The sequence below is a fragment of the Anopheles coluzzii genome, chromosome 2, assembly GCF_943734685.1.
Source record: "Anopheles coluzzii chromosome 2, AcolN3, whole genome shotgun sequence".
Taxonomy (NCBI): domain Eukaryota; kingdom Metazoa; phylum Arthropoda; class Insecta; order Diptera; family Culicidae; genus Anopheles; species Anopheles coluzzii.
The window spans coordinates 59,389,637-59,455,676 of NC_064670.1; the positions used below are offsets into that span (position 1 = coordinate 59,389,637).

A 66,040-nucleotide genomic window follows, 5' to 3' on the forward strand; every position below is an offset into this window, starting at 1 on the left:
GAACAAGCGCTGCTGTCGATGCAAACTTAAGCTTTTATCCAAGTGTAAACGCACGATGTTTCACATGATAACACACATTATCAGAATACTTTCAACGCAATATGACATAATGACAAGCTACGTTTTTCAGACAACCCCCCCCCCCCCACACATACACACACACACACACACACACACACACACACAGTTTGATAGTACTTTTGATCTGTCTCGCGAACTCTGGTTCATTGTGCAATAGCGAGGATGCAATGCTAATGCATAAGCCCTTCCCCAAGAAGCATACCGAAAGGTGAACCCATGGAGAAGGGTATATGGCCCAAGGAGGGGGTTTACTGGGTAAGAATCCCATGTCAACACCCGTGCGACAACGGGAGTCTTTCGAAGATTCCCCCTCCTTGTAAAACAAAAAAAAAAACACTCACACACACACACACAAGTAACGTGGTAAAACAAGTGCACGGTGCGATGAAAAATTAGGGTCCTATCTTATTGTCCAATACTGTACCATCCGGGCTGCGCGTGTTTGGCTGGCTTCAGTTTAGTGATGACGTCATGAACAGGAGCTGCGCGTGTTGAATCGGCTTCTGTTAAGTAATGACGTCCTCACCGGGGGCTCAATGCGTGCGAACAGACGGAGTCCACGGGCCTGCCCACGCCCGAATGCAGAGCCGATGGCATACGATTCTATCTTCACCATTAACATGAGAGGTACAGAGCTTATACCCCGAACGTACCCGAAAGGTATGCATGCTTCACTCATCAGGATCTAAAGGCAACAATAAGGCAAAAAAGACACAGAAAAAAATCCTCACGGCTACACATGTCCTCTAGACGCGTTGCCTATGCGTCTCGCTCGGTATCACAGCGGCATACGGCAGGTAAGCAGAGCAAATGCTGCTACCTGATACGCACACATGTGAATCGAACCTCAACTATTCGGTTCGGCTCGGTAAACTTCACGAGGACGCCGCAACAAAAGGGCGCAGACTTTTTCATGATTTTGTATGACTTCGGCTGTTTTGGACCTCGCGTGTAGGCGCAGACAATGAAGCAATAATGAATGTTAGTAGTATGTATTACTAAGGAGAGTTTTGCGCATAGGATTACATCAAAACTTACCTTAATATTTTAAAACTGGAAAACGTTTTCTTTCCGTCGCTCACTTTGAACATTGTTGACGAGGCTAGCAGGTAGTCGTTGATAAATAGCGCACACACCTGTAACTTTTTAGACGCCAAGGGTTAGTTGAATGTACCTGTACAAGCACACAGCAAGAAACTTACCTCAACAATTTGCTAGGATAAATCATTCCATAACTGAGGAAGAAGGAACACGGCACAAAACGTAAATGAGCAAAGTACGTCGCACAAGAAATCGCACCTCACTTCAGTACATCCTTCCATAGGGAAAGTTCTGGACTGACTGAGAGCTGTAGGGAGCTCAGATTACACAGGCCGCCTCGGTTTTTGCGTCCTTGGGAAGGAGAAACGCGTTGCGATGAGAGTTCGCATGCTGTTTTACACGCGCGCTTCACTAACACCAATGCAAATACCGTGCTTTGACGAGCCGTCTGTGAATATCCCAAGTGACATTTGCTCGAAATTGTCTTCCCATATCTGCTCGATTAGTACTCGATACGCTTGAAATTGTGGATTTGTGTGTGATCAAGTGTGTTGAAAGCGCCAAGATTTTGTGTGTTCGTAAAATAGACGTTCCTCTATCGATGGACCATGCCGTCGAGCTCATAGCTCATTTTTCATTCATAGCTATGGTTTTTTGATGAAAAACAAAAGCTAATTTTGTGTGACGTTATTTTACAAAAAATGGATATTATTTATGTATAAAATGGGAACATGGCCGACTATGACGATAGGAAACATCATTTCCGAGGGAATCTAGAAGAAAGTAACGTAAAAGCCGCTTCACAGTTAATTTTAAAGGACTTTTTCTAAATTCCCTTAAACTGGTGCAGTTTAAGGGAAGTTTAAGGCTCCAGTTTAAGGGAATTTGCTCGAATTCCCGATTATTCGTGCTCGAAAATGTCAATTGGGATGTGTCTTCTTTCAGCGAGCTCAACAACTTCGAGCTGCTCGTCACATCGTGTTGTCTCGCTTACACTACAGCATCGAACCATCTCCCCTCCTACGCGTACAAAACCACCAGTACAGAGCGATGCTTTGCCGGAGATGGTTGTGCGCGTTTTTTTCTAAGTCCTTCGCGCAGTGTTTGTGCGTTGGTGCGCATTTCGTTCAAAGTCTTGTGCGCTGGTGTGTTTTGGTAAAGTTTGAAGGAAATAAACAGTGTGCACAGACGCACATGCAATGCGTGGATAGACAGGTAAGAATTTAACAACGCAGATTGTCAACAATTTTCCCGCAGCCTGGCTCGACCCGGTAGTTTGCAGTACGACGCCATTCATGAGTATGATAGATTCTAAATGTGTTGTGAAAGTGTACTTTCTGTTTCATAGTGATGGGCAAAGCGGTTCCGAAGCCGGAGCCGGCTCCTACCGGCTCCAGACAATTTCGAAGCCGGCTCCGGAGTCGGCTCCGCACCCACGGCTCCGGAGCCGGCTCTGCACCAACGGCTTTGGAGCCGGTTCCGCACCAACGGCTCCGCTCCAACGGCTCCGGAGCCGGTTTTAACACAAAGGACCATAAGAACTTTTTCAATGAAGTTTCAATCGAGGAAATCCGTAAATAGCGGAGTACATCATGTTTAAAAGCATTTATCTAAAAAAAAATCGATTAGTTTTGAATATTGTTAAGACAGACGAGACTAACGAATGTTACACAACGTCATGTATGTCAATACTGCAATCATATCGTGTGTTAGCTTCCACACATGCGAGAATATATATTCGTTTTTTTATTACGTTATCATACAATGATGTCTCTATAGAACCGTTAGTCCGAAGCCGTTGGTCCGGAGCCGTTGATTCGTCGCCGGCTCCGCAGCCGTTGGAACGGAGCCGTGAGTGCAGAGCCGTTAGTCCGGAGCCGGCTACGGAGCCGTTGGTGCGGAGCCGTGGGTGCGGAGCCGTTGGTACGAAGCCGGCTCCGGAGCCGTTGGTACGAAGCCGGCTCCGGAGCCGTTTGTGCGGAGCCGGCTCCGGAGCCATCGGAGTGGAGCCGGCTCCGAGAAAAAGTCGGAGCCGGCTCCGGAGCCGTTAGTCCGGAGCCGGCTCCGGAGCCGTTGATGCGCTCCGTAACGCCCACCACTACCACGCAAACAATGAGACCCCAAATTTTGAGTGATTCAGGCCGAGGGATATGAGGAAGCTTGAGGAAGCAAGGAGTAACGCGCTGCGATGAGAGTTCGCATTCTGTTTTACACGCGCGCTTCACTAACACCCGGCCTCAGCACAATTTTTCGATCGAAAAAAATCGATAGGCGCTCACGTAAAACTGACAGTATAACTATTTCTTTTATACCCCTACATGAAATTGGCCCAACAAGTAAACAATTTTTAAATCATTTATAAATAATGTTTTATCACCCAAAATATTGAAAAAGAACCAACACATTTACCAACTTGCTTTTACATAACGTTTTTCTAAAACATCAACCTTGATTTACGTTATTTTTCTGATATTCGATAATTTCCGCAGCTCAATGCGTCGCGGATTTTGCCCCATACAAAGCGGCACGATCGAATTTTTGTAGCATAGTTCATTTTGCTCGTGAGTGTCATGGTATACCAGTTTTCAAAAAGACCAGTAAAATGAACACCTTGGCGGCGAAATGAGTGTCAAATGACACCAAAATGACAGCCGGATCTATCGAATTTTTTCGATCGAAAAATTGTGCTGAGGCCGACCAATACAAATACCGTGCTTTCCCGCAGTGCAAGTGACAGCGATTTGCGAGGGCGCGCGAGGGCTCGCACGCCATACAAGTTCACTGCTCCAGAGCCCTCGCATTAAAGAGCTTGCGAGCCATGGAAATGTCATATGAGCGAGACAGCTGTATGTCAAGGGTATGGCTATCTCTTTCTGGCAAGAAAAAAGCTCCGAAATGCAACGGTGTTGGTGGACAAAATTTAAATGGCCAAAAATTTTGACCACACACACTCTCTCTCCCGGTGCCTTCCCCTGTCTTCTCTTCCTTCAAGCCCCTTCCTCTTATTTTCGCGCGCCGCTCGCTTGTGTGCGATAGCTCATCAGCTGGTACTGGTATATGGTAGGGTTGTAGTTGTATCTTGAATTGGCGATTGGTACATATATATGTAGTGTATTTGGTTTTACCTGTGACCTTGACGATGCGAGAGCCGATCAATTCTGGTGTTGAAGCAATATTTGTGCTATGCTGGTGGTTGCCGTTCCGTGCCGTTTCTGATGTGGCCATTTGATCGCCATGTCGATCAACGGTTATGAAGCCAATTTCAAACGAGCGAAAGTGAAGGAATAATTCCGTACCGGAAATTTGATTTTTTATCAAGTGTGATACTCCAATGGTGATCTCAACCCGATGTAAGCTGGTTTTAACGGCCATATGAGATAATGTACTCATGTGTTAAAAAATGTCGCATTTTTTTTCCTGATATTCCCGAAAATTGACCCATAATTCAAATACGATTTGACTATTTTCATTGATTCCTCATACAACGCATGGAAAGAGGTAAACTGGCTTCGCCAATTCATTCATCTCCGCTCGCAACCATTCATCACCCGAACCACCCACAACCTCATCATTCCATCCACATGCAACGACATTTCCCTCTTCTTTAACAGCAAAGGTCTCAACCGAAGCTTCTACAGACTGCTGCTTTCCATTTTCCTGTTTCTTCTTCTTCTATTTGCCGTATCCATCTACCTGGTCATGCCAGCCAATGCAAGCTTTTGCGTCTTTTTAGTACCACACACCCGGCTGGCCAGTCCTTACTACGAGGGGACCGTCTATATGAGGCTTGAACCTATGACGGGCATGATATTATCATCCTTTATGTATCCAGTGGCGGATCTAACGGTAGGCGGACTAGGCGGTCGCCTGGGGCCCCGCCGATTAAGGGACCCCGTAGATCGCCATTCTATAGTATGCCGTATGGACAGAGTACTAGCGACAAGGGCCCCCGGAAGGATGGACGTTGGGGCCCCGAGGCTGGCGAATCAATTTTAGAGCCTGTGACTGATGATCGTAGGGCCCCCCGACGGCGTTCAAATTCCCAACAGCCAGTTTAATGCCGCTAACACCCCCCCCCCCTCCTCCCGGCCCACCATTTACCATTTACAGGGGGCCTCAATTCGTCTTACCGGCTAGGGCCCCCGATACCCTTAATCCGCCACTGTATGTATCCTTTATTTACAACCCTTACATCTGAAATGCATCCAGTTCATTTTTATTTCCGTGTCCGCATAAAAAATTACACAAAATGTGCGACAAAACAACGCATAAACGTCGTTCAACAGCTCTTTGGTTTATTTCTTTTAAAACATGATTATAAAGCCACCTACATAAGGAAGAAGAAGAAGAAAGCCACATACAAAAACACATGCGGGGGGAGGGGGAGAATGGCCACTCTCGGTTCCGTGTCAAGATCCTCATTGAGGACATCACACGCTGACAGCGCCTTTTTCAACGGTGAGCCCTCAGGATCGGGCCGTGATCTGTGCACATCCATTTGAACGTGTCACCAACTGATAATAAAACATTAGAAACAGACTCTCTCACCCGCAGGTACCCATTTTCTACCATCTGTTACACATTTTTTGACACACCATGAACAGCTTCCTTTTGTCTGTCTTTGCGAACGACTATGGGCTGGATCGTTCACTACCATGACATGGCCAACCCATCGCGGACTGGCGAGTATGGTGCGCTACAAGCTACCAGATCCACCAGGTTAATCCAATGATAGACTAGCCGCATCCTTGCTGTTGGGGTTTGTAAAACACAAGACGAGGCAAAGCGACATGCGCATTCGAAAAGCAGTCCGCAAAGAATCCAGATAAAATAAACTAGTGAACGTGCATACAAACCTTCTAACAAACTAAATATATGTCATCATGTTCATTCCCCCTTTAAAAATGCGTAGTGTTTTATGATAATATAAACTAAATTTATTTATCTTTAATGTTGTGCAAAACCCACACATACGAGTGGAGGCCCTAATCAGTCACATAAATGTAAGATTGGTTTAAGCGTCTAGCAGGGAAATATTCTAAACTAGTGAAGGATTTAATAGCAATTTAACTTGCGAATGGGGGGTGAGTTCCTTTTTTGGGCCCCCTCAAGACCACGGGGCCCTACGCGGCCGCTTAGTTTGCTTAGCGCTCATTTCGACCCTTCGCACACACGCGCATTTCAAAACACTTAACCTAAAATTAGGCATATCGATGTATGCCTTAAAGCGCACTTAAGATTAATCTTAACTCATTAACGTATTTTTTTTTACAATTTACACAATAACACTATTAACGCGATGTCGTGTAGATGGGCGGAAGTGGGTTCACGTTAACAATTTGCCACTGTCGCCACTGTGATGAGTGTTTGTCGCCTTTCTGGGGTTATTCGGTGGCATGTTGGTGCTGCCAGCGAGCGGCCGTCGATGAAATCGATACACCTGAGGGAATATAAAACATTTGCTTTAGAGGGAAGATAAAACAACAGATCCAGATGTAGCGATAGTGCATCTAGAAGTAACTCACTTGTGGGGTTTTTTCTCCTGCCAGGAAATTTGACCGCAATCAGTAGTGCGGTCGGTTCGGTCCTGTTGCTGCTGCAGCTATTGTGGGACAGCGGATAATGCAGATCCGAAGGGTTGAATTCCTGCCCCGAACGTTGTTAACGAGCGCGCTCGACACCGTCTCACGGCGCAATCGGGGCACCCGGTGCCGGCTGGGCCTCTAGCGTGTTGTGCTGGTAGAGCCCGACTCGTCGCCGTACAGCTTCCGGAGGATGTTCTTAAATGGTTCCTCGTAAGCCCACGTTCCAGGATAGAGGAAAATTGGCTGCAAAAAAGGAATTAACACCGTGATTAGCATCCTAATCCCTAGCTTCACCAAACAATCTTCTTCTTCTTTCGTGGCCCACTTACAACTTACCGTATCATACACAATCATACACAGCGCACAGTCGCAAACACCTGCCGCAGGCCCATATCGTTTCTGCATTATATCTGCAAGTTAAAAGTGGCCATATTCTATTAAAATAATGTTTCTTAATCATGATAATCGCTGGATAACACTTACCCGTTGCCTTGTGCTGTGTTGTTCACCACACCACTTTCCTACGCCGGTACATGCACGTACCGCTTCCGACGGAGCCAGCACGCATTGGGCAGGACTTCTACCACTTAATTTAGCTAAAATGGCACTTACTTACGTAAAATTAAGAACTTAATTATTAAAAAACTTACCAAAATTGATCAGCCAACAACACTGTTTACGTTTTTTTACACACACACAACCTGACTTCTACAGTGACAGCAGCCGCATAGCACCAACACAACGAAAGGTGTCAGGCGAGACGTCAGACGATCTTAGGCGAGGGGTAGGAAGGAGATCGGTGGTGAGGGACGTGAAAGCTCAGCTCGACAGAATCGCTATAGGAGGAAGCGAGGCAACTAGACTAGACTAGAGAAATTAGAGCGAGAGGTACCTCACCAACCCTCGCATTGTTTGCCGGGTTGACGAGCCGTCTGTGAATATGTGTCTTCTTTCAGCGAGCTCAACTTGGAGCTGCTCGTCACATCGTGTTGTCTTGCTTATACTACAGCATCGAACCATCGCTCCGTATGTCCCCCCTCCTACGCGTACAAAACCACCAGTACAGCGCGACGCTTTGTCGGAGATGGTTGTGCGCGTTTCGTTCTAAGTCCCGCGCGCAGTGTTTGTGCGTTGATGCGAGGTTGCTGGATGGAGGTCGTACTTAGCAGGACGACGACATGATGTGCGTTTTTGTCAGGTTTTAAATGTGCGACGAAAGTTTACATTAAGTTTCAATAAAGTGTTTAATGTAACCAAAAATGACCGTGTTTGTGTTTGCTTTTATAATAAGTGCGTATTTGCGATCGTGGTAATGTATGAAAGAAAGCGAAAAACAACAAGCTTTTGATGTGTTGGAGGCATGGCTCGAAAGAACACAAACACACCGTGCTGCAGAGCGCACCGTGCGTTGCGGGTGGGGTGGGGGAGGGCTCGCGTGAGTGGGTAACTCATTGGTCGAAGAGACACCGTTTTTGGGTTTTTGGGTTAATATTAATATTTCAAATATGAATTCAAATAGGAAAACACGCAGGAATTACAAGGAACTAAACCATAGGATATAGATAAAACTACTTGACTTATTAGGACTGCATGAAATGAACTGCTCGAACTACACGAATGAACTTTGTAATGAATTATGTAATGAACTATGGGACAAACGAATATACAGTTGCAAACAGACCGACGATTAAGGTGCACTCTTTTCATTCTCATCAAATTTACACAAGTTAATATCACAGTCCAGTACTTTAGTGAATATATTTCACATTTTTGGTCCTTCGAACATGATACGTGATTTAGTGAGTGTAAATTCGTTCATTCCGCATCAAGAGTGAACAACGGTTTTTACGGCTTCAAGAGTGCAAGTTATTACGTGACATTCCCGCCATCGCATTTCGCCCCGCATCAAGGGCAACGGTCGTTTTCGCGCCATCATTCGAATTTCGCGTCATCGTGTTTGTGTGTGATATCTGAGTTCCGGAAAATGGAAAAAATAGAAAAGAAAATCAAGGCAGTGCTGCTGAAGAAGAGGATCGCCGTGGAAAATCTAAAGTCGCTGGAACGGTTCCAGGCAGAATACTCGACCGATGATGCCAAGCAGATTCCAGAGGCCTTAGAGGATTTGGAGAAACACAAAGAAGGGTTCTTCACCGCGGTTTCTAAACTGGAAGAGCTCGACGACAGTGACCAAATGATCGAAGCTTGCATTATGGAAAGGAACGACATCGAGGAACGCTGCCGCAAGCTGAAATCCTTCCTTCGGGAGCATCAACCGAAGGAAGAAGGGTCCCTTAACGAGACGACAGGTTTGGCATCATCTACGCTTGCGTTTGGTCGACCTCACGCGCCAAACCTACGCCTGCCAAAAATTGAGCTGCCAACGTTCGATGGAGACCACACAAAATGGCTTTCGTTCCGTGATCGGTTCATAGCCATGATCGACGCATCTGCTGAGCTACCGTCTATCGCCAAACTGCAATACTAGCTTTTTTCGCTCAAGGGGGATGCAGCCTTACCCTTCGAACACACACCTCTAACGGCAGACAATTATTCAGTGACGTGGGCAGCACTTTTAAAACGGTACGATAATTCTCGTTTGCTAATACGTGAGTATTATCGTAAATTGCACTATCTTCTCGGAGTGCAATCGGTGTGCGTGGATAAGCTAACCCACTTGGTGGATGAATTCACCCGTTTCGTCAAAGGACTGGTGAAGCTCAAGGAACCGGTTGATTCATGGGACACACCACTATCGAACATGCTGCTTATGAAACTGGATCGTGAAACGCTGTTGGCTTGGGAAAAACACTCCATACACTTCACCAAGGATGCATACAAAGATGTAATTGCGTTCGTGCAAGATCGAATCCAGATCCTCAAATCGACCAACAATTTTGTGAGTGAGCAGAGCGCTAGTGGAACTAAGGTGGCCGGCATTCATCGTCACGCAGTGCAACGGAGGTTCGTCGCAAATGCAGCTGCATCGTGCCCTACTCCTGCTGTTTCATCTGGTTCGATTCAGCAGCCCAAGTGTCCGTTAGAGTGCGCAGAAGATCATCCATTACGCAGCTGTCCAGTTTTCATCGGCAAGGAGGTTCAGCATCGACGGGACGTCGTCGCATCGAGGCGGTTGTGCTGGAACTGCCTCAGCAGCACACATCAAGTCAGAGCGTGCAAATCTGACTATTCGTGTCGTACGTGTCGTGAACGCCATCACACTCTCCTGCATCACACGCCACCTAGAACGGTTACAATGGTAGCACATTCCGAAGAGGACAAAGTGTTTTTGGAAACAGCAAACGTCCAGGTCAAGGACCATTACGGCAATCTCTTCGAGGCAAGGGCCTTACTCGACTCCGGTTCCATGTCGAATTTCATATCCGATGAATTCGCTCGGAAATTGTTGACCAGTCACAACAAGGTTAACGTCGCTGTATCGGGCATTGGAAATACAGTACAGCAAGTGAAGGGTTCGATCGTCGCAACGGTGCAGTCGAAAACTCAATCCTTTGCTACGGAGATGGCTTTTCTGGTGTTGGAAACGCCATCAGCTCACATCCCCACTTCACCTACGGACATCTCATCGTGGAAAATGCCGGACGTGGCATTAGCTGACACCAACTTTAATTTGCCTGGGCATATCGACATCGTTATCGGAGGCGATACTTTCTGGGAGCTTCACACCGGTCGCAAGCGCTCTATTGGCAGATGCCTGCGAGAAACACTACTCATCGACAACCATTCACAATTCAGCGGGAAGGTATGTTGTTAGTTTCCCTTTTAATCCTAATCCAAATGTCGTTTTAGGGGAATCTAAAGCAACAGCCGATCGTAGACTCCATTGTATGGAACGCCGTTTGGTGAATAATCCTACAATGAGAGACGAATATGTAAAATTCATGCGGCAATACGAACATTTGGGTCACATGAAGAGGCTTACTGGTCCAGTAGACGATTCGACTCAGCATTATTATCTTCCTCATCATGCCGTGGTAAAGGAGTCGAGTACTACAACGAAGGTTCGGGTCATTTTTGACGCGTCGTGCAAGACGTCCAGCGGCTATTCGTTGAATAACAAGCTGTTGGTCGGTCCAGTCGTTCAGGACGATCTTTTCTCCATCATTCTTCGGTTCCGTTTGCATGCCATCGCCCTGACTGCTGACGTGGAGAAAATGTACCGTCAGATTCTACATCACCCTGACGATAGAAACCTGCTACGTATCCGATACAGAGAGAGCCCTACAGACGAAATATCCGCCTTCGAGCTACAAACAGTCACGTACGGTACAGCATCTGCTCCATTTTTGGCAATTAGAACTCTACGGCAGATTGCTATCGATAACAGCGACACATACCCACAAGCCATAAACGTTGATTTAAATGATTTTTATGTGGATGATTTACTAACGGGATCAAACGACATTAACGAAGCCATTCAACTGCGCACACAAATTTCATTAATGTTAGAATCAGCAGGATTCTCGCTAAAAAATGGGCATCGAATCAATCAGAGGCACTAGTAAATATTCCTGCCGAAGACATTGCAATCCAACCAACGCATGAGTGGCAAGAATCAAACCATGTATCCACACTTGGAATCGTTTGGGAACCAACAGCAGACACGTTTCGGTTCCGTATTGATATGCCTCCTATCACAACCATAATTACCAAAAGGCTAGTTTTATCCTATATTGCTAAAGTTTTCGACCCTCTCGGCTTGCTTGGGCCTACGATCATCATTGCGAAAATGTTTATGCAACAACTATGGGCGCTAAAGAAGGATGGAAAGTCATTTGACTGGGATAGCGAGCTACCATCGCCCCTACAACGTGAATGGTTAAAATTTCATTCAACCTTGGGATCACTCCGTGATATACGCATTCCACGTTATATTTCCCAATGCACAGCTACAAACGTGCAAATACATATATTCGCAGACGCTTCACAATTAGCATATGGTGCTTGTTGCTATATTCGTGCTGAAAGCATAAAGGGAGTCAGTGTTCGATTGCTAACGGCCAAATCAAAGGTGGTAGCTTTATCTAATTCACATTCGATCGCTCGATTGGAATTGTGTGCAGCACGATTGGCAACAGTCCTTCATCAGAAGGTGGAACAATCACTAAAAATTTCTGCTACTACTATCTGCTGGACGGACTCTCAGACGGTACTACACTGGCTAAACTCTGCCCCCAATCGATGGAAACCATTCGTAGCGAACAGGGTCGCTAAAATACAACAGACACCTAACATACAGTGCTGGAAACATGTTCCTGGCATCGATAATCCAGCTGACGATATTTCGCGCGGTCTGACGCCGGAAAAAACTATTAGTGTGTGAGCGCTGGTGGCACGGGCCACATTGGTTATCGCGAGGCATGGAAGAATGGCCACAAGATCCACCATCACTAAATGAGTCAGCGAACGCGGAAGAGGAGAGGTTGGCATCACGGATTGCAACAACATCAACAATCTGCGAGTTTAGCAACGGATTGTTTTCACGGTATTCGGTTTACCACAAGCTTCAACGGGTTGTTGCATATTGCCTGCGCTTCATTCATAACATAAAACACCGCCAGCAAACTAAACCAAATGCTAAATCCGTTCCACTACTCACGGTCGAAGAGCTCACACAGGCAGAATTGAAATTGTGCTATTTGTCACAATTAGACTCGTTTTCCGAAGAAAGACATTGTCTACAAAAAAGCAAAGAGATCCCTAAACAGTCTAAACTGAAATGGCTATCACCGTTCATCAATAGTCAGGGTATCCTACGCATTGGTGGCCGGCTCAGCAACGCACAGCTGGCAGATTCAACTAAGCATCCCATTATATTATCTGCAAAGCATCCATTATCAGCACTACTGGCAGTTTCACTGCATCTAAAGAAGTTACACACCGGGCCTCAAATGCTGCTTACAACGCTACGCCAACGATTTTGGCTCATAGGAGGTCGCAATTTGTGCAAATCGGTCTACCACAGTTGTCACTCTTGTTTTAAAGCTAAACCTACCCTCGTCAAACAAAGCATCGCTGATCTACCAACGTCCAGAGTCACTCCAACGAGGCCTTTTTCTGTATGCGGTGTAGACTATTGTGGACCAATATACCTAAAGGCAACTATACGCAACAAGAGTCCAATCAAAGCATATATTGCGATATTTGTATGCTTTTCTACAAGAGCCGTTCATATTGAACTCGTAGCCGATCTCACCACCACATCATTTTTAAATGCACTACGCCGTTTAGTTGCACGTCGCGGACAAATTAGTGAGCTACACTCAGATAATGCCACTACATTTAAGGGAGCATCGCACGAGCTGAACCGCATTTACAAAATGCTCAAATGCGATGAGAACGATCGTATTACTATTTTCAATTGGTACGCGACGAACGAAATCCAATGGAAATTTATCCCTCCACGGGCACCACACTTCGGAGGTTTATGGGAGGCAGCGGTGAAGGCAGCTAAAAAACACATAATAAGAACCATAGGAACGAAAAGCATAACACAGGAGAATATGCTTACCCTGCTGGCACAAGTAGAACAGTGTTTGAATTCTCGACCATTAACTACTTTATCAGATGAGCCTTCTGATTTAGAACCGTTGACGCCGGGACACTTTCTCATCGGCTCTAATATGCAAGCGGTACCAGACGTCGATCACACCGGAACACCAGACAATCGATTGAAGGAGTACCAGTTGGTGCAGAAACACATGCAAAACATTTGGGCTAGATGGTATCCGGAGTATCTGCAACAACTGCAAGCGCGAGCCAAACATTGCAACGGGCAATCGGTGTCACTGCAAGAAAACCAGCTTGTCATCATCAAGTGTTGCGACGAGTTTGGCAACTGTCCGATGTAATGATATTAACGCGTATTGATGACTGCCCGGTGTAAAATATGCCACACGGATACTTGATAACACACGGATAATTGATAACACACGGATAAGGTGAACAGAAAGGATAAGGCGGGTGTACGGAAAGAAACAGAGTGCGGCAGCTCTTCTTTTCTATTCCAACCGTACGACGAGACAAAAGTTTTTTTACTTGTTTCACCGTTAGTTAAGCTTTCGGCAATAAATATACTTTGTAAAGATATCTGGAAAGTCGTCGCGTTCGTTTGACTGTTGCTCAACGCAACATTGTAAAAAAACTTCTGGTTTAACCAGAGAAGTGTTAACCACTTCGTAAATATCGTTTTAAACGAACTTTATTGTGATAGTTAAGCTATCACAACAGGCAAGTGTACCGCGCAAAGAACAAACTCTCCGTAGTACAATGGAAGTGAGTGAATTGGTGACGGGTCGTTCACCTGACGGTGACGTGCAACGTGTAGATATATCCTCCGTAAATGGGTTTAATCCGCTAGCGAACTCTACCACTACATTGAAGCAATATCCGTATCTCCGCGCGCCTCACAACGATCGTCCGACCAGTGCTTCTCAACCGGATGAGGTTAAGATTCATGCGCGTGTTTCACAAGCAGCATCGTGTGCCCATCAAATGGGCAAGATAAGGATTCCAAATCCTTACATAACGTTAACAATTCACCCGGAAAATTCGGCATCAAGTGCTGTTCGGCCGGGTGATGTATACCGTTCGGATCCACCTGCGTTAAACGCAACCTCTTGGGATGGTGAAACATCCAGTGCTCATCAACCCGCCGTGAAGCGGCCTAATGAACCACGTGTACCGCTAACAACAAATAACGCTCAACTTGGCGAGATGAGCTTATATAATTCACATGCGCCGTTTGTAGAATACAATGCAATTCGAACAGCGCAACCAGTTGCGGTTAGCCTACGGGAACCATATAAGCTGCACGCAGCTTATGCTGCTGCATGGGTATCAAGTGCTGCTCAGCATGATGATCTCATGTATCCCGATCTACGAGCCAGTCGCTTACGGTTGATACCACGAGGACAAGCAGCATCTTGCATTCTTCGACCTGATGATACAAATCCGGGAATGAGTGCACCCCTACCAAGCACGCAGGACCCTGATGCGTCGGTTACCTTCCGGACCGATGTACCGAATGCTGATCCCCGTGGACAAGTTAACACTCGGGACGCGTATACGGCTAACGGGGCGTCAAACGCTCAGCGACCGAGTGAGTATCCCTTGTACACAAATCTAAGTGCGCCTCGCGCACATGAACTACGTTTATTTTTAGATCGATGTGAAGTGCCTTTGGGCATACTACAGAACGCGGTGCGAAGAATCGATGAGCGCTGCAAACAGTTTCGAACCAAGCAGAGATTGCACTGGAGGAGCGATGCGATGCAAGCAGGAAGAAAAGGAACGTTTTCTTCAAGCTCATCAACCATGAGGCCGGTTTCGTGCTAGCGGAATGATACTCAGCACGGCGAGGAACACACACATCCAGGATACAGTTTCAGTGGTCATCCTGTCCTTAATCAAAACAAGCAGTTTGCGCGCCACTCCACCAGTAGTGCCAGGAATAAGCTTTCGTTTCCGGCAACCCTAAATAATTCGAACGGCATGTGCGATAACTTAAAGGATTGATCGCGATTTGAATATCGAACAGAGAGAAAGGATTAGAACAGGCACGACCGACGTGGAAACAAGCGAATAGGATGTGGATAGGAATGACACCAGAACAGCCATAAGGAAAGTGAATTCGATAATTCACTGAAGGGGAGAATGTTGCGACGAGTCTGGCAACTGTCCGATGTAATGATATTAACGCGTATTGATGACTGCCCGGTGTAAAATATGCCACACGGATACTTGATAACACACGGATAATTGATAACACACGGATAAGGTGAACAGAAAAGATTAGGCGGGTGTACGGAACGAAACAGAGTGCGGCAGCGATTCTTTTCTATTCTAACCGTACGACGAGACAGAAGTTTTTTTACTTGTTTCACCGTTAGTTAAGCTTTCGGCAATAAATATACTTTGTAAAGATATCTGGAAAGTCGTCGCGTTCGTTTGACTGTTGCTCAACGCAACATCAAGGAAGACAACATGCATCCTACCTCGTGGCCGATGGGTCGCATCGTTGCAGTTCACCCAGGCAAGGACGGAGTCGTTCGCGTGGTTACGCTGCGCACAGCTGCCGGAAAACAAATCGTACGCGCAGCTAATCGTTTGGCAAGAAGAAAGAAGAAAGGAGACACTGGCACTGAGTAACGTAAACTGCCTTGAACTACACTACATTATTTTTTGCACACACCACACTTTATTCCGCACTTGTTTACGTTTGACACTTGTCAGTGATAGCAGGACAGGATCCGTACATACACACATACACACCCACGTACATACGGAACGGAAGCTAGAATCAACGCGTTCGCTTTACGCTTGGTTAGCAGTTTGTTTATTATTTTCATTTTTCAATTAATCTTGAATTTTAAAGAATTTCCTTCTTTGGTGGCCGGTAATGTTGGATTTTGGGTTAATATTAATATTTCAAATATGAATTCAAATAGGAAAACACGCAGGAATTACAAGGATCTAAACCATAGGATATAGATAAAACTACTTGACCAATTAGGACTGCATGAAATTGAACTGCTCGAACTACACGAATGAACTTTGTAATGAATTATGTAAAGAACTATGGGACAAACGAATATACAGTTGCAAACAGACCGACGATTAAGGTGCACTCTTTTCATTCTCATCAAATTTACACAAGTTAATATCACAGTCCAGTACTTTAGTGAATATATTTCACAACTGTATTTCGACAGCGTCACTCAAATCACTCAAAAAATACACTCATTTTGCCAGACGGGGAGGGTGTAACTCATTCCTCTAAGAGTAACCCACGCAAACAATGAGTCCCCAAATTTCGAGTGATTCAGGCCGAGGGGAATGAGGAAGCTTGAGGAAGCACGGAGAAACGCGCTGCGATGAGAGTTCGCATTCTGTTTTACACGCGCGCTTCACTAACACCAATACAAATACCGTGCTTTGACGAGCCGTCTGTGAATATGTGTTCTTTCAGCGAGCTCAACTTCGAGCTGCTCGTCACATCGTGTTGTCTCGCTTATACTACAGCATCGAACCATCGCTCTGTATGTCCCCCTCCTACGCGTACAAAACCACCAGTACAGCGCGACGCTTTGTCGGAGATGGTTGTGCGCGTTTCGTTCTAAGTCCCGCGCGCAGTGTTTGTGCGTTGATGCGAGGTTGCTGGATGGAGGTCGTACTTAGCAGGACGACGACATGATGTGCGTTTTTGTCAGGTTTTAAATGTGCGACGAAAGTTTACATTAAGTTTCAATAAAGTGTTTAATGTAACTAAAAATGACCGTGTTTGTGTTTGCTTTTATAATAAGTGCGTATTTGCGATCGTGGTAATGTATGAAAGAAAGCGAAAAACAACAAGCTTTTGATGTGTTGGAGGCATGGCTCGAAAGAACACAAACACACCGTGCTGCAGAGCGCACCGTGCGTTGCGGGTGGGGTGGGGGAGGGCTCGCGTGAGTGGGTAACTCATTGGTCGAAGAGACACCGTTTTTGGGTTTTTGGGTTAATATTAATATTTCAAATATGAATTCAAATAGGAAAACACGCAGGAATTACAAGGAACTAAACCATAGGATATAGATAAAACTACTTGACTTATTAGGACTGCATGAAATGAACTGCTCGAACTACACGAATGAACTTTGTAATGAATTATGTAATGAACTATGGGACAAACGAATATACAGTTGCAAACAGACCGACGATTAAGGTGCACTCTTTTCATTCTCATCAAATTTACACAAGTTAATATCACAGTCCAGTACTTTAGTGAATATATTTCACATTTTTGGTCCTTCGAACATGATACGTGATTTAGTGAGTGTAAATTCGTTCATTCCGCATCAAGAGTGAACAACGGTTTCTACGGCTTCAAGAGTGCAAGTTATTACGTGACATTCCCGCCATCGCATTTCGCCCCGCATCAAGGGCAACGGTCGTTTTCGCGTCATCATTCGAATTTCGCGAAATCGTGTTTGTGTGTGATATCTGAGTTCCGGAAAATGGAAAAAATAGAAAAGAAAATCAAGGCAGTGCTGCTGAAGAAGAGGATCGCCGTGGAAAATCTAAAGTCGCTGGAACGGTTCCAGGCAGAATACTCGACCGATGATGCCAAGCAGATTCCAGAGGCCTTAGAGGATTTGGAGAAACACAAAGAAGGGTTCTTCACCGCGGTTTCTAAACTGGAAGAGCTCGACGACAGTGACCAAATGATCGAAGCTTGCATTATGGAAAGGAACGACATCGAGGAACGCTGCCGCAAGCTGAAATCCTTCCTTCGGGAGCATCAACCGAAGGAAGAAGGGTCCCTTAACGAGACGACAGGTTTGGCATCATCTACGCTTGCGTTTGGTCGACCTCACGCGCCAAACCTACGCCTGCCAAAAATTGAGCTGCCAACGTTCGATGGAGACCACACAAAATGGCTTTCGTTCCGTGATCGGTTCATAGCCATGATCGACGCATCTGCTGAGCTACCGTCTATCGCCAAACTGCAATACTAGCTTTTTTCGCTCAAGGGGGATGCAGCCTTACCCTTCGAACACACACCTCTAACGGCAGACAATTATTCAGTGACGTGGGCAGCACTTTTAAAACGGTACGATAATTCTCGTTTGCTAATACGTGAGTATTATCGTAAATTGCACTATCTTCTCGGAGTGCAATCGGTGTGCGTGGATAAGCTAACCCACTTGGTGGATGAATTCACCCGTTTCGTCAAAGGACTGGTGAAGCTCAAGGAACCGGTTGATTCATGGGACACACCACTATCGAACATGCTGCTTATGAAACTGGATCGTGAAACGCTGTTGGCTTGGGAAAAACACTCCATACACTTCACCAAGGATGCATACAAAGATGTAATTGCGTTCGTGCAAGATCGAATCCAGATCCTCAAATCGACCAACAATTTTGTGAGTGAGCAGAGCGCTAGTGGAACTAAGGTGGCCGGCATTCATCGTCACGCAGTGCAACGGAGGTTCGTCGCAAATGCAGCTGCATCGTGCCCTACTCCTGCTGTTTCATCTGGTTCGATTCAGCAGCCCAAGTGTCCGTTAGAGTGCGCAGAAGATCATCCATTACGCAGCTGTCCAGTTTTCATCGGCAAGGAGGTTCAGCATCGACGGGACGTCGTCGCATCGAGGCGGTTGTGCTGGAACTGCCTCAGCAGCACACATCAAGTCAGAGCGTGCAAATCTGACTATTCGTGTCGTACGTGTCGTGAACGCCATCACACTCTCCTGCATCACACGCCACCTAGAACGGTTACAATGGTAGCACATTCCGAAGAGGACAAAGTGTTTTTGGAAACAGCAAACGTCCAGGTCAAGGACCATTACGGCAATCTCTTCGAGGCAAGGGCCTTACTCGACTCCGGTTCCATGTCGAATTTCATATCCGATGAATTCGCTCGGAAATTGTTGACCAGTCACAACAAGGTTAACGTCGCTGTATCGGGCATTGGAAATACAGTACAGCAAGTGAAGGGTTCGATCGTCGCAACGGTGCAGTCGAAAACTCAATCCTTTGCTACGGAGATGGCTTTTCTGGTGTTGGAAACGCCATCAGCTCACATCCCCACTTCACCTACGGACATCTCATCGTGGAAAATGCCGGACGTGGCATTAGCTGACACCAACTTTAATTTGCCTGGGCATATCGACATCGTTATCGGAGGCGATACTTTCTGGGAGCTTCACACCGGTCGCAAGCGCTCTATTGGCAGATGCCTGCGAGAAACACTACTCATCGACAACCATTCACAATTCAGCGGGAAGGTATGTTGTTAGTTTCCCTTTTAATCCTAATCCAAATGTCGTTTTAGGGGAATCTAAAGCAACAGCCGATCGTAGACTCCATTGTATGGAACGCCGTTTGGTGAATAATCCTACAATGAGAGACGAATATGTAAAATTCATGCGGCAATACGAACATTTGGGTCACATGAAGAGGCTTACTGGTCCAGTAGACGATTCGACTCAGCATTATTATCTTCCTCATCATGCCGTGGTAAAGGAGTCGAGTACTACAACGAAGGTTCGGGTCGTTTTTGACGCGTCGTGCAAGACGTCCAGCGGCTATTCGTTGAATAACAAGCTGTTGGTCGGTCCAGTCGTTCAGGACGATCTTTTCTCCATCATTCGGTTCCGTTTGCATGCCATCGCCCTGACTGCTGACGTGGAGAAAATGTACCGTCAGATTCTACATCACCCTGACGATAGAAACCTGCTACGTATCCGATACAGAGAGAGCCCTACAGACGAAATATCCGCCTTCGAGCTACAAACAGTCACGTACGGTACAGCATCTGCTCCATTTTTGGCAATTAGAACTCTACGGCAGATTGCTATCGATAACAGCGACACATACCCACAAGCCATAAACGTTGATTTAAATGATTTTTATGTGGATGATTTACTAACGGGATCAAACGACATTAACGAAGCCATTCAACTGCGCACACAAATTTCATTAATGTTAGAATCAGCAGGATTCTCGCTAAAAAATGGGCATCGAATCAATCAGAGGCACTAGTAAATATTCCTGCCGAAGACATTGCAATCCAACCAACGCATGAGTGGCAAGAATCAAACCATGTATCCACACTTGGAATCGTTTGGGAACCAACAGCAGACACGTTTCGGTTCCGTATTGATATGCCTCCTATCACAACCATAATTACCAAAAGGCTAGTTTTATCCTATATTGCTAAAGTTTTCGACCCTCTCGGCTTGCTTGGGCCTACGATCATCATTGCGAAAATGTTTATGCAACAACTATGGGCGCTAAAGAAGGATGGAAAGTCATTTGACTGGGATAGCGAGCTACCATCGCCCCTACAACGTGAATGGTTAAAATTTCATTCAACCTTGGGATCACTCCGTGATATACGCATTCCACGTTATATTTCCCAATGCACAGCTACAAACGTGCAAATACATATATTCGCAGACGCTTCACAATTAGCATATGGTGCTTGTTGCTATATTCGTGCTGAAAGCATAAAGGGAGTCAGTGTTCGATTGCTAACGGCCAAATCAAAGGTGGTAGCTTTATCTAATTCACATTCGATCGCTCGATTGGAATTGTGTGCAGCACGATTGGCAACAGTCCTTCATCAGAAGGTGCAACAATCACTAAAAATTTCTGCTACTACTATCTGCTGGACGGACTCTATGACGGTACTACACTGGCTAAACTCTGCCCCCAATCGATGGAAACCATTCGTAGCGAACAGGGTCGCTAAAATACAACAGACACCTAACATACAGTGCTGGAAACATGTTCCTGGCATCGATAATCGCTGACGATATTTCGCGCGGTCTGACGCCGGAAAAAACTATTAGTGTGTCAGCGCTGGTGGCACGGGCCACATTGGTTATCGCGAGGCATGGAAGAATGGCCACAAGATCCACCATCACTAAATGAGTCAGCGAACGCGGAAGAGGAGAGGTTGGCATCACGGATTGCAACAACATCAACAATCTGCGAGTTTCGCAACGGATTGTTTTCACGGTATTCGGTTTACCACAAGCTTCAACGGGTTGTTGCATATTGCCTGCGCTTCATTCATAACATAAAACACCGCCAGCAAACTAAACCAAATGCTAAATCCGTTCCACTACTCACGGTCGAAGAGCTCACACAGGCAGAATTGAAATTGTGCTATTTGTCACAATTAGACTCGTTTTCCGAAGAAAGACATTGTCTACAAAAAAGCAAAGAGATCCCTAAACAGTCTAAACTGAAATGGCTATCACCGTTCATCAATAGTCAGGGTATCCTACGCATTGGTGGCCGGCTCAGCAACGCACAGCTGGCAAATTCAACTAAGCATCCCATTATATTATCTGCAAAGCATCCATTATCAGCACTACTGGCAGTTTCACTGCATCTAAAGAAGTTACACACCGGGCCTCAAATGCTGCTTACAACGCTACGCCAACGATTTTGGCTCATAGGAGGTCGCAATTTGTGCAAATCGGTCTACCACAGTTGTCACTCTTGTTTTAAAGCTAAACCTACCCTCGTCAAACAAAGCATCGCTGATCTACCAACGTCCAGAGTCACTCCAACGAGGCCTTTTTCTGTATGCGGTGTAGACTATTGTGGACCAATATACCTAAAGGCAACTATACGCAACAAGAGTCCAATCAAAGCATATATTGCGATATTTGTATGCTTTTCTACAAGAGCCGTTCATATTGAACTCGTAGCCGATCTCACCACCACATCATTTTTAAATGCACTACGCCGTTTAGTTGCACGTCGCGGACAAATTAGTGAGCTACACTCAGATAATGCCACTACATTTAAGGGAGCATCGCACGAGCTGAACCGCATTTACAAAATGCTCAAATGCGATGAGAACGATCGTATTACTATTTTCAATTGGTACGCGACGAACGAAATCCAATGGAAATGTATCCCTCCACGGGCACCACACTTCGGAGGTTTATGGGAGGCAGCGGTGAAGGCAGCTAAAAAACACATAATAAGAACCATAGGAACGAAAAGCATAACACAGGAGAATATGCTTACCCTGCTGGCACAAGTGGAACAGTGTTTGAATTCTCGACCATTAACTACTTTATCAGATGAGCCTTCTGATTTAGAACCGTTGACGCCGGGACACTTTCTCATCGGCTCTAATATGCAAGCGGTACCAGACGTCGATCACACCGGAACACCAGACAATCGATTGAAGGAGTACCAGTTGATGCAGAAACACATGCAAAACATTTGGGCTAGATAGTATCCGGAGTATCTGCAACAACTGCAAGCGCGAGTCAAACATTGCAACGGGCAATCGGTGTCACTGCAAGAAAACCAGCTTGTGATCATCAAGGAAGACAACATGCATCCTGCCTCGTGGCCGATGGGTCGCATCGTTGCAGTTCACCCAGGCAAGGACGGAGTCGTTCGCGTGGTTACGCTGCGCACAGCTGCCGGAAAACAAATCGTACGCGCAGCTAATCGTTTGGCAATTCTACCAAACCCCGACGTACTCAGCAATTTGGAGAAGAAAGGAGACACTGGCACTGAGTAACGTAAACTGCCTTGAACTACACTACATTATTTTTTGCACACACCACACTTTATTCCGCACTTGTCTACGCGTTCGCTTTACGCTTGGTTAGCAGTTTGTTTATTATTTTCATTTTTCAATTAATCTTGAATTTTAAAGAAGTTCCTTCTTTGGTGGCCGGTAATGTTGGATTTTGGGTTAATATTAATATTTCAAATATGAATTCAAATAGGAAAACACGCAGGAATTACAAGGATCTAAACCATAGGATATAGATAAAACTACTTGACCAATTAGGACTGCATGAAATTGAACTGCTCGAACTACACGAATGAACTTTGTAATGAATTATGTAATGAACTATGGGACAAACGAATATACAGTGGCAAACAGACCGACGATTAAGGTGCACTCTTTTCATTCTCATCAAATTTACACAAGTTAATATCACAGTCCAGTACTTTAGTGAATATATTTCACAACTGTATTTCGACAGCGTCACTCAAATCACTCAAAAAATACACTCATTTTGCCAGACGGGGAGGGTGTAACTCATTCCTCTAAGAGTAACCCACGCAAACAATGAGTCCCCAAATTTCGAGTGATTCAGGCCGAGGGGAATGAGGAAGCTTGAGGAAGCACGGAGAAACGCGCTGCGATGAGAGTTCGCATTCTGTTTTACACGCGCGCTTCACTAACACCAATACAAATACCGTGCTTTGACGAGCCGTCTGTGAATATGTGTCTTCTTTCAGCGAGCTCAACAACTTCGAGCTGCTCGTCACATCGTGTTGTCTCGCTTACACTACACCATCGAACCATCGCTCTGTATGTCCCCCTCCTACGCATACAAAACCGCCAGTACAGCGCGACGCTTTGCCGGAGATGGTTGTGCGCGTTTCGTTCTAAGTCCCGCGCGCAGTGTTTGTGCGTTGATGCGCATTTCGTTTTAAGTCTCGTGTGTTTTGATAAAGTGTGAAGTGAACAGTGTGTACAGACACACATGCAGTGCATGCATCGACAGGTAAGAATTTGCTGAACAGAGGCAACGCAGATTGTCGACAAGTTTCCCGCAGCCTTTCCCGGTACTTTACGGTATGACGCCATTCGTGAGTATGAAGGATTCTAAATGTGTTGTGAAAGTGTAATTTATGTTTCAATAAAGTTTTTAATGAAACAAAAAATGACCGTGTTTGTATTTGTTGTTAGAATAAGTGCGTATTTGCGATCGTGGCAATGCATGAAAGAAGTTGTGTAGCCTTCGTAGGATAGTCGCGTGCTGCCTAACTGCCGAAAAAGGTGTCGCTTGGCGGTCTTCACAACTGCTTCCCATAATCCGCGGAAATGTGGTGCCTTGGGAGGGGTGAAGTGCCAATTGATGCCGCGGTTAGTGCAATCTGTCACAATTAGATGTAGCTGCTGTTCACCGCGAAACATTTCGAACAGCTCGTGAAGCTCCCTCGCCGCGCCTTCGAAGTTTTTCCCGTTGTCTGAATGTATGTGTGCCGGTAAACCGCGTCGTGCTGTGAATCTGTGTAATGCATCTAAAAAACCAGCAGTAGTTAGATCACTTACCAGCTCCAAGTGTACGGCCTTAGTGGAAAAACAAACAAACACGCAGAGGTAGCATTTTCCCGGGGCGGCTCGTTTATGGGCTGGCTTCAGGTATAATGGACCGGCGTAATCCACTCCGGTAACACTAAAAGGCCGGCTGGGAGTGATGCGCTGCGCTGGAAGCTGTCCAAGTTGTTGCTGTTCAAGTGTCGGTCGCTGTCGAATGCACCGAAAACAATTCTGCACAATGTGCTTAACAAGATGCCTTCCATCTAACGGCCAAAACTCTTCGCGAATTCGAGATAAGAGCAGCCTTCCTCCTCCATGACGAAGCTCCTCGTGTTGATACTTTGCGATCAATTGCGCGAACGGATGTTTCTTGGGAAGCAAAACAGGATGCTTCGCTTGGTAGGGAAGTTGAGATAGCCGTAAACGTCCCCCTACACGGATAATCCCTTGTTCGTCAAGGAATGGACTTAGTGCACGTAAAGGTGATTGCCTCATGACTTCGTTTCCCTTTTTGAGCTCCATTTTGAGCCCGAGTTCAGCTGAAAATGCATCCTGCTGTGCTAGGCGGCTTAACACAGTGTTTGTTGTTTCCATGTACTCGGGTGTGACGATTAAAGGTGCGGGGTGCTGTGCTGCTCTTCGCTGAGTGCGTGCCTTTTCCTTAGCGTTACGTGTGAAGCGAATGCAGTATGATACGATACGCAGCAATCGCTTGTAGCTAGAACACAACGCAAACCAAGGGTGATTAGTGGTTGTGTTTACAACGGCAGCACTCACCTGGCGAATCTCTAGATTCGTTTCGTTGGCTGGTTCCGGGTTAGAGTTGGGCCAGATGGAAGCGGGCAAAGATAGCCAATCCGGACCGAAGCTCCACAGTTTGCTTTTCAGGAAATCAGCGGCTGACATGCCTGGTCAGCAAACCAGATCAGCAGGATTAGACGCGCCGGGTACATGTCTCCACTGCCGCGGGTGTAAGTAATGCTGCACTTCAGATACCCGGTTAGCCACGAACGTTGCCCATGTGTTGGGTGTGGCGCTGATCCAGGTTAAGGTGATGGTGGAATCCGACCAAAAGAAAGATTCTGCAACGTTGATCCCCATCGCCTTCTTTACTCGGTGATGCAGGTGTGCTCCTAATACAGCAGCGCATAGTTCAAGGCGAGGTAGTGTGACGCGCTTGAGCGGTGCCACACGCAATTTGGAAGAAAGCAACGTTATGCGAATCTGCCCACCTTCGCCTTCACAACGCGCATAAATGCAGGCTCCATATGCTGCCTCCGATGCATCACAGAAGGTATGTAGCTGAATACGCGCACCTGGGAGAAGCGCATAACGACTAACCTTGAATTCAGAGATGAGTTGCCAGTCCTCTTGTATTGTTTTCCATTTCTTCCAGATAGTATCTGGAACATACTCGTCCCAACCAGCTTTCTGCAACCATAATTCCTGCATCATCATCTTGGCCCGAATGACAATCGGGGAGATCAGGCCCAGCGGATCGAACATGCGAGCTACGTTGGATAGAATGGATCGCTTTGTCGGAATGGACACATCACTGGACACATATTGCGGATTCGAAGGATAAAACGTCATGCTCTGGCTCCCATGAAACACCAAGAGCCTTTACCGTCTTGTGTGGTAAGAATTGCCGCGCTGACTGTGTGCCGATTTGATCCGCATTTAAACCGGCGAGCACCTCGAGCTGATTGGATGTCCACTTTCGCAGCTCGAAGCCGCCTTTGGCGAGCAATTGAGAAAGCTCGATTCGCAACTGGCGAGCATTTCCGATAGAATCAGCACCACCGAAGAAATCGTCAACGTAGAAGTTAGTTTTCAAAGCAGCTGCAGCATTGGGACAAGAGGAGCCCTCATCGTTTGCAAGCTGCAGCAATGTTCTGGTTGCCAAGAATGAGGAGGGGGCTAAGCCATAAGTAACCGTATTCAGCTCAAAATATTCGATGGGCGTGTGAGGCGAAAATCGAAAGCAAATGTGTACACATTTCCGGTCGTTAGGATGGAGTAATACTTGTCGATACATTTTCGCAATATCTCCAACAACAGCTACTTTCTATGTGCGGAAGCGCAAAATTATGTCGAGCAGATCGTCCTGCACGACAGGGCCGACGCATAACGCCTCGTTTAGCGAAAAGCCGGTGGAAGTCTTAGCTGAACCATCAAATACCACGCGAACCTTTGTTGTGGAGCTAGCGGCTTTGAACACGGGATGGTGAGGCAGATAATACGCGCGTTCGTCGTCGGCGGGATTTTTTATGCGTGACATGTGCCCAAGCTCCAGATACTCACGCATAAAATCATGGTACGCCGCTTTTACGTTTTGATCTCGTTCTAACCTCCTTTCTAGCAAACTAAACCGCCTTAATGCTGCTGCCTTCGAAAGGCCAAGCTAATCATCGAAGTCTGCTTGTTTAGGTAAGCATACCATATAACGACCAGCTTCATCTCGCTGTGTTGTATCCTTGTAAAATTGCTCACATTTGCGATCCTCAGGAGAATAGCTATCGTTAACCTGTAGTTTTTCTACTTTCCAGAAACGCTCTATTGATTCTTCTAGTGAAACCATACACACCACGGATGAAGTGTGAAAAGTATTGGATGTTGCTGGCTGAGAGGTAGATGCTGATCCACTCACGACCCAGCCAAATACGCTCTCCATCAGGACTGGTAGATTCGATGACATTTTATATTGCGCCCCGCTTACAAAGAACGTGTGATAGTGCCGGGCACCGAGAATAATGTCGATCGGTGCCGACTTCTCGAAATGGGGGTCGGCGAATATAATATGTGGCGGTAATTTCCAGCCGCTGGTGGGCACATCATGTGCGGGCAGGTCAGCAATAAGCTTCTCGACTATCAAAAACTCAACGTTAATCGCATGAGGGCTCGCTCTGGATGATACCGTGGTGCGCATCGATTTCCGCACCGGGGTGGACGATTGACCAGCACCAATCAGCGTGATATCGACCGTGCCCGATTTGATACCTAGCCGGTTAGCAAAACGGCTACTCATCAAATCTGGCTGGAAGGCACTATCTAAAAGTGCGCGTGCAGGATGCATTATGCCATGTGCATCAACAATGTTTACTAGTGCAGTTTGAAGCAGAACTTGTTCCGTAGTTTGCCTCAATGCTGCTGCATAAGTGCGTTGCGTGTTTGCCGTGTGATCGTCTGTGTTGTGTGTGTTGCGTACGGAAGCATTTTGCGCAGCTGACGTGTTTGCAGTGGAAAATGTGCCGTAATTTTGTGAAGAGTGTAAAAGCGAGTGGTGTGTTGAATTGCAGTGTCTGCACTTGTATTGCGATGAGCAATCACGCACACGGTGATTGTCGCGCAAGCAATTCAAGCACAATTTCAGTGTGATTGTGTTTCGGTACCGTTTCTCCGGTGACATTTGCATGAAACGGGGGCATTTCGTTAAATTGTGATCGGAGTGGCATAAAGGGCATGTGCGTGTGTCGTGTGATGTTGACGGAAAGCTTGCTAAGCGCATAGGCGGAGCATGTTTATGTGCGTAGTGCGTTTCGTTCACGGTAGGGGGAGCTTTGGTAATGTTTACCTGTAGGGTTTCCAACACTCGCATACGGCGCTGTAAAAATGCGATTAATCCTTCGTAACTAGGATTTTGGCTAGTTGAGGCATTTTCCTCCCAATCGCTTAATGTGGAGGTAGGCAATTTTGTGCACATTAAGTGTTCTAACAAGCAGCTCCATGCCTCCGTTTTTTCGCCTATATGACTGAGCGTTTTCTTGTGACGTTCGAACTCGTCCACAAGATGGTGAAGGGTTGATGCACTCTCCTTCTTAACGGTGGCCATACCAAAAAGTGCTTGAAGATGCCGTTTCTTTAACAAATACTCATTCGAGTATCGTTCGGTGAGCATTTGCCATGCTAGCTCGTAATTGGCTGCGCTGATCGTGATTGCTTCGATCACTTTTGCGGCCTCGCCTTTCACGGAAGCTCGTAAATAATGAAACTTTTGTATCGGTGGTAGTTCCATGTTTTCGTGAATTAATCCCTCAAAAGTGTCCCTATACGTGAGCCATTGCATGTAATCACCATCGAACTCAGGAAGTGAGATGGTGGGAAGCTTTATACCTGCCAACGGGTTAGTGTTTGGTGTTGTGCTTGCGGATCGCGGAGCGTGCACCCGTTTAGCCTTCAAATGGGCTTCAAGGCGTATCAAACGCGAGCCAAAATCGTCTCGTAACGCGGCATTGTGACTTATCACTTCCTCGGTGGCCGCCGCATCTTCCAATTTGGCCTGAATTGCTTCCAAATCAATGGAAAGTTTCTGGACCTTTGCAATGCGAATTTTGATTTCGATTGCATCCCTTTCCGGGTCAAATTCTGCCAAAAACTTTTCATGCTTAGCCAATACTGCTAGTAAAACTGTCCTTCTGGACGACAAAACGTTTATCGGAGCAGTCATAGTGCGGTTTGACAAAAAACGCTAAATTTCGCGGACACAGTGAACTTGGTCGATTGTGAGGCGACTAAAGCACAGTTACACGCGCGCAAACAGTGATTATCGCGAGAATAATTAAGATTCAGAAAACCAGATTCGTCTTAATCCTGGTCACGGCACCAATGTTTAATCTCACTATTTCGGATAATTTATTTTCCGCGTTTCGGTGTAACTTTCAAACCTTTAATATTTACCAGCAGTTATTCGTTGTGCAGCAAAATTGGAAAAGAGAGTTTATTCGCGACATACACTGTTATTTATAAACTACTCGATCGAGCCGAACACTCGAAATTGAACGAAGAATGTTCGTTTTTCGTTAAGCACGATATGAAGTGACAGGGCTGTGCCTGAACAGTTTGTAAATTCAGATCTTAGGAGCTACTACTTTTTTGAACAACAAGTGTAGAAACACAAATTTTGTCTGAGTCAAGAACAGCAATAGGGAAGATGTCGTACTCTGAGAGTGGAGATGTGTGTGTGTATGTGGTGATCGTTGCCGGGACAAGTGTGCTTTAGGATACCACGCGTGTAGGAGGGGGTAAAATCGCTTGGCTCATTGAAATTGCACGCAAAGTTGACGCGAAGAAAATGCAACACTGCGGATTGTATGGAAAATGTTGCGCGTTCAATCCGATTGTTATGCGATTGTCTTGGGGGTTGCTACAAATTTTGTCTGCAGCTACCAAGCTGGGTTTGTTGGAGGCAAATCCACCACTGACCAAATTTTCACTCTACGGCAGATCCTCCAGAAGTGCCGAGAGCGCCAGATACCAACGCATCACCTGTTCATCGACCTCAAGGCGGACTACGACACCATAGACCGGAAGGAGCTATGGAGCATCATGCTGCGGTACCTCTTCCGTGAGAAGTTGATCCGGCTGTTAGAAGCCACCATGAACGGGGTGCAGTGCAAGGTGAGAGTATCGAACTCGACGTCACCTGAGGCAAGGTGACGGACTCTCCTGTCTGCTCTTCAACATCGCTCTGGAAGGTGTCATTCAAGGCGCGGGGCTAGGCGATGGCACGATCCTCTACCGATCTCTTCAATTTCTTGGCTTCGCGGATGACATCGACATCATCGGCAGGACAGCAGCGAAGGTGTGTGAGGCGTACACCTGACTCAAACGCAAAGCAGAAAGAATTGGAATCAATGCGACGAAGACGAAGTACCTGCTTGCCGGTGACTCAGACCATCTGGGAAGCAGTGTATTAGTTGACGGCGACATTCTCGAGGTGGTGAAGGAGTTTTGCTATCTCGGGACGGTCGTACTTCGGACAACGACATCAGCAGCGAAATCCGGAGACGTATTGTGCAGGGGAATCGTGAATGAACCGCTTCACTTCACTATGAGCTTCACCGACTGGTGAGATCCAGAAGACTTCAAGCCCGCACGAAATGTGAGGTATAGGGGTACTGGGGGTAGTTTCGACACCTTAAGGTTTTCCCCTGATTGCAATACTTTTGCCAATGTAAACTTACTAGTAGACATCGAAAAAGCTTTTTTGGTGTATTATGTACCATCTTACGAGAAACTACGGTTCTTGGATTGATTTTGATAATATTTTGATAAAAATAAAAAAGTGTGTTTTTTGTTGCGTCACGACTGCAGTGCGGGTAAGTTCGACACCATGATGGGGTTGTGATACAGAACTAATCAATAGTATTTATAAAACAATACTATTTACATGGAAACTATAATTTTGTTGAAATAACGCCACAATTCCTTAAGTGTTCTTCGAAACCGCCCTCCCCTAGTGATCCCTTCCCGCCGAACTGCAGTGGGCCGTAATGACCCCCTTCTTCGTGCAATTCGTCGATTGAACTGTGTATACTCTATGTTTGATTTCAACCTTCCCTTATCCTCTTTCCGATCCCGCATCAGAACCCTCCATAATCCCGTGCTGCCTTAGTTTTTAATTTTTAAATTTTAGATTCTAATTTTCTAAAAAAAAAATTTTTCTCAAATTTTTGATAATTTGTGTTAATTTTTGTTAGGTTAGGAACATAGGTAATAAGTATTATTTAAGCATTTGTGTAACCAAAAGGTAGACAAATAAATATGAATATGAATATGAATATGAATATGAATAAGTCCCAGAAGTAAAAACTTACATCGGCTGTCAATCAGAACCACCATGTGTTTATTTTGTTGTGTCGAACCAACCCCGACTTCCCCTACTGAGTACGCCGGATTCAAATTTGACAACGACAGTTTCATACTTTACAACATCAGAATAGAGTTTACTGCGTCCAATTGAGGGTTTAAGACGCCAAAGTCACACTTGACGAAAACCGATAACTAGTTAACAATATAAAATTGGCTTTAAAACCCTGTATGCTATTACTCGCTCGCTGCTGGTGAGGAACTTCACGAAATACAAAATTTTGCCACGACTTGGACAACTTTAATCAACAAAACAGGAGGCATTGATTTGAAATCGTTCAGGAATATATGAAAGATTCTATGGGATTACAAAGAAAAAAACATTTGATTTTTGACATGGTGGATAAAATGGCATGACTGAAATTGTATGCGGACTTTCCGCGGAGTAATTGTCTGAATGGAAGTTTCAAACTGTTGTTCTGTACGCTGGTGCTACTGTTAGTGCCCGATATTTCAATAATATTTTAGATTCTGAATTCTTAGGGTGTTAGAAGTGACACATTATACTCATTATTTTATAAACATGGCTGACACAAAATTTTAACAAATCACCCATTACCAACCTAAAAAAAATTAAACAAACTACGGCACCTTGGAACGATCCACTAGATCACAGCGATCAAAGAGTGTTAACAAGGTTGAGAATTGGACAAACCCGACTTACGCACACGTACACTGGTGGACATTAAAATAGGAAAAAAAAATTTGTGTGTTTTTTTTTGCATACACTAGGTGTGTCTTCGCCAACAGTTCGAGGCGTACTGAATTTGCAATAGCCGAATTTTGCCTTTTATACTCTCATTTTTGGTGCGCTACTTATCTGAGTTTTGAGTGCCGGCAGCGTTTTGCTGCAGTATAAAAGGAGAGCCAAACCGTGTTGTGCTTCATTCTTCCATCAGTGGTCAAGGTGAAAGGTTGCAGTTTAAAAATTCCACAAAATCATCATGGGTCGCGGAAAGCACTGCACAGCAGAGGAGCGAAAACACATTCAGGGGCTGTATCGTGAGAACGTGCCAATCAAGACAATCTGCAAGGCGTTCGGCCGTTCGCGGACGTTTGTGGACAACGCCATTCGTAGCGAGGCTACGGGTAAATCGACAGGTCGTCCGCGAAAAACAACGGCCGACGTTGACGCGCGGATTGTTGAGATGATCAGGGCGGATCCTTTCAAAACTTGCACTCGTATCAAGCAGGAGCTTGGTTTGCAAGTTTCGGCGAAAACGGTGTCTCGCCGTTTACACGCCGCTGGGTTCTGTGCCCGGAGACCGAGGAAGGTTCGTAAGCTGCAGCCGCACCACGTAGAAGCGCGCATTCGGTTTGCCGAAGAACATTTAGCTGCATCCATCTTTTGGTGGAGCAAAATCATTTTTTTCGGATGAGTCCAGAATCGGACGGCATTAAATACGTCTGGCGCTTTCCTAATCAGGCGTATCATCCGAAAAATACGATAAAAACCCTTAGTCACGGAGGCGGCCACGTAATGGTGTGGGGTTGCTTCTCCTGGCACGGCACGGGTCCTTTGTTCCGTATCAACGGGACACTGAACTCGGAAGGGTATAGAAAAATACTTAGTCGTAAGATGTTGCCATACGCCCGACAACAATTCGGAGACGAAGAGCATTACATCTTTCAGCATGATAACGACTCTAAGCACACATCGCGAACAGTTAAATGTTATTTGGCAAACCAGGATGTGCAAGTTCTACCGTGGCCTGCGTTGAGTCCTGACCTCAACCCGATTGAAAATCTGTGGTCAACTCTCAAGCGTCAGCTTAAGAACCAGCCTGCACGTTCAGCCGATGATCTATGGACACGCTGCAAGGTTATGTGGGAACGCATAGACAGAAGCGAATGCCGTAATCTCATCGGCGATATGGCCCTACGCTGTGAGGAAGTGATAGCGAATAACGGTCACCAGATTGACCGTTAGAATGTGTTTCGCTCAGTGGAACACCGCAACACCTCCTCCCAACAACCACTTAAACAGTCCTTTTCAGGGCTACCAAATATTTCTGACAAGAACTATGTCTTTCGGTCACAGAAAAAAGTTCCTATTTTTATGTCCACCAGTGTACAAACTTAAAAAGGAATCACCGTTAATCTTCCCATTTTGTGGATGTGATACAACGGTGGAACACATTTTAATGAATTGTTTTGGATATTCCGCAGAAAGGAAGAGACACAGACTTGGAGAGCACTTGGATATTGTACTTTCCAACAATTACAATGAAATTGAAAAACTTTTGAATTTTGTAAAGGACACTTATCTTTAAAAACAAGTGTAGGAATAATTATAAAGATAAATATAAAGATACTGTTCCCTCTATATTCCCTCTATAGCAAGAACGGCATGTCCTCATATAATAAATAGTTGTGTAATTGTCTCACGGTTTTGAGATAATTAGGTCTATTTTATTGCGTTCGGCATTCGAGAAGATTCACTCGAACGTGCATTATGTTCACTTTGAATCGTTTTGCTAACAACATTCCCCTTCGAGTAACTCATCAGTACATTAGAGTCGACGAAGTAAAAAACGGTACCGTATTATTCCAACAGGAAACAGGTGCATTCGGGAGATTTTCTGCTGACAGCTCAAGCTGTCGGGAACACGAAAATTTTAACCATACACATAATTTAAGCTGCTTTTTACAATTATAATTAAGTTTAACTTTCGTTTATCAACACTTTAATTACTAATTTTTAGCCCATTTATAAAAAAATGGAAAAAAAAACTATTTTAAAGAAGTGCTGAATCCGTTTGTTTACACTTACTCCTACCGTCGGTTGCTTCGACCAACTCAAGCACACAGATACAAGAACATAAACGTCGATTGGAACCTAAAGTGTATGAAGACCAGTGTTGCACACTGCAGGACTCTTTCTTTCGCCAGTTGGTAACTATCTTTTAAGTTAAAACAAACGTTTTTTAAGCTGTCTTATTATTTATTCTTTCGTTAGATACGCTTAAAAATCCGTCACTTGTCGTGAGCTTCGACGAAAGAGTGACCTTGCATGTTTCGCTTAGCCTAGATCGGGATCCTTCGGAAATGCTCAACCCGATCAGTGGTAAACGTTGACCACACTAAACACTGTCTGTGTCGCCCTCTTTCGGGAAATTTAAAAAGTAACACAGTGCCAGCGACCGTTAATAATAATTAACAACCAGGATGCCTCAAAGACTGTTTTTTATGAAAAAACGTCACTTTTTGACAGAACGGGTGAACACTTTTCCCAAAAACCTTTCTGGCGACTTTCCGAATACACAAACACTCTTAAACTCTTCATTTTGTACAATAACATACCATTAAAAATACGTAAAATATTTCTAATTGTAAGCTAAATCAAATCTGAACGAATTAAAATCCATTTTTGTTTCAAAATAATGCCGTCGATGAGGACACCAATGTATAGGGTAAATGTACCTATAGTGGTGGTAGTACCAATAGTGGTGCTATTGCTCTAAAATGCAGTTCATAGGGCAAATTTAAAGTAATTAAGTTATATAAGTTAGTGTGAAATGTTCTTTAGCCTTTTACAAAGGATTTAAAAGTTAAATGGGGCCATTCCGTTACATAGTGACCGAAAAATCCATTATTTTGTGAAATGTGTCAACATTTTTCCAAAATCCTTAGGATTTCATAACGAAACTCATTTTTCTGTTAACATTTTAAATGACCACATAACCACGCAATTACTAGTTTTTCAACATAACTGTTATGTAATATTATTGTTCTACTAAAATTATTTGCCTTTTGACCATATTTATGCATTTTTAAGTGTTTTTTACCATAGTGCCATTATAGGTACACAAAAAAGGCATGTTCCTATAGTGGTTATAGTTATAAAATCAATAAAAACAGGTCGTTTTAGATTTTTTGAGGAAATTTTTGACATGTCGTACTGTTTTCACTAAAATAAGCAACAGAAATGAGTTTTATGTAGGTAATTTACCAAAAACAGGCCAAAATTCGCTTATCTGGTTGAATGAAAAATTGACTTCAAATCAAGCAGACTCTTCCGGGTGTAGGTTGACAATAGGTGTGATGCAGTACTTTAGTGAATAGTTTCATCGATCAAATTTATACATTTTTTACGATCAAATTACGCAAGAAACCAATATTATGGCAGTAATCCTTGCTATTAATACGAAAACAGCTTCGAAATTAAGTTTCATTGATATTATACACCGTTTTTGATGCATCTTTGTTTACCACCACTATAGGAACACAATACGACGACTATAGGAACCATACCACCATTATAGGTACAACAAAGCGATCACAAAAATATGTATTTTTTCGTAAAATTTATGTGTTTCATGATAAAAATGGTTGTGATTGCAAAGATAAAACATATTCCAAAACATATTTGTTAAAATATTCAGAAATTGTCCTTCCTGTCACTTTAAATCCATTAAAACACATCGGTACCTCTACAAATTGCACCACTATTGGTACCTTTACCCTACTACGTAAGTGTCGCTAAGAAAAGCGAACCGTTCCAATGGAATCATCTCACCCATTCTGTCAAATGTAGCTTTTTTGTTTCCGAAATTAGTTGTCAATTTGTATGGGATGAGACCACCTGATCTTCATACGCGTATACGTATACCAAATTTCCTCCCACTCGACTTGAGTGCTTCCGACGTAATCGAATGTCATTAGAGTAAAATAATAGGCATGAATGTGTGAAACTCTGTATTCCGTAGTCCCATTGACTTACAAATAAGAGAGAGTTGACTGTAGCAACAGACGTATGTAACGTTCACGATGTACTCATGCCAAGTTATACATACACCGCAAAAAAAAATTAATGTATGTAACCATATATACTATAACCATACAACCATAAATGCATATATGTAACCACCCACGTATGTAACTCAAAAAACCCATTTTTAATATAACATATAACTCACGTAACAAGCTTCCTAAACATTATTTTTTCAATAAAAATTTAAATAATAATGTCTGTCTTTATGTAATTAATTCGTAAGGCGGTTTATGTCGCATGAATTTGTAAAAACTAGATATTACTAGACATTACATACTGACATTGAATACATTTACGCTATGTTACTTAATAAAACACGTGAGCATTCCTTTTTCAATTTGACTTAGTCTTAATGATGATTAAAACTACTAAAAACGAACAACAATACAAAAAAAAAAGAAATAAGACAAAGAATAGATAAATAAGATGAAACAAAACATTGCATCTATTTTTTGCAGCATGTTCAACGTAGCATCTTTGGCAAAGATAAACAACAGTGGATGCCCTCGGAAACCATAGAGCTGTTTCAGTACAGTGAGTTTACTGTGTTATGCTGCCATGCCCTAGGGTACGTTTTCATTTTCCGAAAGTTTATTATGATTATGAGTATTATTCTCCGTTTCAGTTCAGGAAACTGTCATTACATTCAAACTGAAATACAATAGGAATGGTTGAGTAGAATGATTCAATGGGTCTGGTTTTCACGGTTGAGAAAAGCGGAGAAACAATTTGTATAGAAACTCATCAACATTATGCACTGCGGAAGTTAGGCTGCTGTTGATTTTTTAATTAACAGCGTAGTGTTTTATACGTGTACGCTGTTAATTGAAAAAAATGTATAACATGTATGTATTTAGGTATGTATGTATGTGTGCACATGTGTATGTATGTATGTATATACTAATGAATAACAAACCAACAAATAACCAGTACAATTTCTGTTCAGTATCTGTAGCATATGGAAAACATCATTAATAAAATTATGATTTATTTGCATCAATAATTTTATCATTAAAAAGAAGAATAGCTGTGAACAAAACTCTGATAACACTGATAACAATTGTACCACAGCTGTTATTTTAAAATAGGTTTCAAAACTAAAAACAAAACTTCTGGGAATTAACTTACTGGGAATATTTCACGTAATTCGTATACGTATTAAGAGATGCCATAACGACAATCAGAAACATTGTTAGCGATATGTTAATTTATAAAAAGATGATGATGGTCCCACCCTTTCCCCTTCATAGGTTCGAGAAGGACGAAATTATCTTAAGATATGTTGTATTTATTACATTAAAAATGGACTTATTACTTTGTATTACTAAATTACTAGTGTATGATGTGATACATTCTTTGACCAAAGAATCTGATCAGATACCACTAACTCCAATCATTTACTATTGACTGATCCATGTTCATGGTCCACTATACGCGCGCGTCTCAAATCTTTGAAGACTCTCAAATATTTTTTTTGTTATTTCAAATTAAAAATTTTAAAGATTTATTTTAGAATTATTTAATTGAAAAACAAATAATATTCTATCATTATCGGATGAATGCGGTTGATATGCTACACAAAAAACACAAAACAAAACACATTAATCTAAATACGTTTATTACTACTAAACACAGCACTACTTAACAAATTGCTCAATATAAGCTACACATTTATTTTTAAATTGTAGAAGGTTTACAGCATTTATTATTTCGACTGGCAACGATTTGTACGTACGAATAACTTAAAAAATTATGAGTTTTGAGCATTCCTGAACAGGTAGTGAGGCGCTCTTGGCTCATTAGCTCTTTGAGCACGATGGCGGTGGACGTCAGTTCCTCTAACAATATGCTCTCTAAGATACCTAGGGAACATACCATGTAGGGAAAGTCAGAGTTGGTTCGACACTGTGGGTAAGTTCGATACCTTGCTGTTTTAGTATTTATAGAACTTTTTGAAGAATAAAAATTGGTACACATTATTTATATCAACTGTTTCTAATATTTGACTCACATTTCACTGATTAGAAACCAGTCAATTGTCATAAAACAACAAAATAAACACATGATTATTCAGATTGACGGTCTCGTAGTACAGGCGTCAACTCGTACGACTTAACAACATGCCCGTCATGGGTTCAAACCCCTAATGGACCGTGACGCCATACGTAGGACTGACTATCCTGCTATGGTGGGGGGGGGGGGGGGTACTGGCACAAGTGGTACAGGCAGGCCTTGACCGACAACGGTTGTTGAGCCAAAAAGAGGAAGAAGAAGATTCAGATTGACAGACGATGTAAGTTTTTATTTTTGGGACTTAAACAATTGTGGCGTTAATTCAACAAAATTATAGTTTTCGTGTTAATAGTATTGTTTTATAAACACTACTGATTAGTTCTCTATCAAAGTGCTTAATTTTTATATTAAGCGATATAGCATAAAATGTCACTAAGACTTGTGTGGCCAATGGGGGTAAAATCAACGTAACACTTGGTAGTAGTGCAATGCTTATTTGTAGCATGTTAACTTTATTTTTAAATATCGTGTTTATATTTTCTACAAATGTCACGTAACTATGAACGACAAATGTAATGATTAAGCTGAGCAAACACTCAATTAAAAATACCTTGGATGCTTGAAAATTCGCGATGTCAACAAACCAAGGAGCTTTTAATTAAGGAATTTAGCTATTATGCCCTCGTAGAACATTTGCCAAACTCGGACACAAAACATATACTTAACATATGGTTTAGGCTTATTAAAATTTATATTGTTATGGCTTAGACCGTATTTTCGGCTTACTTTAGGCCGGTTTATGCTTAAATGAAGAAAAAAATAGTCGCTGGTATGGAATCACATTGACCGATGTTCGACTTTTGGCTTTCGAGATGGCAGAGAAAAATAAAATTAAACCTTTCGATTTCATAAAAAAAAGAAGACGATTGCTAGATACTGGCTGCAAGGTTATTTTTTCAAGGAATCTTAACCAATCATTCCGTAAACCAGATGCTATCTCCACAGCTTCTACTACATGGAGTCTGGTCCCATGCTATTTGTAACGAAGTTTTTGTTCTTGCCTGTAACTTTATATCTTTCGCATATTTCAATAATGTTTTGTGTTAATTTTTCTTAAAATTGGCACGATATACTTTGTTGGCCTTCAATGAAAAACAACCGGCCATCAGAGTTTGTTATTTTAATGTGTCGAAATCACCCCACAAGGTGTCGATTTTACCCCATCATGGTGTCGATGTTATCGACACTCCAGTCTTGATGCAACAAAAAACACCCTTTTTATTTTTTATTAAAATGTTATCAAAATCAATCCAGGAACCGTAGTTTCTCGTAAGATGGTACATTATGAATCAAAAAAGCTTTTTCGACGTCTACTAGTAAGTTTACATTGGCAAAAGTATTGCAATCAGGGGAAAACCTTAAGGTGTGGAAACTACCCCCAGTTCCCCTAAGATTTTGTAAATAAAAATGATAGTCTGATGCACAACTCTTTGCTTGATTAACATTGATTGTATTATTTCAAGCAGAATAGCAGATTAAGTGTATCTACCAAGACTTAAAACTAATCTCATGACTCTATTTTGTTATATGCTGTAATCTTTGAAATATGGGGTTGATTCCCTAGAAACAGAACAGTGGCACAGCAATCAAAATGTGGTGAAATCAAGGATTTGTATAGGGTAAGTGTACCAATTGTGGCTATAGCGCCAATTATGGCTTTAACTAACAATATTTTTGCTCTAATACAGTCTATTTACACTCTTAAACCAGGGATAGATTTTTCATTTCAAATATTAACATTTTAACACATGTGTGCTTCATTAGTTCCATGCTGGCTACTTTCGTTTGTTAAATATCACTCTTTTAAAATGTGTTGTCAAGATGTTTGGTATCTCTAAACAAAATCAAACAGACCACCCCGATGTGTGATCCTCTTCGTATCGCGCTGAAACGGTAGCTGGTTTCTGTATAGCTTCCAAGTGATATGAAGGATTGTCAAGGTGATATGAAGTGTGTCGAAGCATGGTGTAATCGGACAGTTGTAAGAAAGAAAAAAATGAAGGATTAGCTCCATCAATTGGGTGACTAATTGAGCGAGGCTATCAATATCAATCAACTAGTTATAGAAAACGGATATTTGAAAATGTAAATTTTACGTATGTATTTGTGTTTACACACTTATATTGGTGCAGTAAACTTATTATTACTTGATTTGAGTTAAAACAATGCCACAATGTAATTTTTGGTGTATATATCCACGAGTTTTAGCATACAATATATTGGTATAGCTATAGCGAATTGCTAGGAACACTATAGCCATAATTGGTACCTTGAGATTCAATTTTAAATTTAATTTTTCTATCATTTTTATAAACACTGAGTGAAAATAAAAAATACCCTCATGTTATACACATTGTAGGCTACAAGAAAACTTAAAGCTTTTGACCTTTTTTTCAATATTAATTTTTACAGGGGAAAAATCGGTATCTTGGTGACATATTTGGTACACTTACCCCAATTGAACTTTCGCAAAAAAACTGAGATCTTTGTTAAACGTACTAATGACCCCACATTTCTTAGCCACCTTTACTATGGCGTTGACCATTTGAGGACTAAAAGTAAGTTTATCATCAATAATTATTCCTAGATATTTAATTTCAGACACTTCTTCTATTTGTTCCTGATGAATGTGAATTGAGAGCTAAATTTGCAGTTATTTATTTGATATCCTCATGTATTTTGTCTTCTCTACGTTTAAAGCCAATTTTTTATGTCCACCAGCCATTTAAGGCATTTAAATCGATGTTTAAAAGAGTTTCTGCATGCTTTACTTCAAGCAATGAATAAAATTGTAGTCTGCGAATAATTGATTTCACTAGTTCACGCAATTAAAATTCAATTTCAATCTGTCGAGCATCTGTATTACACACTTTACTAAAACAAACCTTCTACATTTGTGCAAAATATAAAGATTGTCAATAATTTTACTCGAAACATTGCAAAATATCATAAAACTGCAACAATATTTTGTTTGACATTCCGGACAGTTTCGAGCTCATGTTTCAAATTACGGACGATTTTATACATGTTCCAACCAGCCTCAAAATTCCTTTCATAATCTTCAAATTTACACACACACTACACCTTTTTAGTTTTTAAGTTTGGGCACTTCAGTTTGGGACAGAACGACGGTCTCAAATACGATGAGGTTTGAGTATTGTTTTCACTTGCACTCGCAGGTGAATAAAACCCAAGAATTGCTACGCAAATTAACGGTCTTTCCGGTACGGCCATCAATGCACTTGTCCCATACATATTGTTTTCTTGTTATTCTTCTTCTTCTTTTTCTTTTGGCTCAACAACCGATGTCGGTCAAGGCCTGCCTGTACCCACTTGCGGGCTTGGCTTTCAGTGACTAATTGATTCCCCCCATAGCAGGATAGTCAATCCTACGAATGGCGGCACGGTCTATTTTTCTTGTTATTATAACTGTCTAAAAACATCATTGAAACAATAAATCACAATTTACTTCGGCTGTCCGGAATTAAAAACAAGATAAAAAATCTTGCTTCATTTTCCGGACAAAATTAAATATCTATTTTAATCAAACTCAGATCACAATATGATAATATACTGTTGTTTAAGCAATGATTACTTCTTTCACAATAGATTCCGATGTATTGCAATGCACGTGGACGCGATTAATATGATTTATCGAGAAACACTGACGTGGGTTAGAAGCAAAACTGCTAAGAATACCCCAGATGGTGAACTGACCGACAGAAAATATTTATTTACTGAGGCATCAGGAGTCACACACAATTTTAATTTATTCTAGTACATCATGGCTAACTTCTTAAATTAAAAAGCAGCATGTCTAGGGACTTGATAAGAAGATATTCAATAAAAACATGCCAAATGTCCGAAATTCGAGGCTTCCCGTAATTTGAATCATAACGGTACTAGGAACACTATAGCCATAATTGGTACCTTGAGATTCAATTTTAAATTTAATTTTTCTATCATTTTTATAAACACTGAGTGAAAATAAAAAATACCCTCATGTTATACACATTGTAGGCTACAAGAAAACTTAAAGCTTTTGACCTTTTTTTCAATATTAATTTTTACAGGGGAAAAATCGGTATCTTGGTGACATATTTGGTACACTTACCCCAATTGAACTTTCGCAAAAAAACTGAGATCTTTGTTAAACGTACTAATGACCCCACATTTCTTAGCCACCTTTACTATAGCGTTGACCATTTGAGGACTAAAAGTAAGTTTATCATCAATAATTATTCCTAGATATTTAATTTCAGACACTTCTTCTATTTGTTCCTGATGAATGTGAATTGAGAGCTAAATTTGCAGTTATTTATTTGATATCCTCATGTATTTTGTCTTCTCTACGTTTAAAGCCAATTTTTTATGTCCACCAGCCATTTAAGGCATTTAAATCGATGTTTAAAAGAGTTTCTGCATGCTTTACTTCAAGCAATGAATAAAATTGTAGTCTGCGAATAATTGATTTCACTAGTTCACGCAATTAAAATTCAATTTCAATCTAAGTGTAAGTGTACCAATTATGGCTATATTATGTCATCAAGATACCGATTTTACTGCAGTAAAAATAAGTATTGGGTAAAATTTTAAAAGTAAATATGTTTTCTAGAAGCCTATAATGAGTAGAACATGAGAGTATTTCTTATTTTGACTCAATGTTTAGCGAAACAATAGAAAATTTCGAATAAAAATTGCATTTCAAGTTACCAATTATGGCTATAGTGTTCCTAGCAATTCGCCATAGCTGTACCAATTGTGGTTGTAAACTCGTGGATATTTACACCAAAAATCAATTTGTGACATTTTTTTAACTCAATTCAAGTAGTAATAAGTTCACTGCAGGTAAATTAGTAAGTAAACACCATTAAATAAGTCAAATTAACAGTTTCAAATCTCCGTTTTGTCTCACTATCCACGCTCAATTAATCGCACAATTGATGGGGCGATAGAGTAATTCACCCCCCTCCACTGTTGTATCTGTGACTGAAACAAGTTCTTCTAAAATGTTAGGGACTTTATCTACTGATAACAGCGTATTTGAACACACTTTATATCTCTTGACAATTCTTCATATTTCTTCATTTGGAATCTATACCGAAGCTAGCTACCGTTTCAGCACGAGACACAGAGGAGCGCAAATCAGGGTGGCCTGTTTGAATTGGTTTAAATCGTAGAATAATCGTAGCCATTGCCCAACTATCTTGAAGATACTTCTGGTCAATTATGCTCTAATTATCGATCAGAGAAGGACAAGAGCGCACTTGGCAAAAGTACGACACAAGCGGCGTTCAGATTACACGTTTTTTCGTATGAAAGTCATTCAAGACTGCGTTATTTTGATGAAACTTATTCGATGTTGTATAATTTTACAAGAAAATGATGCTTAAAACACAAAATAACACTTTATATTTCGAAAATAACAACGAGAAACCCCGATTTGTTTACATGTAAACTAAGCACTACGACCAAAACGACAGTTGTCAACAAAGCATCCATAGTATACTACGATATTTGGTACTCCGAAGGTTAGTTGTACCAATAATGGACATACGGAAAAAAGGCATGTCGACCAAAACGACAGTTGTCAACAAAGCATCCATAGTATACTACGATATTTGGTACACCGAAGGTTAGTTGTACCAATAATGGACATACGGAAAAAGGCATATTTTCGATTAAATTTAAGTAGATTTTGATGTGTAGTCGTTAAATAACTAATATTTTGCACCAAAATGATGATTTTGAGATAAAAAGGTGCTTGAAAATCGCTAATATCCTACAGTGCTGCTCTTAGCAAAATGGTAAGAGATACCAAACATCTTGACAACACAATTTAAAAGGGTGATTTTTAACAAACGGAATTGAGCAGTACGGATCTAATGAAGCACAAATGTGTTAAAATGTTCATATTTGAAATGAAAAATCTTTGCGTGGTTTTAGAATGCAAATAGACTGTTTTTGAGCAAAAATAGTGTTCGTTATAGCCATAATTGGCGCTATAGCCACAATTGGTACACTTACCCAAACTCTGATATTTTTTTGCAAATGTTAAGAATGTTAATTGGACGAAACTCTTCAACATTAACTGTACCGGGCCACTTTTGAAATTGGAATAACTTTAGACACCATACCTTAATTCGTTTATTATATACAATAATTTTTCTCCTTTCACGTGGAAGATTTTTCGTCGCCACACCGATCTACGAAGATCGGTACGAACATCCACATCAGCAGCTTCACACCACGGCCATCGGCAGTTGCAGCGTTCTCTACAGGTATCATGTGAGTACACGAGTATTGCCAAGTGAAGAACAGGAATAAGACAATAGTGAGCAATTGTACAGTGCATTACGTAAAAATACGTCTAGTTTAAAAAAAAAGAAATAATAACAATTACAATTTTTTGCACAACATTTACCGTTCCAAGTTAAAATACCACGTTCGAATTGAAAATATACAGTGCGGTGCGTAACACTATGCCATGCGTGATTTAAAGTGAAACAAAATTAGTATAAGTACAACGTTTGAAGTGATTTCGATTTCATATTGCGTAAAAGCGTGTCTTAACTAATATATCTTTAGATTCAATTATTTTTTTATGTTAAATATGCAATAGGGTTCGATCAGCTGGGTGATTTGGTGATTTCATTAAATTATCCCTGCATTTACCGCGCGAGTCTCTCATTTACATTTCATTTACCCACATTCAATTTTCTTTTCCTGCATATTACATTATAAAATTATTGCAACTATGTCATTAGACGAAAAGCTTGAACTCACATTGGTGATTTCATTAAATTATCCCTGCATTTACCGCGCGAGTCTCTGATTTACATTTCATTTACCCACATTCAATTTCCTTTTTCTGCATATTACATTATAAAATTATTGCAACTATGTCATTAGACGAAAAGCTTGAACTCACTACTCCCTCTGCCTCTGGGGAAATTTCAACAATTAAGTTGCCACAATTCTGGGCTAGCTCTCCAGTAGGATGGTTTATACAAGCGGAAGCGATATTCGAAACCGCTCGCATTGTCAGAGACCAAACCAAATACATACACCTGTTGAGTGCCATGGCACCAGAGACATTCGAGAGGGTGATGGACATTATTCAAGATCCTCCTGCTGAAGATAGATATAAATATTTAAAAGGCAAACTTATAGAACGTTTTTCTGCTAGCGAGGAACAACGTATTTCACGATTAGTTTTTCATGCGGAGATGGGAGACGATTCTCCGTCAGTTTTTTTCAGGAAAATGTCACAACTCGCTGGCAGTAGTACTGAAGTGTCAACAAGTTTCATTAAAAGACTTTGGTTAGGGCGATTACCAAAGAAAACAGAAGTAGCTTTGATTGCCGTAGGATATAGAGATATTTCAGAGCTATTGAAAATTGCAGACAAAATATGGGAAGCATCATTAGGAAAAAACATAGATGAAATTCGAATCAACACACATTCTTCCCAAGCTTCCCAGAACATCGATGAAATTGCATCACTGCAGTCAGAAATAAGGGAATTTACAAGAAGCCTTAAAAATTTAGAAAGTAGGCTCAGTAGATCATTTCAGCGCAATCAAAATCAAAGGCGTCCAAGCAAGTCAAGGTTCTGTTGGTACCATCAAAAATATGGGAAAGAAGCAAATTCTTGTGTCAAACCATGTTTCTGGAAATCTAATGAAAAAAACTAAAGATTGCTTCGTTATTGACAGGTTTCGGAGCAACCCTGCCAGCCGACTCTTCGTTCATGATCCTCTCAGTGCACTTACTTATTTAATGGATTCAGGGGCAGATGTTTCAGTTATTCCTCAGAATATGTTCGGAAAAATCCATCACTAACTGCTCCACCGGATTACAGCAAACCAGTTCAGCACTCAGTGGTCCATTACATCACCACCAGAGGGGCACTGCCTTTTTCAAAGCCGAGGCGTCTAGACGCCGTAAAATATAAGGCAGCTCAGGCAGAATTTCAACTAATGATGGACTTAGGAATCTGCTGTCCGTCATCTTCATCAGCTTCATCTCCATTACATTTGGTTGCAAAAGCTAATCAAGATTGGAGACCCTGCGGAGACTATCGTCGATTAAATGCTATAACGATTCCAGATAGATATCCGATTCCTCATATTCAGGATTTTACATTAAATCTAAATGGTTGCAGTATCTTCTCGAAGTTAGACATAGTCAAAGCGTATCATCTCATTCCAGTAGCTGAGGAGGATATCTCTAAAACAGCAATTGTCACACCTTTTGGACTGTTTGAATTTACTCGAATGCCATTTGGTCTTCGAAATGCAAGTCAAACATTTCAGAGATTCATAAATGGAATATTTAGTGATTTGAGTTATGTTTTCGTTTACATAGACGATATTTTGATCGCAAGCAAAGATGCTTGTCAACATAAGAAGCACGTAGAAGAAGTCTTACAACGTCTGTCAGAAAACGACATTAAAATCAAAACTTCTAAATGCATTTTTGGGGTTCAAACAATAGAATTTTTAGGACACAACATATCCCCTGAAGGCATTAAGCCTTCATCCGATAAAGTAGATGCAATTACAAAATTTCCTCTCTCTACTTCGGTTAAAGGTCTGCAGAGATTCATGGGTATGTTGACCTACTATCATAGATTCATAAAAGACATATCTAAAACAATGCAACCTCTGCACGACTTGGTAGCATATCACAACAAACATAAGAAAACTTTGTTTTCATTACCAGCAAATGTCGCTGATGCCATAAATAAGCTAAAATCTGAGTTGGCGAATGTAACCCTACTAGCACATCCAAACGAGAATACTTCAATTAAACATTTTAGATAGTTTTTAGAAGGCCGAACATTTTTTGTGAAGCCTGATCATAAACCACTTATAACAGTTTTAGCATCAAAAACAGATAAATCGCCTCGACAATATAGACAGTTAGACTACATATCACAATTTACATCAGACATAAGATATAAAAGGTGAGAGCAACATAGTTGCAGACGCTCTTTCAAGAATTGAATTGAATGAATTATCACAAAAAATAGACTGTAATGAATTTTTTACTCATCAAGCTTGTGATGAGCAACTGGAACAAATCATTTTCAAATCTAAATCTAGCAATAAAACATCAAAATACACTATGGAAATTAAAAACGTAGATGGATACAACTTGCAATTTGAAACCTCTACGGGTAATAATCGTATCTACGTGCCTGGCACATTAAGAAAATCTATTTTTGATAGTGTTCATAACCTCTCACACCCTGGGGTAAGAGCATCCAGGAAGTTGATAACAACCAGATTTTTCTGGCCTGCAATGAATGCAGATATTGGGAGATGGGCTCGCACATGTATAGCATGCCAAAGGGCAAAGTTCAGCAGACACACAATGTATTTGCACAATGTATAAGTATTTGCTGCTGTTACATACATAGTTAAGGAATGTAATCCTAGCACGATTTTTTTTCCTCCCACCACCCACTTCACCATCGATGTTCTCTTAGGCCGCTACAAAGTCGCCAGATGTAGGAACCGTAGTTTCTCGTAAGATGGTACATAATAAATCAAAAAAGATGTTTCGATGTCTACTAGTAAGTTTACATTGGCAAAAGTATTGCAATCAGGGGAAACCCTTGGGAAACTATTTGTCGAAAGTACCCCCAGTTCCCCTATGTGCAAAACACACAGAGAAAAACAGCCTGGCATGCAAGCGCACTGCTTGTCCAAAATACGTAGCGAGAAGATCAGGGTAGCTCGCGAGCCTGTATGCTAAAAATTCATGCAGAAAAAAACAGCCTAGATCGCGGGCGCGCTGCCTATCCAAAATCCATCCAGAAAAAAACAACCTAGCTCGCGAGCGTCAACATACATAGTGAGAGGATCTAGCTAGCTCGCGAGCGTGCTGGCTGGACAAAATACGTTGTGAGAAGAAAAGGGGTGCTCGCCAGCTACCTTTTTCAAATTACTGTAAACTAAAAAAATTGTTAGCATCAAATATTCATAGTTATTGATTACTTATTCTTGTGTTTCTTCTTTTTTGACTTCATCTTTTTCTTTTTTGGTCCAACATCCGATATTGTCTATCAGTGACTTATTGATTACCTCATAATCAGCTTTCACGGTCTAAATGGGGCTTGAATAGTGAGGCGTGTAGTAAAGTCGTTCGAATTGGCGATAGTGTCATGGGACCAGCCATTCCTTACAATTCTTTCGCGAGTACCCGATTCCTTGTGTAGATATATTTGCGGTACGACACTAATTTTAATTGGGCAGCTTATTCGGTTAGACAAATTTAACCATGTTTCAACATGTTACTAAGACATATTTACCACCTGCATCGATACTGTAGCATTTGCTCGGAGGAATCGGCTATACGCGAAATTTCAAACCTTTGTAGTACATTACGATTCATACAAAAACATATATTGGATAATTGCTGTATCTTGATTTTCTTGTTTATACAATGAGACACTCTAGTTAGACTAAACAATACCCCAAGCCTATAAATCTATAGAATTTATCGCTTTAGATCAGATACTTTGATCTGATGATTCAGATAGATTTGATTTTCCAAAAAGAAAAGCTTATGACGACACATATCGATATATTTTCTCCCCAAAATTAAAATACAAAGTTCATCAGGCACGTCTATAATAATATAAAAAATGTTTTGATTGAAACGGTTTAACCGTCTTGTGTACGACCAAAAAACTCTAAGTAAACGTACAACCGCCTAACCGGGAAAGCCATACATTTTGTGATGATCACACCTCACAAAATAGATAAGGTTTTCATGACAACTTCGAAATTATTAAAAAAAACCTGTTTACATACTTTGGTTTACATTTTCAAAACAATTATTACAGGTAAAAATGTTTTTAAAGATTTTTTTTGATATTTTTAAAAATTATATTTTGATAATTACTCTTATACAACTTATAAAACCTTAAAATAAGTTATTAAAACACCTTTTTAAAATATTGAAAAATTATTTGTCTGTGAATCCTTTGTAGAATAGGTTATTTATATTTTCGAAAGATTATTAAATGCGTTAGCGTTAGCTCAAAATTCCTGTTTTTCGTTGAGTCTTTATAGTTATGGTATGACCATAAATTTGTTTTTTCGTAATAGGTCGTGTAAAAACTTTTTAAACATTTGAAAAAAAAATGTACGAAGATGTGAAAATAGTTTTCTGCACATCTCATAGCGGAATTTGGGGCAAGTGTGCCATACGGGGCAAGAGTACCACCAAGCATTTTTCCTTAAAAACTTTAGTTTAATGATCAATTGTGTATACAGTTGGTTGCTTTCCAATGACTAGGTATACTGAGCCGAATTTCATATAGACCAATCGATATTTCCCATTGTTTTGAACTGATTTACGTTGAGTTTCAAAATTGAGCAGAATATTATAATTTTTTAACCCAACCAAATAAGCTCTCAAAAATCATGCGAACAATCAACCGAGGAAATATTTACACCACCGTATAGCTGAGAAAACATGATTTTTTTGTAGGGTTAGTTGAAAAAAACTTTCTTTTTGTCACTGAAAAATTCAATTTCAAAAAAGTTACAACTTTTGGGGCAAAAGAGCCATCTCTATTTGGGGCAAGTGTGCCACCATCTTTCATAGGCGCGAGCTGTCAAAAATGTAAACATTGTTGTAGCGTTCACCGGTATGGTGCGCTTTTACGAGCGGATTCTACTCCGGAAAAACAGACCAGCAACAACCTATATTGCGATACAGTTTGTGATGAAAATGGGTTCATTGGTGACTCAAGACATGTAGTAATACATACACTAGTGGTACAAACGCAATAATTTCCAATTATCTAAGAAATACGGTTATTTTAACCAGGTGGCCATCTTGCCCCATACGAGTGGCACTCTTGCAACAAAACAACGTCTTTTTGGACCCTTTTTAAAACGCTTCAAAAACTGTTTTGTTTGCAATTTTTTCAAGCGAAACTCAGTTATAAGTGAGGAAATAGATGTAAAATGGTTATGAGATTTAAATCGGCTTTTGAAAAACACGTTTTAGTGAGTTATAACTTAAAATACTCAAGCTGGCACACTTGCCCCAAATTCCGCTACATTCACTGTGTTCAGGCACAGCCCTGTCACTTCATATCGTGCTTAACGAAACACGAACATTCTTCGTTCAATTTCGAGTGTTCGGCTCGATCGAGTAGTTTATAAATAACAGTGTTTGTCGCGAATAAACTCTCTCTTCCAATTTTGCTGCACAACGAATAACTGCTGGTAAATATTAAAGGTTTGAAAGTTACACCGAAAGGCGGAAAATAAATTATCCGAAATAGTGAGATTAAACATTGGTGCCGTGACCAGGATTAAGACGATTCTGGTTTTCTGAATCTTAATTATTCTCGCGATAATCACTGTTTGCGCGCGTGTAACTGTGCTTTAGTCGCCTCACAATCGACCGAGTTCACTGTGTCCGCGAAATTTAGCGTTTTTTGTCAAACCGCACTATGACTGCTCCGATAGACGTTTTGTCGTCCAGAAGGACAGTTTTGCTAGCAGTATTGGCTAAGCACGAACAATTTTTGGCAGAATTTGACCCGGAACGGGATGCAATCGAAATCAACATTCGCATTGCAAAGGTCCAGAAGCTTTCCGTTGATTTGGAAGCAATTCAGGCCAAATTGGAAGATGCGGCGGCCACCGAGGAAGTGATAAGTCACAATGCCGCGTTACGAGACGATTTTGGCTCGCGTTTAATACGCCTTGAAGCCCATTTGAAGGCTAAACGGGTGCACGCTCCGCGATCCGCAAGCACAACACCAAACACTAACCCGTTGGCAGGGATAAAGCTTCCCACCATCTCACTTCCTGAGTTCGATGGTGATTACATGCAATGGCTCACGTATAGGGACACTTTTGAGGGATTAATTCACGAAAACATGGAACTACCACCGATACAAAAGTTTCATTATTTACGAGCTTCCGTGAAAGGCGAGGCCGCAAAGGTGATCGAAGCAATCACGATCAGCGCAGCCAATTACGAGCTAGCATGGCAAATGCTCACCGAACGATACTCGAATGAGTATTTGTTAAAGAAACGGCATCTTCAAGCACTTTTTGGTATGGCCACCGTTAAGAAGGAGAGTGCATCAACCCTTCACCATCTTGTGGACGAGTTCGAACGTCACAAGAAAACGCTCAATCATCTAGGTGAAAAAACGGAGGCATGGAGCTGCTTGTTAGAACACTTAATGTGCACAAAATTGCTTACCTCCACATTAAGAGATTGGGAGGAAAATGCCTCAACTAGCCAAAATCCTAGTTACGAAGGATTAATCGCATTTTTACAGCGCCGTATGCGAGTGTTGGAAACCCTACAGGTAAACATTACCGAAGCTCCCCCTACCGTGAACCAAACGCACTACGCACATAAAAATGCTCCGCCTATGCGCTTAGCAAGCTTTCCGTCAACATCACACGACACACGCACATGCCCTTTATGCCACTCCGATCACAATTTAACGAAATGCCCCCGTTTCATGCAAATGTCACCGGAGGAACGGTACCGAAACACAATGACACTGAAATTGTGCTTGAATTGCCTGCGCGACAATCACCGTGTGCGTGATTGCTCATCGCAATACAAGTGCAGACACTGCAATTCAACACACCACTCGCTTTTACACTCTTCACAAAATTACGGCACATTTTCCACTGCAAACACGTCAGCTGCGCAAAATGCTTCCGTACGCAACACACACAACACAGACGATCACACGGCAAACACGCAACGCACTTATGCAGCAGCATTGAGGCAAACTACGGAACAAGTTCTGCTTCAAACTGCACTAGTAAACATTGTTGATGCACATGGCATAATGCATCCTGCACGCGCACTTTTAGATAGTGCCTCCCAGCCAGATTTGATGAGTAGCCGTTTTGCTAACCGGCTAGGTATCAAATCGGGCACGGTCGATATCACGCTGATTGGTGCTGGCCAATCGTCCACCCCGGTGCGGAAATCGATGCGCATCACGGTATCATCCAGAGCGAGCCCTTATGCGATTAACGTTGAGTTTTTGATAGTCGAGAAGCTTATTGCTGACCTGCCCGCACATGATGTGCCCACCAGCGGCTGGAAATTACCGCCACATATCATATTCGCCGACCCCCATTTCGAGAAGTCGGCACCGATCGACATTATTCTCGGTGCCCGGCACTATCACACGTTCTTTGTAAGCGGGGCGCAATATAAAATGTCATCGAATCTACCAGTCCTGATGGAGAGCGTATTTGGCTGGGTCGTGAGTGGATCAGCATCTACCTCTCAGCCAGCAACATCCAATACTTTTCACACTTCATCCGTGGTGTATATGGTTTCACTAGAAGAATCAATAGAGCGTTTCTGGAAAGTAGAAGAACTACAGGTTAACGATGGCTATTCTCCTGAGGATCGCAAATGTGAGCAATTTTACAAGGATACAACACAGCGAGATGAAGCTGGTCGTTATATGGTATGCTTACCTAAACAAGCAGACTTCGATGTTAAGCTTGGCCTTTCGAAGGCAGCAGCATTAAGGCGGTTTAGTTTGTTAGAAAGGAGGTTAGAACGAGATCCAAACGTAAAAGCGGCGTACCATGACTTCATGCGTGAGTATCTGGAGCTTGGGCACATGTCACGCATAAAAAATCCCTCCAACGACGAACGCGCGTATTATCTGCCTCACCATCCCGTGTTCAAAGCCGCTAGCTCCACAACAAAGGTTCGCGTGGTATTTGATGGTTCAGCTAAGACGTCCACCGGCTTTTCGCTAAACGAGGCGTTATGCGTCGGCCCTGTCGTGCAGGACGATCTGCTCGACATAATTTTGCGCTTCCGCACATATAAGGTAGCCGTTGTTGGAGATATTGCGAAAATGTATCGACAAGTATTGCTCCATCCTAACGACCGGAAATTTGTACGCATTTGCTTTCGATTTTCGCCTCACTCGCCAATCGAATATTTTGAGCTGAATACGGTTACTTATGGCTTAGCCCCCTCATCATTCTTGGCAACCAGAACATTGCTGCAGCTTGCAAACGATGAGGGCGCCTCTTGTCCCAATGCTGCAGCTGCTTTGAAAACTAACTTCTACGTTGACGATTTCATCGGTGGTGCTGATTCCATCGGAAATGCTCGCCAGTTGCGAATCGAGCTTTCTCAATTGCTCGCCAAAGGCGGCTTCGAGCTGCGAAAGTGGACATCCAATCAGCTCGAGGTGCTCGCCGGTTTAAATGCGGATCAAATCGGCACACAGTCAGCGCGGCAATTCTTACCACACGAGACGGTAAAGGCTCTTGGTGTTTCATGGGAGCCAGAGCATGACGTTTTATCCTTCGAATCCGCAATATCCAGTGATGTGTCCATTCCGACAAAGCGATCCATTCTATCCAACGTAGCTCGCATGTTCGATCCGCTGGGCCTGATCTCCCCGATTGTCATTCGAGCCAAGATGATGATGCAGGAATTATGGTTGCAGAAAGCTGGTTGGGACGAGTATGTTCCAGATACTATCTGGAAGAAATGGAAAACAATACAAGAGGATTGGCAACTCATCTCTAAATTCAAGGTTAGTCGTTATGCGCTTCTACCTGGTGCGCGTATTCAGCTACATACCTTCTGTGATGCATCGGAGGCAGCATATGGAGCCTGCATTTATGCGCGTTGTGAAGGCGAAGGTGGGCAGATTCGCATAACGTTGCTTTCTTCCAAATCGCGTGTGGCACCGCTCAAGCGCGTCACACTACCCCGCCTTGAACTATGCGCTGCGGTAGTAGGAGCACACCTGCATCACCGAGTAAAGAAGGCGATGGGGACCAACGTTGCAGAATCTTTCTTTTGGTCGGATTCCACCATCACCTTAACCTGGATCAGCGCCACACCCAACACATGGGCAACGTTTGTGGCTAACCGGGTATCTGAAGTGCAGCATTACTCACACCCGCGGCAGTGGAGACATGTACCCGGCGCGTCTAATCCTGCTGACCTGGTTTCACGAGGCATGTCAGCCACTGATTTCCTGAAAAGCAAACTGTGGAGCTTCGGTCCGGATTGGCTATCTTTGCCCGCTTCCATCTGGCCCAACTCTAACCCGGAACCAGCCAACGAAACGAATCTAGAGATTCGCCAGGTGAGTGCTGCCGTTGTAAACACAACCACTAATCACCCTTGGTTTGCGTTGTGTTCTAGCTACAAGCGATTGCTGCGTATCGTATCATACTGCATTCGCTTCACACGTAACGCTAAGGAAAAGGCACGCACTCAGCGAACAGCAGCACAGCACCCCGCACCTTTAATCGTCACACCCGAGTACATGGAAACAACAAACACTGTGTTAAGCCGCCTAGCACAGCAGGATGCATTTTCAGCTGAACTCGGGCAGCTCAAAAAGGGAAACGAAGTCATGAGGCAATCACCTTTACGTGCACTAAGTCCATTCCTTGACGAACAAGGGATCATCCGTGTAGGTGGACGTTTACGACTATCTCAACTTCCCTACCAAGCGAAGCATCCTGTTTTGCTTCCCAAGAAACATCCGTTCGCGCAATTGATCGCAAAGTATCAACACGAGGAGCTTCGTCATGGAGGAGAAAGGCTGCTCCTATCTCGAATTCGCGAAGAGTTTTGGCCGTTAGATGGAAGGCATCTTGTTAAGCACATTGTGCAGAATTGTTTTCGGTGCATTCGACAGCGACCGACACTTGAACAGCAACAACTTGGACAGCTTCCAGCGCAGCGCATCACTCCCAGCCGGCCTTTTAGTGTTACCGGAGTGGATTACGCCGGTCCATTATACCTGAAGCCAGCCCATAAACGAGCCGCCCCGGGAAAATGCTACCTCTGCGTGTTTGTGTGTTTTTCCACTAAGGCCGCACACTTGGAGCTGGTAAGTGATCTAACTACTGCTGGTTTTTTAGCTGCATTACACAGATTCACAGCACGACGCGGTTTACCGGCACACATACATTCAGACAACGGGAAAAACTTCGAAGGCGCGGCGAGGAAGCTTCACGAGCTGTTCGAAATGTTTCGCGATGAACAGCAGCTACATCTAATTGTGACAGATTGCACTAACCGCGGCATCAATTGGCACTTCACCCCTCCCAAGGCACCACATTTCGGCGGATTGTGGGAAGCAGCTGTGAAGACCGCCAAGCGACACCTTTTTCGGCAGTTAGGCAGCACGCGACTATCCTACGAAGGCTACACAACTGTCCTACATCAGATTGAGGCGGCGATGAACTCGCGTCCTCTCCTACCTATGTCAGACGACCCTAACGAGCTATCGGCACTTACCCCAGCGCATTTCCTCGTGGGCACATCGATGCATGCTGTCCCCGAGCCGGACTACACCCATCTTCGTTCCTGCACCCTCAGCGACTTGCAGAAGTGGCAAGTAATGGTGCAGCGCTTCTGGAAGCACTGGACGACGGAATACCTGCAAGAGATGCAACGTGATAACACCATGGCGAAGAGGAACGACAGCATCTTTCCTGGCAGACTGGTTATCCTGAAGGATGATTTCCTCCCCCCAACCCGTTGGCCACTCGCACGTATCGTACAGGTGCACACCGGAGACGACAAGCTGACACGGGTAGTAACACTGAAAACATCAAAAGGTATCGTAACTCGTCCGATAACAAAAATTTGTATCTTACCTGTGGCAGAGGCCGACGAGAGCACATGCACCTAATTTCTGTTTATTTTGATTGTTTTTGTTTTGTTTGTTGACTTGCGTCAAGGGGGGGAGGATGTTCAGGCACAGCCCTGTCACTTCATATCGTGCTTAACGAAACACGAACATTCTTCGTTCAATTTCGAGTGTTCGGCTCGATCGAGTAGTTTATAAATAACAGTGTATGTCGCGAATAAACTCTCTCTTCCAATTTTGCTGCACAACGAATAACTGCTGGTAAATATTAATATAAAGTTTGAAAGTTACACCGAAAGGCGGAAAATAAATTATCCGAAATAGTGAGATTAAACACACTGTTTTATCTATCTCTTACGTATTTTTTACAAATCGCAAAAAACAACTGTCGATATATGGTGGTAGGCCCCTGTATAAAAATGTTTTATTACATATCGTAGTAGAATTTTAAAAATCCCATCTAGACTTTTTACAATCAAAAATTTGTTGTAACTCCAACACTCCAACCGACCGTGCCGCATATTTTGAGTAGATACTTATGTCTTTTTCTTTTCTTTCAAATGTTGTATTGCAGTTAAATTTGATTTCTTGATGTCTGAAAACATATTGAATATAACATTGAAATCATCTTGTTTAAAATGATACAAACCACTACAAGCAAACGGAATAGAATTCCCTGGCTGAAAGATATCAACGGCTCCAGACCATCGGCTCTGGACTAACGTTACAATAGAGACGGCATTGTAGGATAGCGTAAAAAATAAATCTGGACAAAAATGTCCCATATGGCGGTTCTAGAATAAAAATGATTTTTTTAAAGATATGGATTACAATTATTTTTATTAGCGCTTTCAAAAGATCGTTCAAAATAAATAAAAGTCAGAAAATTTCAATGGTTTGTAACGACGGCAAGCGGAATAACACCCCTTTTTCGAGTGCGATGGGACAAAAAAGTCCCATCGGCGGTTCTAGTGTTAAACCGGCTCCGGAACCGTGGATGCGGAGTCGTTGGTGCGGAGCCGGCTCCGGAGCCACTGGAGCCACTTATCAGCTTCGGAGTCGTGGGTGCGGAGCCGGCTCCAAAATTGTCTGGTACCGTTCGGAGCTGGTTTAAAAAACACAAAATAAGCACATCTTATAGATCGTCAACATATATTTTTATACAACAAGCAAAACATGCAAAAAATATATAACTTTTGAGAGAAACGTAAGTAAAACTTAGAAATAGACATCAGCATCCTTTCAAAACTTGCGGCCTGGCCCGTTGGGGTGTTGGAGTTACAATATATTTTAGATTGAAAAATATCTTTGTTGCGTAAGATCTCATGGTGAAGTTATCAAAATAGTCATAGTTACAGTTAGCTGACCTATATACGATCAGCAACTTAATAGCATATAAGAGATGAGAACCTAAATAAAGTAAACGCATTCGAACACAAACCTCAGAATTCTTAATAGTCGGAGGCACTCTCCGGTCGACGAAGGAAAGATATACCCGACTCGGTGTAAAGCACTGGCGTTCTGCGCTGCGACGGAGCAACGCATCCGCCAGCAGCATTAATCTTGATAGGATTTTTAAAATTCTAATATTACTACGATATGTAATAAAACATTACATACAAGACAGTTTTATTCAAAACTAACAAGTAATTCAAAATATATACTGTTGTGACAGAACAACGGTCCGACGAAAGGTAAACAAAAAAGATAAAGAGACAGGGAATGAAGGGAAACGGCCTTTATTCGGGATTAAGACGAGATTGAGAGAGTGTGTTTTCGAGAGAAAGTAGAAAGGTATGATAGCGGATGGCCGCGGAGAACATAATTCTCTTTCGAACCAGTAGGGATTTTTTTTTTTTTGTTATTTGTTTTTTGTCAAATAAAATCTCAAATCTTTTTGTCAAATCAAATGTTATTTGTGCCCGACATGTCAGGTTGATGACGATCACAAATGACATTAAACTCACGGCACATACGAATAAACGGATCAGAGGAGCCAAAACGAGTACGGCGTTCCTCCACGTCAAGTAGCGATCTAGCTCGGAGCGATCTCGGCGGGACATACATGTTGAGCCTCGAAAGAAGTGCGGGCGAGTCGATCCGATTGTAAAGAAGTCCCGCGACAAACAGCCTCTGAGCGTTGCAGTTCCGCTGCTTCAGTGTCTCGATGCCAAGCAACGCACAGCGTCCCTCATAGTCAAGTTGGACACTCCAGGAGCGCAAAGCGAACCGCGTGAATTTGCGCTGGATCGACTCTAAACGAGCTAGGGGGCGAGCAGCTGTAGGCCACCATACTACTGAAGCGTATTCTAGCACTGGTCGCACCAAAGCACAGTAGAGCGTCTTGATGCAGACCGGGTCAGTGATGTCTCGTGCTATTTGTTTTAGTAAGCCGATCAATTGGTTATCCTTAGTGACAACGTGCTCTAGCTGGTTGTGGAAGCTCAACTTTTCGTCAAGGAGCACTCCTAGATCCGTGACACAGCTTTTGCGCCCAATGGTAGATCCATTCAACGCATAGTCATACACTAAGGGGTACCGCTTTCTCGCAAACGTAACGACAACACACTTCTCGACGCACAATTCAAGACCATTCAAAGAGCACCATGACTGGAAGGCACTTAGAATGGCTTGAAGGCGGAGTTGATCTGACCGGTCACGGATAGGCAGGAACAGCTTCGCGTCGTCCGCATACAGTAGGTGGCTGTCAGGAGGGAGCAACCGTGTTACGTCATTGAGGAAAATGACAAACAACAGCGGTCCAAGGTTACTCCCCTGCGGCACCCCCGAAGAAGCATCGATACGGCGCGACGTATGGGGTCCCATCTTCACGCAGTATGTGCGACCATCAAGATAGGAACGCATCCAGGCCAGCAGCTGCACAGGTAGGCCAAGCGTTTCGAGCTTTGCGAGCAGCAAGGCGAACGGAACGCTATCGAAGGCAGCCTTGATGTCCGTATAGACTGCGTCGATCTGCGAGCCGGCATCGATGGTCCTATGGCAGAGGCTAACGAACTCAACCAGGTTGGTGGTGGTTGAACGCTGAGGGACAAATCCATGTTGAGCTGCGCTAATGTAGTTCGAGGAAGCTGCGAAGAGAGGTTGGTACACCAGGAGCTCGAAGACCTTAGCGCAGGCACAAAGCGATGTAATGCCACAGTAATTACATGCATTTGATTTGTCCCCCTTTTTGTGCACTGGAACAAGCCACAAAGTTTTCCAGCAGGCAGGATAGATGCCCAAACGCAGCGAGTCGCGAAAAATTGAGGCCAGGATAGGCGCGATGGTGATACCACAACGCTTAAGTGTGGAAGCCGGGATCCCGTCATACCCTGGAGCAAACGAAGTGTAGCATATCTGCATAAAGTGAGTTTCGTCAAGTGAGAATGAGCACGGTAGGAAATGATGAGTAGCGGGTGAGTTGCCACTCGCGTGAGTGGCAATCATAGAAAAATTATAAATTGGGCAACATAATGAATACACTTTCTCTTGCACTTTGGAAATTCAAACACATCGGTAAATATTCAGCCCACGCAAAATTATATACGAAACATTCGCGATCGTTCATGGTGCCGTGACCAGGATTGTGCGAATATCTGGTTTTTAAATCGCAAGTTTCGATAATTGCATCGAGGTTTCGTTTCACCGCTTGTGCCACACACTGTAATTGCAAACACCCACATCCACTAACATAATGGCCACACCCCCCGTTGTTTTGGCGTCCCGGTGGACTGTTTTATTGGGAATTCTCTCGCGATACGAGAAATTCATGAAGGATTTCATCCCTGAACGGGATCAAGTAGAGGTGGAAATACGCGCAAAAAGGTTCGATAAGCTGTGTGCGGATTTGAAAGCTGTGCAGCAACAATTGGAAGATTCTGCCGACACTCCGGAAGAAGTGTCGCAAAATGCTACACTCAGGGAAAATTTTGAGGATAGATTAATTCTCGTGCAATCCCAGCTGCAAGCAAGATTACCAAAAGAGCAGTTTCAAAATGCCCAACCGAGTACCGGAGCGAATCCGTTAAAGGGCATCAAACTTCCTATCATTGCGCTGCCTGAATTCACGGGGGACTATATGCAATGGTTGACATTCCGCGATACTTTTGAGTACTTAATTCATAATAATGTGGATTCACCGGCTATTCAAAAATTTCACTATTTGCGCGCCGCGGTTAAAGGAGAACCGGCTCAAGTGATAGAATCCATCACCATAAGTGCAGCTATTTATGATTTAGCATGGAACACTCTAACGGAGCGATACTCGAATGAATACCTCCTTAAAAAACGCCATTTGCAAGCAATGTTTGCCATCCCAGCTGTACAAAAGGAAAGCGTTGCCACATTGCACCACCTTGTAGATGAATTTGAAAGACACACAAAGATTTTGCAACACTTAGGAGAAGAAACAAATACATGGGGTAGCATTCTCGAGCATTTGTAATGCACTAAACTTCCGATAATAACTTTACGCGATTGGGAGGAGCAAGCATCAAGCAATAACGATCCCAGTTAGGACAGTTTGATTTCGTTCTTGCACCGTCGTATGCGTGTATTGGAGAGGTTGCTTGTCAACAACTGTCATACGTCACAGGGTAACGACCTAGCTACCGTACGAAGAATGACATTTCCTCACCAATCCAGTTTTGCTTGTACATCGCATGAAATGCCGAATTGCATGCTATGCAACTCCGCGCACAACCTTCTGAAATGTCCGCGTTTCGAGCGGATGGACCCGAAGGAACGCCATCGTTTTGCTATGACCTCGCGTTTGTGCTTAAATTGTTTACGGGATAATCATATGGCTCGAGATTGTCCATCACAGTACAAATGCCGTTACTGTAATGCCGCACACCACACAAAATTGCACTACGCACATAACAGCCAAGGTTCCACTACACCACAGCATCACGCTCACCATAACCCAACCTTCACTGCACCTCAGCAACACACACACAACACCACTAGCGATCACACAGCCACAAACAATACACAACGCACATTTGCAGCAGCATTGCAGCATGCACCCGAACAAGTCATACTGCAAACTGCTATGATAAATATCATAGACGATTTCGGAATGGCACATCCTGCGCGGGCGCTGTTGAACAGCGCATCGCAACCGAATCTAATAAGCGATCGACTCGCTCATCGCTTACGGCTGAAGAAAAGTAATGTGAACATTACCGTCATTGGAGCAGGACAAGCTACATAGACAGTACGGGAGTCCGTACAGGCACAGATTGTCTCTCGATCGTTCGTTCACTGTGAACACTGAATTGTTGATTGTTGACAATTTGATTGCTAATCTACCAACGCGCGACATAGACATCAGCGATTGGAAGATACCACCTGGTTTCGCTTTAGCAGACCCTGTGTTCAACAAAGCTTCTCCTGTAGACCTCATTCTTGGTGCTCGTCATTACCACACTTTCTTTGAGAATGCAACTCAGTTCCGTCCTGCACCTCATCAGCCCGTGATGATAGACAGCGGTTTCGGTTGGGTAATGACTGCCCTACTAGCAATGAGAATGAAAAAGTGTGCGACTTTCAGGCGAGGGGCATGTAGAAGCATGGGGAGACGGTTGGAAATTCGCGGAATTGCACGGAGGCGCGAGCGTGTTTTGGTTTCTACACAGTTTTTGCACTCACACAATTACACATGTGTGAATGTGTGCGTTCACTTTCAGCCTGCGCGCTCAGTTTGGTTTTCTCGCAGCGGCATGCGGGTATCGGTGTCTCGCTCGCACTAGTGCAGCGAGTGTTCCTCTGTGCGCTCCCCTTCTTGCCACCACACGAAATCGTCAGTTCAGCTCAAGCGTTCGCCGTGAAAGGCTGCGCGCGTGTTAGCCTAAGTCCCGGGCGATCGAAGTTTCGCTAAGTGTTGAAGTGTTGTGCACATTGAAATAAAGCTGCGCTTATTTTTTATCATCTATCCTAAATGTGTGATTTGCGTTGCTTCATTTTAATATTTGTTTGCTGTATTGAACATCAACAACGGTATCCATGCAGTTAGGCGACTATTTTAAATACGACGATTTTTTTATACTAGTTAAAATGGCCCGGTTACAGGGCTACGCAACGTTTATTGTGAGGTATATAAGAACTTTACATCATTCAATAATTTCGTTTTTGGATCCTTTGTAAACAAATTTTGTTCTTTGCTTATATTATTTTCTTCTATTTAATATACTACAAATTAAGTTATGGGTGGTGTACCGGTTGGAATAAATAATTTTTTTTTATCCAAATTCACACTGTTTGCGATAAATTTGCTTTACCTTTTGGATCATATGTTCCAGGTAATATCAAGTCCCGTGGTATCTTGGCACACACCTTATCGAAACCCGGGAATATCATATGCCGTACGGAAATACGGAGCAGAAATTTTGCGAACTCTTTCGGCTCTTCAGCATCTTGAACAGTCTGGGCTGTCTGCATACGCAAGTTTTCCTGCACACGCAATACCCTAAACTTTCCCAACAGCATGTTGAGTCGGATGCACTGCTGCAGGACCTGGTCATTTATATCACGCGGGATATTATGGCAGTATCCTTCGGAAATCACCAAATAGTAGAAGCACCTTATTACCGAACGTTTGGCGATTACCCATAACATCCTGCAGGACGCGATCCAAGGCGCGAGCTTCTAGAGCATAGCGGCTGCTCATGGATGTCTCGTTCCATACGATCCGTGATGCCTGTTTCATCAATTCAGCCTGTGCTAAGTGTACACGGATGTTATAGGAACTGTTCCAGCGTCTAGCAAATGCGGCATACTCGGAAACATCGTCAGCGCCTTCCGCGGCGTCTTTTCGCACAGGTACTGATTAATAAATCGTAGCGCTTTGAGGTTCTCGACAGCTTGCTGCAGTCAATTCTATTTGGAGTCTTCGACGGTGTACTGATCCTGATTTGTCGGTGACCAAAGTGGTTCACGTCCACGTCCTACAATAACCAAGGATCCTGGGACATTCCCTTCGACAATTTTTTTCGCGTCGTGTATTTGCGGCTTTACACAACTTCATATACGTATGTTTGTTTATGGTTTGTTGTTTTTCGTCCAACGCCTACATCGATGAATCGCTATGTTGGTGCAAAGTGTGCAAGAAAACCAATACGGTTTAAAAATCATCCAGCTATCCAGCTATCATGTTAGATCAACCCACTAACCAACATCGTCTCACCATAGAGTGAAAAAGTAACGCTCTATAGTGAGATATTGAAAATGAGAACCTTTTTGTAAAATTTGTTATAGGATAAATAATGTGTGTGATTTTGTGGCAAGATTGTGTGAAGCTATGTGTGAAAATGCCCCTTTATTTGCAATAAAAGTGTAATGTATTCGGATGATAGCTACGGTCGCCATGTAATGCGATGATCGTACAACTGTACTTCGAGTACCGTCGCGGTAGGTCAGTTTTTACTGACATGAGCCGAGGTGGATTAAAACTTCGTTCGAGCGGACTTTTCGACACTTGATCGTCCAGGCGATCATAGAAACCTTTAGGAGGTTTCCCTTACTGGAAACGTTGGAGTTTAGAGGCCTTACCTTGGGCAGGGGGACATATCTAAACTCTTTAAATGAGAACTCGATAGATGTAGGATAGACATAGTCCTATCCTGACAGTCCGAACGAATCTGACTTGCCACGGTTGGAATTGGTTTTATTTATACTCAAATGAAGTTAAGGGTTTCTCACATTTGGTTCCGGGTTGTATGTTGGAAAGTTATTGTTTTCACTCAGCTAGTTACGTTTGTCTTTTGTTGACAAGAACGATGGTTCTTGTCACTAAGTTCCTGTTTTGGGTTTAACGCATATACTGTTCCTGCTTTGGGTTACATACTGTTCCTGCTTATGTTGTGCGTTTCGGTTGTTTTTGATAAGTGTGTCACATCTGTTATTTGTTTGAATGGACGGCTTGAACTCTTCCGGTTGCGGTGCTATGGTATGATCTGATTTACTGAATGTGTTATAATGAATGTGTTACAATTGTGTGGTTTGGCTTTCCAAAGTGTGTTACAATGTGTTTATAGCTGATAGTGTGTATTACAATATGTTCTGTATAGCAGATATGCTACAAAAGTGATAAAATATAAACCAAGTTTGATGTGTTCAAGTTTTTGTTTTGATTCGGGTGCACCAAGTCCGAATGAAGGGAAGCGCACAGCGCGCTACGAAAGAAACGAGCGGGAGGAGGTGTCAGTCCAGCGCAGCGCAATTCGCTGGAATCAAGTGGGAGCGGGTACCCCCTACTAGCAATGAGAATGAAAAAGTGTGCGACTTTCAGGCGAGGGGCATGTAGAAGCATGGGGAGACGGTTGGAAATTCGCGGAATTGCTCGGAGGCGCGAGCGTGTTTTGGTTTCTACACAGTTTTTGCACTCACACAATTACACATGTGTGAATGTGTGCGTTCACTTTCAGCCTGCGCGCTCAGTTTGGTTTTCTCGCAGCGGCATGCGGGTATCGGTGTCTCGCTCGCACTAGTGCAGCGAGTGTTCCTCTGTGCGCTCCCCTTCTTGCCACCACACGAAATCGTCAGTTCAGCTCAAGCGTTCACCGTGACAGGCTGCGCGCGTGTTAGCCTAAGTCCCGGGCGATCGAAGTATCGCTAAGTGTTGAAGTGTTGTGCACATTGAAATTAAGCTGCGCTTTTCTTTCACCATTTATCTTAAATGTGTGATATGCGCTGCTTTATTTCAATGTTTATTTTTGCTGTATCGAACATCAACAACGGGATCCACGCAGTTTGACGGCTCTTTGAAATACGACGATTTTTTTATATTAAGAATTTGTGTGATTATGTGGCAAGATTGTGTGAAGCTATGTGTGAAAATGCCCCTTTATTTGCAATAAAAGTGATAAAATATAAACCAAGTTTGATGTGTTCAAGTTTTTGTTTTGATTCGGGTGTACCAAGTCCAAATGAAGGAAAGCGCACAGCGCGCTACGAAAGAAACGAGCGGGAGGGGGTGTCAGTCCAGCGCAGCGCAATTCGCTGGAATCAAGTGGGAGGGGGTACCAGTTCAGCGCTGCGCAAGCCGAAAGAAACGGGAAGGAAGGGGTATGAGGAAAATACGATGAAACAGCGCGAGCGAGCGTTCTTTACAGCGAGAGCGCCTCGTGTATTTTAAAGGCAAGCAAGAGAGCGCACTCTCTCCGTGGTAGCGCTCCATCCGCCATTTTTAATTCTCAGCCCAAAACAACGGACTTCGGATCCGTGCTTGGGCCGGACCCCCACCGCGTGTTTCTACCTACCCCTCGCCTGAAAATTTCGTTCTCTTTGTCTGTCGGGCCAGTTCAGCGCAGCGCAAGCCGAAAGAAACGGGAAGGAAGGGGTATGAGGAAAATACTATGAAACAGCGCGAGCGAGCGTTCTTTACAGCGAGAGCGCCTCGTGTATTTTAAAGGCAAGCAAGAGAGCGCATTCTCTCCGTGGTAGCGCTCCATCCGCCATTTTTAATTCTCAGCCCAAAACAACGGACTTCGGATCCGTGCTTGGGCCGGACCCCCACCGCGTGTTTCTACCTACCCCTCGCCTGAAAATTTCGTTCTCTTTGTCTGTCGGGTGGTCCAACCGACATTGAGAATTCTTCACCTAAAACCGATCCCACCGCATCATATACAATCGTATGTATGGCATCCTTGGAGGATTCACTACAAAGATTTTGGCAATTAGAAAATTTAACCATGAATGATGGATACTCACCAGACGAACGGCATTGTAAATCATTCTATAAGAATAACACCGAACGTGACGATAGCGGTAGATATATTGTTCGCCTACCGAAACAACCCGACTTTGATGAAAAGCTCGGCATTTCTAGACCTCAGGCCATGCGTCGTTTTGAGCTTCTCGAGCGGAGATTGGAACGTGATCCAATACTTCGAGAAGCATACCAAGACTTTATGAAAGAGTACTTAGCACTGGGGCACATGTCTCCTATAAGCACTGAATGTGATGATACAGCTGCTTATTATTTACCACACCATCCAGTTTTATGGTATGGTAAGATTGTATATGGTACATAGCTGCAGCTTGCGGAAGATGAAGGTGCTGACTTTCCACTAGCTTTACCCGCACTGAGACACAATTTTTATGCCCGCTGCTCAAAGCGACGGAAGATCTCAAGGCGTTCAGAAAATTTTATCATGCCTTCTTTTTCCCTCCAACGGCAAATTTGTCAAGCAGCTCGTCGAGCTACCCGTTCCTGGCTCCGCCTCATACCCCTCGCCTGAGCGCGCTGCCGAAGGTTTGGTTGTGTTAGTGCGTCAGACGGCCAATCGCTGTCAGCCGTCGTCCATGCTTTTTCCCTCCATAGCGCTATCTCTTTCTCGCGTGTGGTCAATGCTCATGAGTTGCTGTGGCGCTTAAAAAACCGTTTATACACATTGCGGCGATGAAGTTGCATTTTTACAAATCAAACCAAAAAAGCGCAATGAGTTTAATCGATGCAATGTAAAAATGACTACGGAATCGCTAGCGCACGATGGAGGGTTTGCTGTGCAACGCGCAGAACCCTAATTCGCTCCAACACGTTTCTAACACTTCTTCTTCTTCTT

At 43.1% G+C, this 66,040-nt stretch overlaps 2 protein-coding genes and 1 long non-coding RNA gene across 3 annotated transcripts; 1 reads left to right on the forward strand and 2 right to left on the reverse strand.

Moving 5' to 3' along the window:
* Nucleotides 1-4,836: 4,836 nt before the first annotated feature.
* On the reverse strand, nucleotides 4,837-7,851 carry LOC120949769 (uncharacterized). Its single transcript, XR_005751062.2, has 4 exons — nucleotides 7,191-7,851; nucleotides 7,044-7,117; nucleotides 6,648-6,950; nucleotides 4,837-6,562 (listed from the first exon to the last, which is right to left on the reverse strand). It is a non-coding gene; the product is annotated as an uncharacterized LOC120949769 (long non-coding RNA).
* Nucleotides 7,852-50,291: 42,440 nt separating this feature from the next.
* Nucleotides 50,292-54,064, forward strand: LOC120956110 (uncharacterized). The gene is made up of 3 exons (XM_049610994.1): nucleotides 50,292-50,994; nucleotides 51,688-53,954; nucleotides 54,014-54,064. Exons 1-3 carry the CDS (start codon nucleotides 50,292-50,294, stop codon nucleotides 54,062-54,064), a joined length of 3,021 nt encoding a protein of 1,006 aa, XP_049466951.1.
* On the reverse strand, nucleotides 53,281-55,731 carry LOC125906451 (uncharacterized). Its single transcript, XM_049605261.1, has 2 exons — nucleotides 55,483-55,731; nucleotides 53,281-55,427 (listed from the first exon to the last, which is right to left on the reverse strand). The coding sequence occupies exons 1-2, from the start codon at nucleotides 55,507-55,509 to the stop codon at nucleotides 55,107-55,109; spliced, it is 348 nt and encodes a 115-aa protein (XP_049461218.1). The 5' UTR covers nucleotides 55,510-55,731; the 3' UTR covers nucleotides 53,281-55,106.
* Between the last annotated feature and the right edge of the window lie 10,309 nt (nucleotides 55,732-66,040).

What these genes read in the sequence shown, in the direction of transcription:
- LOC120956110 (XM_049610994.1), top strand. Translation starts at nt 50,292, where the DNA reads ATGACTGCTCCGATAGACGTTTTGTCGTCCAGAAGGACAGTTTTGCTA. An exon ending in GAAAACGCTCAATCATCTAG is followed by an intron (nt 50,995 to 51,687) that starts GTGAAAAAACGG and finishes GCGCACTTTTAG; the next exon opens with ATAGTGCCTCCCAGCCAGAT. An exon ending in CGAATCTAGAGATTCGCCAG is followed by an intron (nt 53,955 to 54,013) that starts GTGAGTGCTGCC and finishes GTTGTGTTCTAG; the next exon opens with CTACAAGCGATTGCTGCGTA.
- LOC125906451 (XM_049605261.1), bottom strand. Translation starts at nt 55,509, where the DNA reads ATGTGCTCTCGTCGGCCTCTGCCACAG. An exon ending in CTCGTCGGCCTCTGCCACAG is followed by an intron (nt 55,428 to 55,482) that starts GTAAGATACAAA and finishes TGATGTTTTCAG; the next exon opens with TGTTACTACCCGTGTCAGCT.